Source organism: Phoxinus phoxinus (assembly GCF_949152265.1).
Source record: "Phoxinus phoxinus genome assembly, chromosome: 23".
Taxonomy (NCBI): Eukaryota; Metazoa; Chordata; class Actinopteri; order Cypriniformes; family Leuciscidae; genus Phoxinus; species Phoxinus phoxinus.
The window spans coordinates 2461787-2533875 of NC_136898.1; the positions used below are offsets into that span (position 1 = coordinate 2461787).

Below are 72089 nucleotides of genomic sequence, written 5' to 3' on the forward strand. Positions count from 1 at the left end.
CATTGTCCAGATCAAGCCAGAGTCGTTAAATATGTTTTTCAACAGCTCTGGATCAAGCACAGATGACGCTGTCACATGGTATCTGTTACTTTTCTCAGCGATGATCCAGGTGAGCCAATCATATGCGTGATACATTACGTTTCTCAGCGGTGAGCCAATCATAGGCGTGATACATGTTACGTTTCTCAGCGATGATCCAGGTGAGCCAATCATATGCGTTTGTCCATTTAGAGCCTCTTAGGAAACAATTAATAGTCCTCTATAACAATATAATAGTGTTGCCCAAAGAAACAATGAAAAGCTGTACTAATACAACAAAAGAGCACCGGAGTATCAACACAATAGGAATATTTATTGATATTTTCAACAGTAATGATGACACACGTTTGTCACACACACTCCACACATACAGAATAACCAGCTCTAGAGTGATTCAGTCATCTAAAATATAAGATATATATCACAAGTTAGGTCCAACAGTTGTTGTTTTTTCACACAAACCAGCTTTAAAAACAAACAAAAAATTTAACAACTGTATTTTGGGGACAGTACAGTACTAATATAAAATCTTTATATTAGTATTTACACATGTAGCTTACCGCCAAAGAAAATGAAAACAAACATTATTATGTTCCTACATGAGTTCCTCAAGGTCTAGGAGGTTATGAATGCAAATATGTAGTGTTAATGATACAATTATGACAATAAATGATTTAAATGCAAACAAAGAGGTTTGCTTTTCTAAAGATAAAGTACCCATGTTTTTTTGTTTTTGTTTTTTTGGACATGGTAGACTCATAGAAGGACAGGTATCATCAGAAACTGAACTATAGTACACAAGTACTGGTTTCGTATCGCCTGTTTAGATGTTTTTCACTCCTTTTTTTGCGCTTGTATTTAAAAAGCAGTTTTTATGCATGCTGTACACCTGAACTGAGCGATTATAAAACTACTGAATACTTTTTTGCAGAAGAGTGATTCCAGATATATAGCCCTATGCATGCTCTAACTGGATGAGATTTACACACAAACACAAAGAAAAACCACAGATGACTTGCAACAAGATACACGTTTACTTTTCTCCATACTAGTATATACACCGACACACACACACACACACACACTCGCACATCTATATGTAACTCCACAGTATTTTTGTGTTAATGTCAGCACAAAGATAGTTTAACACAGAAGGTGAGGCAGAGCGATCATCCACACGTGGGATAGTGTGCAAAATCAGCATGGCACGTCGCACACACACACACACACACGCACACACACCCGCACGCACACACTCACTATATACAAGAGATAGGGATTAGAAATATTGCACTTGCTGGCCCACTGCGCCCCACATACTGAGGGACGCATAAATGAAGAAATAAATAAGATTATAGAGATACAGATTTCTAAATAGAGATGTTGTACAGTTTCATGCAGGGACGATGCTAAACGTGGCTTGTGGTTGGGGAACCAAGTACTGATTTTCTATATTCTGAGGACACATCAATGAACTATTAGTATTATATACGTACCGGCATATTCAGCCTACAGTACATCTGTGACCATGATATATTTTTTATACTGCCGGATATGGTCGGCCTAATGTTTACACTCACAAGACCACACATATAAACAGACCACACCATGTAGTTTCATCATTTAAGGGCTATGTGTTTTCAGCTTTACCTTAATTCTACCTAGATTATTATTATTATTATTATACAGCACAATGGAAGTTGGACAATCTCTAGGGATGAGAAACGAATGAAAACATCTAGAAGATGAATCGCATGAAACCCCTCAGGAACATGTACAGGTCATATTTCAGCACAAAATGAAAAAAAAAATGTAGTGGATTAGAATTATATTTTATATAAAGAGAATGATGCCTATTTTTAGGACAAATTATTATTTTTTGGATGGATTGATGGATGGATGGATGGATAGACGGATAGACAGACAGATGAACGAACGGATGGATGGATAGATAGATAGACAGATGAACGGATGGATGGATAGATAGATAGACGGATGGATGGATGGATAGATAGACAGATGAACGGATGGATGGATAGATAGATATAGACTGATAGATAGATAGACAGATGAACGAATGGATAGATAGATAGATAGATAGATAGACAGATGAACGAATGGATAGATAGATAGATAGATAGATAGATAGATAGATAGATAGATAGATAGATAGATAGATAGACAGATGAACGAATGGATAGATAGATAGATAGATAGATAGATAGATAGATAGATAGATAGATAGATAGATAGATAGATAGATAGATAGATGAACGAATGGATAGATAGATAGATAGATAGATAGATAGATAGATAGATAGATAGACAGATGAACGAATGGATAGATAGATAGATGGATAGATAGATAGATAGATAGATAGATAGATAGATAGATAGATAGATAGATAGATAGATAGATAGATAGATAGATAGATAGATAGACAGATGAACGAATGGATAGATAGATAGATAGATAGATAGATAGATAGACAGATGAACGAATGGATAGATAGATAGATAGATAGATAGATAGATAGACAGATGAACGAATGGATAGATAGATAGATGGATAGATAGATAGACAGATGAACGAATGGATAGATAGATAGATAGATAGACGGATGTATGGATAGACAGATGAACGAATGGACAGATAGATAGATAGACAGATGAACGGATGGATGGATGAAAGGATAGACAGACGGACGGATGGATAGACTGATAGTACTGTAAAACAAAATGTGACAATGTGAGATGTGTGAGATGAAATATGATGTAGGTATTGTCATACTTCGAGACGTTCACCCTAGATCTGCTCTTCCTCAGCAACACAATACTAGGCTTGTTATATTTCTGACATTTAAAAATATGCGTCCACGGCCAAAGTCACGTAAGGTTCGTCGGATGAAATATTGATGCACTTCTGAAAATAGCGGCACATTTCCTTGGCTATCACTGCATCGTTTTACAAGACGAGCGCAGATTCCTCATAACGTCCGACATCACTGAATCCTCTCGGAGAGGAGAGCGGGAACAGCCAATCACAGCCAGCCGAGAAAAACCACGACGACGGCGATAAAACACAAGAGGAGTGTTGAACAAAAGGGCTGGGGGGGGCACAAACTCCACTTCATCTAGAAGAACGTTTCATTTTCAGACACACTCACTGTAAAGTCTTTGAATAAATAGATAAATAAATATCTCATTTCATCAAGTCAGAGTGAATTCATTTACAATGATCAAAGTAAATGCGTAGAAACATTTAATGCACATCTTTTTCCCTGTAGTGAAAAGCTACTTGAATCCACAACATTATATTTATCTGACTGAGGTACAGTATATACAAACCTATGTACACTAGATATATATCATGTATTCATAGAGGTGACTTTAATATTCTTTAATAATCAATAGCGTACACACACACACACACACACAAACGCGGCTGATATCACAGGCGCTGCTAAATGGGAAATTTAAACTCGATTAATATGGCATGAATTCCTGATCTACAAACACAAGGAGTCGAGTGTGTGTGTGTGTGTGTGTGTGTAATGCACCGCCTGACCATCTGCTAAGCCCCGCCTTTAAAAAAGAATTCTGACCAATCCCGCCTTGGCAAGGAAGTCCTGTGTGGTGATGTAATTATACTTATATTTTTATAGAGTAAATTTAGAGTCAACTCATCACATTTATTTGTATAGCGCTTTTCACAACATTGTTTCAAAGCAGCTTTACTAAAAATAATCATGATGTTAATAATTACAATTAGGGACGCACGATATATCAGCCGCCATATCATTATCGGCGGATATATGCTAATTTATAATGTTATCAGCCGATAAGAAAATTCGACCGATATCTTAAAGCCGATAATTATTATTTCCTTCAGCGGAGACTCTTCAGATGTGCACGGTTCACTATGACGGTTTTGAATAGCTTGAAATATGATTTAAATTACTTTTAAAAAGGAAATTACAGCGTCTGAATTTTAGCGCATGTATTGCGCATCATTTTACTCATTCTCGCCGGATCCGCACTTATAAAGCGGGAAATTACCGCAAATGTTTATTAGCTAAATGAATCGACACAGATTATCACATCAAATCAGTCATTTAAAAACTTTCTTGTGAGAAGTAATTACAGTAAAACTCTGTCTTCTCTCTTAATCTTGCTTCTGGATTTAAAAGACGTCGCGTCTGCACTATTAGCGCGCTGCGATACACACTTTCACTCGCATTTACTTTGCCAATTTGAACATTGCAAGCGATTTTATATCATTCAGTAGTACTGACCTCTTTAGGAGACTGTTTTCTTTATGCTCATTACTAACAACGCATGTAGAGCTCGCGTCGTGGTGAGGATTACGACAGTTGCTCATGTCACGTGAATATAAATAGATAAACTTAATAACTTTTGTAACTTTAATTGTACTGTTTAATTGTAACATTTACCTGTTTAATGACTATCCTGTGTTATTTTACATTTGATTACTTTTTTTAAATACTAACGTTACCTACCTAAAATTAAGTGCAAATATTATGAGATCAAACGATAATTGGTGCGTTGATTAGTGTTAAAATAAAAGATCGTTTGCATGATGCACTCACCTGTCGATCTCTTAATGTCTTGTACAAGTCAGCATGGGCACGTGACCGACGCTTGGCAAGGTTTGATGGTTCTTCATCAGCAAAGTCATTCTAAATGTCACTTACTGTCCTCTTTATTCATTAGTTTTGAGAGTGTTGAGTGAGATAGATTCGACTGCTTTATCTATTTTGCTCCTCTATGTTGTCATTTGCTGGTTTGGCGTTAGTTTGGGTAGCATACTGCCACCTAGCGGTGAACTTCCGAACAGCAAACAGCGTATCAAGCATAGATATCATATAATAAAGGCTAGATGTCTCGTACGCGCTGCTGCCCATGGAGATCGGCGTCCGCACCTGGCGGCCATCTTGTCACAGTCAGCTCGCTCACTCGTAACATTGTGTTTTAATGGTGCATGTACTTTTTAAATAACCATAACTTGCTAAATTTTCTACCGATTTTCAAACTGGTTGGTTTTTTATAAACGTCAGAGATGTAGTTATGACACTGCATACTTATGAATAATTAAAATATTATACATTTCAACATGTTCAAGCATCCAGAATTATAGCCACGTTTGCGAGATAAGAGGATTTGTGTTTACAGATCACTCGCCTTACTTCAGATACCACAGAGCCCGCCAGAAAGCTTCCCTGTGACAAGATGGCCGCCGGTGATGCCGTTCGAGACTCCGCCTTAAGACATCTAGCATTATATGGATATCTATGGTATCAAGTACCGAAATGAGCAAAATCATGATATCGTACCGCTTGAAATCAAATATATACCGGTATTTTCCCAGTACCGATATACAGCGCAACCCTAGTCTGTCATTAAGGCTACATAATATTGTAATGAGAATGGCTTTTAAATGGTGAGACTTTTGTTTTTGTAATCAGGCTTTAAAGAAATCATATAAAAATTTGAGATTTAGATTTATCGGTCAATATAGGCTATGTATCGGTGCATCCCTAATTACAATGTCTTCATAATTGTCTAAATATCTGACAAAAAAATAAATAAAAAATTCACACTGTTCACAGAAATCTCCAGTTTATTCCGTTCCGTTCGCGTTAAAAAGAGGGGCGGAGCTTAGCGGAAAGTCATCGACAGCCGATTCATGCTTGTGGAGGTCTTGACTAACAGCTGTAAAGGATGTTAAGACTTTGATTGACAGTTAAGAAAGCAGTGTGTCAGAATGAACTAAGTCACCTTAAAGATAGACGTGACTCTAGTGCAAAGGTGCTGGAACATACACAAGCGTTCATACACAACGTTCACATGCAGCAGACAGACTGCATCGTATCATTTTTAAAAAGAACGCCCTCTAGTGGCGCAACAGACCGTGACGAGAACTTACACTGTTACCCACAAGCCACGTATACTGAAAAACCGATGACCAAAGGAAATCATATTAATATTTTTTTTTGTATCTATCCTCCTTTCTAAAACACAAAAAAAAAGCTGTTTGCCATTGCTTGAGACAGCTCTGCTCCCATTGGATGTAGTTGTAAAGGGTCACATGACTCCTGACATGCACCAATCAGATTCAGCTGGCTGTTCCAGCACCCGCATTCTATGACATTAAAGGATATATATGCATCCATCTAATGATGTCACACACACACACACACACACACACACACACACACACACACTTATGCTACCATGTACAGTGAGCACTAACAGGCACAGTTAGGCTGCTGTAGTGGAGGAGGGTTATCCGTTAGCCGGGCCGTTCCCTGGGTTCCTGAGGTCGCGGCGGGGTCAGTCTCTATACTATCGGACATCTTGTCGCAGATTATGTCCACCAGACGCTCAAACGTCTGCTTCACGTTGATGTTGTCCTTGGCGCTCGTCTCGAAAAACTCAAAACCTGGTAGACAGAAATGACACCAAACCACAGTCAAATATTAATAAATATATTTAATAAATAAAAATGTATTTTATAAATGTATTAATAATTGAATTAGTAATTAAATATATTTATTCACCATAATTCAGGGTAATAGTTAATTATGTTTAATAGTAAATAAACAGTACAATATTGCTTATTAATTATATCTATTACATAGTTTTCTTGTAATTTATTATATGAATAAATATATTTAATAAATAGCAATGTATTTTATAAATATATTAATAATTTAATTAGTACTTAAATATATGTATTCATCATAATGCATAATATTAGCTCATTATATTTAATAGTAAATAGTAAAATATTTCTTATTAATAATATATGACAGTTTTCTTGTCATTTATTATATTAATACATATATTTAATAAATAGCTATGTATTGTTTACATATATTAAACATTAAATTAGTAATTAAATATATGTATTAATCATCATTCATAATATTAGTTCATTATATTTAATAGTAAATAGTACAATATTGCTTATTAATAATATGTATTACATAGTTTTCTTGTAATTTATTATATGAATAAATATATTTAATAAATAGCAATGTATTTTATAAATATATTAATCATTTAATTAGTAATTAAATATGTATTCATCATAATTCATAATATTAGTACATTATATTTAATAGTAAATAGTACAATATTGCTTATTAATAATATATTAAATTATTTTGTATAATTTCATATATATTAATACATATTTTTAATAAATAGAAATGTATTTTATAAATATATAAAAAAATAATTAGTAATTAAAATATATTTATTAATCATAATTCCTAATAATAGTTAATTATATTTAATAGTAAATAGTACAATATTGCTTATTAATAATATATTAAATTATGTTTTATCATTTAATATATTAATACATATTTTTAATAAATAGAAATGTATTTTATAAATATATTTACAAATAGTAATTAAATATATGTATTCATCATAATTCATAATAATAGTTCATTATATTATATTTTAACTATGTTTTTATTAGAGTATTGCATTGTTAGTACTCTATATTTGCACACAAAGTTGCTGACTACGTAGTGTCCTAATTCTGCGACTCTGCGGTCCTGAATGGATGTTGGGTTAGAAGTAAGTTGCCTATGTAGGCAGAATCTTTTACAGATCGTGACAATCCTCAACGAGATGTAATTGCTTTGACAGTATGAAAGCGAAGAGGGAATGTCCTCACACACACAACACACATACACACGTCTATTTCCACCGTTCAGTGTTACTCTGAGACGTCTCACATTCTGCTGTCATCCAATTATATGCGTTTAATTATCGCCTGAGTTCAAAAGCTGCAGTTCCCTCCGTATGCTCTAATTTATGCACCGTGAACATATGCTAATACGTGAGCCATCTACGGTTATATATTATATTGCAGTGCTTATATAGGGGCATTTTATGGTGATATTATTTTCCTGGCTGGCACATTTTGGAGTTTTGTAGCATTTTGTAGTAGTTCTTAACCAATGGGTTGACAGCAAAGGTTACAAAAAGCAAATTTTGATGCTCTCATTATAGTGCCTCATGCACTCCCATTCAAAAGGCATTTTGACCGAAAACGAAAATACGGTCAAACTTAAAAGTGGCGTTTCCATTCTAATTATGCTTTTACATGAAAGTTTGACTCGGGTAGATTATCAAAAAGAGCCAGGGTTCAATTTTGGCGAGAGTTACCCTTTAAAGGTGAACTATGCAGGTTTTTTACCTTAAAGTCCGCGTGAACCGGAAGTTGCAACCGACTTTATCTCAGTGTTGTGACATATTTCCGAGATAAACAGAATAGAGACAGAGCGTATTTAGGCCACGCCCACACCCAGGGGGAAAACAATCCAACCGTCTCCATTGACTTTGCATTGCGAGAGGCTCCTCCTTGTCATTTCTTGCTTCTAACTAAAGACAGAAAAATGGCTAAAAGCTGATGTGTGACGACGTGTACAGCAAACAAGCTAAGAAACACAGAAATAAGTTTTTATAAGCCGTCGACCCCAAAAAACGAGTGTTTAAGGACTTAAAAGTGGATAGGCAGTTGAGACAGAGCGTAACGTGTCTCATTACTCTGAGAACCAGCGTACGCCCGCTGGAGGAGAACTTCATCGGCGACACAGGATCGCTTATCTTACAGAAATATAATATATAAAACTGACATTTGGATATTTGACTCACCAGTGACCAAATGTTTAACTTACTGCACACGTAACTGTGTTTTTATTGCATACTGAGTGTCAGGATCCCACTATTTAACCATTCGTTCACTTTTAAGTCCATAAACGCTCATTTTTTGGGGTCGACAGCTTATAAAAACTTATTTCTGGGTTTCTTAGCTTGTTTGCTGTACACTTTGTCACACAGCAGCTTTTAGACATTTTTCTGTCTTTTGTTAGAAGCAAGAAATGACAAGGAGGCAGCCAATCACAATGCAAAGTCAATGGAGACGGTTGGATTGTTTTCCCCCCCGGTGGGCGTGACCTTCAGATTATGACGCGTTACGCTCTGTCTCTATACTAAATTAGGAAAAATAGTGGGCGTGGCTTTTTTTTCAACTAGCACCTGATTGGATATAGAAAAGTAGGTGTTTTATTCAGTCGGTCTACTGTCAGTTGGAGGGGCGTGGCTACGGGTGTTAAGCAGACACCAAAACCGTCAAACCGACGTCATCAGGGAGTGCAGAGGGGAGGGGCATTTTCAGATTTTGATTAAAGATTACGAAGCCAAACATTTTTTTTTGTGTGGATTGACTTGCATGGATGAATTGTTCACCACAAAACGATCAATTTATGCAAACAAAGTAAATATGGTCAATTTAGATATCATGTGGACTTTAACCGAACAGCTTCGGAGTCATTGGAATGGTTATATTACTTTTTTCGGGTTGAATGGTGGTCGTCTCGCTTCCCTTTGAGCGGAGAAAACACACTTGCAACTTTGGGCCGCCGCGTCAGGAAGTATCGCGTGATATCGGGTCTTGTGATGTAACGAATTGCTTTACGGTAAAAAAAATCTGCTAAAATTCTGTCATTATTATTGCGCTCCCTCACGCTGTTCGAACCCGAATGAGTTTTTACGACAGTGTTGTCAAATATCTATTCCGAAGCTGTAGGGGGCGCTCTATAGAGAAACCTGCGAGCAAAAAGCGAGAATACAGCGAAAAAATTCCCAAAACTGCATAGCCCTCAAGCGGGTAATCCATCCGCCGGAAACTGAAGCCTCCCCGGGCGCCGCCATTGTAGCAGAACATCTCCTGCTGTTAGCATTACATTGACTCCCATTCATTTTGGCGTCACTTTGACAGCGAATAACTTTACATCTGAGGCGTTTAAAGACTCCATTTGTCCATTATTTATTTCTAAAGAAACACGACAGTGTATAAAAGGCTCCATTACCTTGTATCTTACGTTATGGCCCCGTAGAAGCAGTTTTTTGTAAAAATAGGCTAACGATTGCGTCATAACCACGCGACTCTGTCGCACAGTTGAGAAATTAATGTATGGACCGGCGGAGAAGCTCGGGGGACGTGGAGGCATAAAGTCTGATAAAGTCAAGGGAGAAGCCCATAGAGAGTGATAAAGTTGCTCCCGCTGCTAGCCCATGGACAGCTAATGCTCACGCTCTCCGTCTCTGAGAGATTCGGAAGGGAATGATTCAGATTTCTCTCGGCACAGCTACACGAAGACTGACAGCTGTCAGACTCACGTCACATCTACGTCGTCAAGCTCAGTTTGAGTCTGTGCAGTTCGCCTGGCGATCAGGAAGTGATGCTTCTAATGGGCTTCACTTTTCTCCGTTGAAACCTATGGGGTCGCTGTGTCCAGTTTATATACTGTCTAAAGCCCTGCTTTAAGAACAGTGTTGGGGAAATGCATTACAAGTAACTCGAGTTACGTAATTAGATTACTTTTCAAAGTAACTAGTAAAGTAACACATTACCGTACTTCTTAAATTTACAACAAAATATCTGAGTTACTTTTTCAAATAAGTAACACAAGTTACTTTGTTTTCCCATTTATTGACTGACAGCTCTCCTGTCCTCATGTTGAGACAAATCAATGTGCTGTGTGTGTGTGTGTGTGTGTGTGTGTGTGTGTGTGTGTTTATTGTAGTTCTAGAGTAAATGTGAGCATTTACTCATCTCACTTGCACACACCAAAAATATTCAATATTCCTCAAAATGAATAAAATCAGTGAAATGCATATTCAGAATACTATGCCAACCTCCAATAACTAAATATGTTAAATAAAACATACATTTTTATGCATTTAATCTCACTTTATTGACCAATGTACTTGCTTCTGACCTTCGATTAAAGTTAATTTTGATTCAGTTTTATAAGCAAAAATGACTATAGGTAGATAGAAATGTCCTCTACTGTACACATTTCCTTCAACCGGAGGATTATTATTTCACTTTTGGTGTGAAAGGGTCTTTACATTTGCCCAAAAATAGAACTTTTGTGTTATAAAAAAACAAGCCCACCACTTCCATATTTTTTGGAATTGCCAGACAATTAGACCTTACTGGGTAGAGATCCACAAACATATAAACAATGTATTTAATGTAAACATTCCATTCAACTGTGAAACTGTGTATTTGGGCAATCTAGGGTTTGAAACATGGAATATCAATGATAAAAAGTTGCTGCTGATATTATTGGCAGCCAGTAAGAAATCTGTTACGAGGAAGTGGTTAAAAGCAGATCCACCCACCATTGATGAATGGATTGAAATTGTCTATGAGATTTATGTTATGGAAAAGATATCCTTTTCCCTCAAAATTGAAAAAGAAAAATTTTACAAGATTTGGACCAAATGGACTGAGTATGTAAAACCAATCAGATCTGATTTCATTTGACTGTACTTGTGCTTTGTGTAGACCTGCCCTCTATTTAAATGATGTTTTAATAACCAGAGGTGGTGCGCATCCCGGTTCCGTTCTGCTTTGTTATTGTTCCTAACTGAAATAAGTAGTGGTCCGTAAAAGGAAAATTCAGAGGGGCAAAACTTCCTGGCTTCATCTTAACCAATGTACTTGAACGACTAAGGTTGTAATTAATGTATGTGATGGGATTTTGCCTTTCTAAATAAAAAGATAATAAAAAATAAAAAAAATAAATAAAAAAACAAGCCCAGCCCAGGTGGGAAAAAAGTAACGCAAAAGTAACGTATTGCATTTCTTTTCTAAAAAAGTAACTAAGTAATGCAATTAGTTACTTTTTAAGGGAGTAACGCAATATTGTAATATATAGTAACTTTCCCTAACACTGTTTAAGAAGTAAATTATGCTGACCCACCTGACTGGCTCCACCGCTCCAGGGGCCTCATTTATAAAACTGCGTAGGATCCTTACTAAAAGTGTACGTGTGCCCGAAAGCCAAAAATGGCGTGCGCAAAAAATATTCAGACTTATAAAAGCGTGCGTACGCCAGAACCTGCGCAGGATTCACTTTATAAATCCCACTCAGCGGAAGATTGTGCGCACATGCGTCTCCTCCCCGAAATAACCATATATGGAGCTTACAACGCCTAGTTTTACTATGCATATCCTCATCTGCATATCATTTGCATATGATTATTCATCCACGTGATAACATGTTTAACGGTACAAGACATTAGGAAAATATGAAATATGGATGTGCCGTCACATTACATTTATACAAATCATTTAGTAGCCTATCCTTGCCTTGTTTTTGAATAAATAAATCAAATAGTGTAAAATACATTTCAGAGAAAGTTTTCTCAATCTTTTCCACTGGCCAAAAAGTATTTTTAATTGATTTATATTTTTAATGGAAACAGATAGACCTTGTTGTGCATTATATCTGCACAATCTACTATTATCATAAGCAATTATCTCTGTAGCTAAAACATTAAAACACAGCATGCCAAAGGAAAAGTGTTCAAAAGCATCGCATCCACAACTTGGTGAGGCTTGGTTAGTGAAATTATATGTGTATTATCTTTCTGTAGGCCTATATGTCTAATTTTCTTTAGATTTTCTGTCTAAAAGTGAGCAAAAAGGCATAACTCCAGCTCACCATCGGTGTCGCCAAACTGCTCCGTCTCAAAAACGTTCGTACGCATGGGTCAGAGTTTGCGTGCAGGTGCGCACATTTTCCCGTCAAGTTTGTTTTTATAAATCACAACTTATGCGTCGGAAGTGGCGTACGTCTCTTCCAGGGCCTGTTTTGTGCGTACGCAACGGTTATAAATGAGGCCCCAGAAGTTTCCCTGGAGGAATCAAACTTATATAGTTGTGGGAAGAGGTTGGGAAGAGTGAACTCACCCAACTGCTCCGCCAGCATCCTGCCGTTCTCCACAGACACCACTCGCTCCTCATCCATGTCACACTTATTCCCCGCCAGGATGACCTGCGCGTTGTCCCAGGAGTACGTCTTTATCTGGGTTGACCTAGATAAAAACAACCAAGGATGTTACGATTCACTCTCACAATGCAATTATGCTCCACATGCAGTATAAACAGCATTCTGCATCACGCATGGATTATCTCAACACTGCGGGATGATGCATTTCTGTATTGTATATGCAGGGCTCCGTCTGCAAACATACACCGTTTACAATTATACAGTATATTCACGGTTAACAACTGCATTTTCTTTTACAGTAGGACTTATACCCTGCATCATTTCTTGTAAAATCTACAGTACTTCACTGGCAATTTTAGTAAAGTTTTTACAGTTGTACTGTAAAGCTGAGTTTACGGTATTGGAAAAATTACTGTAAACAAACAAAATCATACTGTATTGCTATAGTGCACATGTACAGCAAACAGTCCACACAGTATCATTATTTCCAACATGACATCATGACTTTGCGTAAACGTACACGCCACTGCAAGTCTGTTATTTCTGTCTTACAATAATTCAAATTATCACTGGGATTAAAGTTAATAACAAAAGTACTCTAAAAGTACTGTAAACTTTTACTAAAACCCAGTAAAAGTACTGGGATAAAAGTTAATGACAGAAGCATAAAAAAAAAGAAAAAGCAAATCATCTTTTGAAAGTAACTTGACGCTTAAAATAAGGATCGTGTCAATTACACCGTTACACCAGTAGGTGGCGACAAGTGACTGTTAAAAATTGATTTGTCATTGAATCATTCATTCAAGAGATTCGTTCAAAAACACTGAATCATCAAGACTTAATGAGTGAGTCATTGAATCATTCACTCAGTTTTTATTTTATTTTTTATAATTCATTCAGATTAATTCAACTTTTTTTAATAGACTCCAGCAATGAACATTTTCTCAGAACCTCTAGTAAATTACATGTTACTTTGTTTAGTTGTCTGTTCAGAATTGTGGGAGAATCTCTGTTTGAAACTAAAGAATTGTGATTCTCCATTTATCCAGAATCGTGCAGCTCTGCTTGCTGTGTCGTATTAGATTACTTTTGAACTTTTATGATATTTTATTTTATTTTATTAGATGTGATATTGTTTGATAACGCAGTTTAGGCTGTATGTTATGGGTGAATGGTGCTATATAAATATATTTAAATTATTTTTTCTAGTGTGTCGCCCAATTAAAGCTGAAGTTTTATACCGTCTCAGCTTTTAAAAGGCTTGTTCTGGTGCCGACAGCTGGTGCAGATTCACTAAAGCCCACGACACCTTACAGCGTTTGCTCATGTATGTCGCAGCGATAATGCGGAGACCGTAGTAAGTTGCGTTTGTGTTTCCCCAGCGTTTTCACATCCGTCTGGTTTAATTACGTGTCAGTTCACTGACCGCAGCTGGAGTCTCTTGAGTTTCACCAGACATCATTTCAAAGAGTTAAACTATAGTCAAGCTCCCTTCTGAAAAACCACATGACAGATTACTAACAAAAATAGCTTTTTAAGGTGAGACACGGCAAGCAAAAACATCGGGTTTTTTTTCACTGGTCAATTTTGAGATTTTGGGATATTTGTCTTCAATAACATGTCTTCTTTCAGACTTGTGGTGAAAAAAAAGTCAGAAATACACACTTAGGTCTTTATTTTACTAACTTTGTCTATTTGAGTCTGTAGATTTCTCATAAATTCAACAAAAGTTGCCGTTCTTAATCAACATGATCCGCGATATCTGTCTGCACCTTAAACACACACACCGTTAGAAAGCTCTCTCTCTCCTGTACAATGCTGTCGGATCCAAATATGGTCATTTCCTTTTTATAAGCAACCAATCGTGAAAGTAAAAGGGCTGAATGCGCAATCTCATTGGCTGATGATAAATCTTTAAAGCCGTTTTCTCAAAATGACTTTTCTCTCATTTACACATTTACATTGACATTTACTATAATTTACTATTATATATTTAGGATTTGTAAATATATTATTCATAGCCTGATTTATATAACATTTTATTCCAAAAAACATGGCGAAAATAAATGTTTTAAGGCTATTGACAGTATATTCTGATTTACAGGATAACAAAAGTAGATATCCATAAACACAATGAAAAAAATTATTTTGAACCTGGCTTTATACAATACTCAGAAAAATACAAATAATTTAAACTAAAACACTCAAATTTATAGTATACAAAATAAAAAATATATAGCCTACCGGTAGTGATAAACCGTAGTATTTCACTAAATATTTATTTCCAAAATATTTAAATATATATATAAAAAATTACTGGAAAACAAATGACAGAAATGGGTAAGAATTAAAATTTTATTTCTATTATTAAATTATTAGTATTAAATTATTAGTATTATAATTTTTTTTTTTTTTTACCAGCTCACTGAATTGAAGCTACTTGACAGGAGATTATTTATAACATATATTCATGTCTGACTTTGACAGTGCTTATTTGGATCTATTTTTTGTCATTTACTTTTATTTTACGGAAAATTTCAGCATCAACATGTTGACAGAATTTAACATTTCTGAGTGAACTATTACTTTAGGAAGATAGCATCTGCTGATGACGCAGTATAATAGCAAATTCACCTCTCCGGATCTGTCCTTTCAATAAATGCAGGTCTCATTTCTGCTTAATAAAGTACTAAAGCTCAGACATCAAGCAGTTTTGCGGTCGCAATGACTCCGCATCTGACCCGAGTCGCTCTACTCTTTCTGTTGCAGTTCCTCAGCCTCGTATCCGGATGTTCATTAGTCTCTCGTCTCACGCTAATTAAATCAGCCACTGACCACAGCCGAACGCCCAGCGGAGCGGATCAATAGGGCGGCATCCGTAAAGCCCTGAACGAACCCGGCTGCCCTTTAATACTGAGAGAAATTTAAATGGCTCTTGTTAAATATTAACCAGATGGATTCCTGAAGACTCAATGATGCTACTTTTCCTCTAAGGCCTCTTTAACTGCTCACAGAGGACGGTTCAGTTTACATAATTCAAAACAGACCCTATTTACTCTCTTAAAGATAAATAGGTAACAATATGTAAATGTTTTCGCCGCTAGGGGTCGCTAACCTCTTACAATAACAAAGGCGTATGTTGATGATTTCCTGCGAAATTATGGAACTTGCCGATGGATCTGATAATGTTTATGGATGAGTGAAAACATTAATGTTTTTAACATGACTGTGGTATGAAGCAGGTCGCGATTGCTAATAAGAGACAGATATCACAGATATAGAGGAATAAGGACATTTCATTCTACCAAACTACCCGCAAGTGCTGAATTACTCACACAGGTCAGTTTATTAGACGGATTAAACTTGTGAGGTAACGCAGCGCTGTTTCACTCGCTCTACACTATCACACTAAACAGCATTTGAGTGTTGAAAGTTATAATGTCGGTGGGCCCTATCTTGCACCCAGCGCAATTTACTTTGTACACCGACGCATGTATCATTCCTATTCTGCACCCGCGCACAGCGACTTTTCCCTCCACAGACGCACGTCGGTAAATTAGGGAATGAACTTGCGCTCGCGGGGGCGGTTCAGCGAAAAGAGGAGCGTATTCCGGCGCAAACGTTCCCTGGTGATATTTTCCAGTTTTAGAAAGCAACTCCGCCACTGACCAGGAGAAACCCAGTCTAAAGACAGCGGCGCGTTGCGCGTTAGTCACATGCTATTTTAAGGGCGCGTGCTTGGCCATAATGTAGCGTGTTAACGCGCATCCACTTTGATTCTCTAATATAAACAGACGCAGCAGTTTTCATTTTTGCAAATCATACATTATTACAAGGAAAAATATTAACACACGAGGGAAATCATTGTTGTGTCCGTGAAGATGTGAAAAAGATCTATCTAGATTTAAAAATAAATCTAGATTAGGCTACACATTTACCCAAATTATTATACGCCTGTTTAACCGAAGCTAATTTGGGTGGTTTCTCCCATCATCCCCAATGTCACTTCTCTGTGTTTTACGGCCCTGACGAGAACGCCGGTCTCCTCGGCTGTGAACCGCTCCTGGCGTGCGCTGGCAAATCCGCCGTTATAATAGCGATCCGCCGTGGAACAAGCGCGCCGGCTCTTAAAGGGAATGTGAGAGGACGCTCTGATTGGTTTATTTCACGTTACGCCCAAACCACACCTATGAATAATGAAGCGACTTGAGACCAAAACATTTTAGATTTGCGCCGGGCGCAAGAGTCGTTTATCCCGCCGGGAAAATAGCAACAGCGCCGGGATCCGCCCACAAAGTTACTTGCGCTTTGCGCTTTGACACTTGCGTTTCAGATCGTTAAAATAGGGCCCTATATGTTAGTTTGTCTGTATGATATTAGCAGTAAACTAGATCAACATTAGAATAACATACTGATCATATTCTAAAGCCACGTTTATAATAAGTATGGAGGAGATTCAAACTGTGCTGCAGTTGTTTGTGATGTATTGGTTTACTAACGAGGTAATTAACAAAACGGCAGAAAAGAGACGAGCACTGATACTAAAGCGTGTTCAGAAAGCTCGTAATGCTAGATATATATTTAGACGATGCGGACATTGACCGTGAGACGGCTGGGACGAACACGCAGAAAATTTCCTCTTCCACAAATACGCTTAATAAAGCCTGAACCTCGTCGTCGGTCCAGCTGTGTGTGTTTAAAAAAAAAAAATGTAATTCCATATTTGCAGACAGACGACTCTTACTGCATGAAGCCACGGTTCAAATAGAATGCTGCGTGGAGTCCTTCAATTGGACGATTGGATAAATGAAAATGAATGAAAAATTATATTTGTAGCATTTTTCAGGCGTTTTGGTTCCTTTTCACACCACACTGATTGCTCTGGTCCGGATCAGTTGATGAAACGAACCAAAATGCAGTCACGTGACAACATCCACATCACTCGTTGGCCAGATCGGTCTTGAACGTATTTCCATAACTGCACTTCGATTGTCAGAATTAACGTGCGGGGAAATCCCAACAGAAATCCTGGAAGTAAACAAAGAGGAGGAAAATCCGGCAGACAACACGCCGCTTTTTACTATGGAGAGACGACTGCGTCGGCTGATTGTGTCCCTGGTCATAGTTTATTATATAGTTTGTCTACAGCACTTTAGGAAAACAATAACATCTGAGAATGAAGCGGCTTGAAAAAAATGTTTTATGCACTGCACGCGGTGTCACTTCAGAAGGAGACGTGCATTATTTTAGCTAAACAGTGACATAATGCACAGCGCGGCTGACTACGGCAGCTGGTTTAGCCCAAAAATAATCAATTCTTTGGCAGTTGGGTCTGTTGGAGGTCGGATCACGTTCACCACAAACGAACCGCTCCAGAGCTCGTTTGAAAGCGTACCGAGACCAGCTCGTGCGTTTGTTTGGTCCGCTTTTGGTGCGCACCGAACGTGATTGCTGCATTCACACCGGCCCAGACCAACCGCACCACGGGGGACGACGAACTCTAGTGCGATTCAACCCAACTAAAGCACCCTTCAACTGCCTCTGGAAGTGGTGGAAAGTGGACAAGCTCAAAACCTTTCAGAACCCGTTTACTCCTGTGTTTAGTGTCGTCCACTTGTGATCCGATCGACCAAAACGCGTCTTGATACCAGGTGTAAACAGGGCCTTAGATATTAAAACGTCTGGCCTAGTCACTGTGACTGCTATTGTTATACCAAACAATGAATCACTAAAGTGTTGTGGTGATGATGATGATGATGTGTAAACTAGAGATATTTATGCTTCCTTCAGAGCCGTCTCACTCACGGCATTTGTGTTGATGGAACAATAACTGGCTTATAGTTCTCTTAAACACTGCAGATTTTTTCTGCAAACACACACACACACACACACACACACACACACACACACACACACACACACACACAGTCTGGTTCGCTATCTTTATGGGGACTCTCCATAGACGTAATGGTTTTTATACTGTCCAAACATTTCTGTCCCCTTACACTAACCTTCCCCAAAACCTACCCATCACACAAAATTTTCAAAAAACTCATTCTGTATGATTTATAAGCTTGTTTCCTCAATTTAGGCCCCCACAGTGACACAAGTCCCCATGAGTCTGTGTGCATTCAGGTCCCCACCGGGATACAGTACACACACACACACACACACACACACACACACACAGTCTGGTTTGCTATCTCTGTGGGGACTCTCCATAGACGTAATTGTTTTTATACTCTACAAACAGTTCTGTCCCCTTACACTAACACACACACACACACACACACACACAGACACACAAGCTTGTTTACTCAATTCAGGTTCACAGTGACATGAGTCCACATGAGTGTGTGTGCATTCAGGTTTAAGTCCCCACCGGGATAGAAAAACATTTACACACACACACACACACACACACGCACACGCACACACAATCTGTTATGCTGAAATACTGCCTTCTGCTTCAAACACTGCACGCATGTCTCTGCATGATCACGGCTGGCGTATGTCCCGAGGTTTCGTCTCGGATCGCATCTACACGGCTCGCGGGTCAGAGGTCACTCACCAGTCCTGGACGGCTCCGAACGACTCCTCGTTGGTGATGTCGTACATGAGGATGAAGCCCATGGCTCCACGATAATACGCCGTAGTGATGGTGCGGTATCTCTCCTGTCCCGCAGTATCCTTACAAATACACACAAAACAGCTTTGTTAGTTCAACACTCGTTTGAATTCTTAAACACTTTTTTTTCATTCAATTCAATTCATGTTTATTTGTATAGCGCTTTTTTTACAATACACATAATTTCGAAGCAGCTTTACAGAAAATGCACGAGTCCACATTACAATTTACAGAGATCTGTTTTCAGAGGAAACGGTCTAAGTTGTGTATTTCAGAAATGTACATGTACAAAATCACAGTTAGCAAAACATTTTTTTTATTTAAACAATGTAGTAATTTAATGCAGATACAATGAGCTCATTGAAGCTCATAGTGAACACTTGTTTGTTAACAAATGATTATGACATTTAGAAAATATAGCATTGGTGCATGTTTTTTTTTTCAGAGTTTAAACCCAAAATACTATAATAACTAGAGATGCACTGATGTATCGACCAATATTCGGTACGGACGATAAAAGCTTTTACTTTCACTATCGGCCGATGTTTAAAATTATTATATCCTCCTGTCAATCAAAAGGGTGCAGAAAAATGTGTCAGACTACAACAATCAAAAGTTAAACTACAAAATCCCTCTTGTGTTGAATTTAGGGCAAGTTAACGCGACAATAACAGTTAAAAAATAGTGATGTAGAATAAAGTTGAAGTTGTAAACAAAACAAAGATTATTACAGTACATTTTACAAGAAAATACTATTTCAGTCTTTCAAGTCAAGTCACCTTTACTTATATAGAGCTTTATACAAAGCAGATTCACATTAATAAATAGAATCAATGATGCAAACTTCATCAAATATGAGACTTCAAAATGTCACGCTTCATTCAATGTTACCTGCCATTTCTTTGTAATTATTTGTGGAAATTTACTAGCAATTTCTGAGTGAAAGGTGTTTCTATCCTACACTATTTTTTTTCAGTGTAGTTAAAGGTGCAGTGTGTCATATTAGTTGCGAATTGCAACCAACAGAAGTTACGGTGGCCGACAGGAAGTGATGTCATCGTCTGAGACCGCAGAGAGTAGCCAGTTAAGCAATGAGGTTTATTTACAAATATACATTAAGAAATTAGGTTTACTTTATTATTCAGTAAAACGATGTTATTGCAAATATTATTGTTACCTGTTCATCATTGTGTCAGTGTTTTATTCGCTGACTTTAGCTTTGAAGAACAACATAGAGACGAAACGTGTTTGTCCGCTCAGGGCCACCGTAGAAACATGTCGTGTAAGCGGACCTGCGGTGTGTGTAGAGAGAAATGCTCATTCTAAGCTAATAAAAACATAACGGTTCATTAAGGAAGGTCTTTATACACCACTGACAACATAGTTATGTATATGATATTGCATTTCTGTCAACAGATCCTCCTAAATATTACACAGTGCTCCTTTAATTCACTTTTTATAGGGAACCACAACAGCAAACCTAACATTGGATTCATTTTATTCCATATCATTTAAATAATATTTCAGAAGGCTTGATGGATGAGAGCAGGAAGTCATGTAACTTCTTACACCAGATTGTTCCCAAATTTAGCAGGGAAAAGCGGAGACCTGCCGGGGTTACCATGGTGATCGAGCAGTACAGCAGGATATCGATGGCGCTGGTCGGGTGGGTGGATGCAATACAGCAAATTATGGACCCTAAAGGGTAATATTGTACACTTTTGTAGCATGCAATTTCTCCCAGCTGACCAGTTATAATATTAGTCAAGGATTCTTGCACCAAAAACATCAAAATGTAGTTTACACGACCATTTCCACTTTCCCTCTAGCCTTTGTTATGGATTATTATTAGTATAGCTGTTGATATGTAAATGTGGGCGGTCATATGGTAATGAGCTCATAATGGCCTCTGTTTCAAACCCTCTACATTAAAAGCGTACAAATTAGCAGAAAGAAAGGAAAATCCTGTTTTGACACAATAAAATATGTTTAACAGATAAGGGAATCTTACAACACATGCATAAAGTTGGGTTTTCACCTTTAAGCAAAAAAGCATGAGTCAAATATGTGTGACACACGCATACCAAGTCCAAGCCCAACTGAGCAGTGCTCAGGCCCACCTCTTCGAAGCGGGTCAGGACAGTTAAGGCATGTTTACTGTAAATCGCCTGGTGTGAGTACACTACACCCTGCTGGTCTTCCCCTGCATGTGCCAATAACACTGCCCTCTAGTGTGAAGTGGACCATGACCAACAGGCAAATCCCCAATCCTGCTCTTATCTGCCACAGACAGATCCAATGAGCGACCACACACACACACGCACACGCACACGCACGCACACACACACACACACACACACACACGCACGCACAGAAGAGAAGCACACACACATACATACATACATACATGTATACATTGCATACAGTACATACACACACACACACACCAACGCACAGAAACACACACACACACACACTATACAAAAGAGAAGCGCGCACACACACACACACACACACGCACGCACACACACACGCACGCACGCACAGAAGAGAAGCACACACACACACACACACACACGCACGCACGCACAGAAGAGAAGCACACACACATACATACATACATACATGTATACATTGCATACAGTACATACACACACACACCAACGCACAGACACACACACACACACACACAATACAAAAGAGAAGCGCGCACACACAATACATAGCACACACACACACACACACACACATACATACACACAAAATAGAAGCAAAAACACACACACACACACACACACAAAATAGAAGCACAAACACACACGCACACACACACAAAATAGAAGCACAAACACACACACACACACACAATACAAAAGAGAAACATACACACATACATACATACATACATACATACATACATACACGCATACATACATACACACACAAAATAGAAGCACAAACACACACACACACACGCACACAGAGTGGCCAAAAAATAAAGCATCAGGCTCCATTAAGAGGCTTTATGATGATCTAGAACCGCAAGCAATTATAAAATGGGCTCTGAGCGTCTCTTTATGGCTCTGTGAAAGGCTTGTGTTTGGACACACACAGACTGAAGTAAAGGCTCTAATTACCGCAAACAGAGCCGCTGATAAGAGCAAACAACATGCGGTCGCTCCCCTAGCAGGTGCTGGTCAATCTCGGCCACGACCCGAGAGGGGGGGGGGGGGGAGAGAGAAAGAGAGAACGCACCATTCACTATAGTACTGTACACACACATTACTCTCTCAGTCTGCGAGAGGTTACATTAGGCCAGTCGATCAATTCAAAATGTAGTCAAATGAATAATGATACACTGATTAATCAAACTATATATAATATCATAACATCATTGTTGCAGACAGCAAATCACCAAATATGCATTAGAAAAAGTAGCTTTTAAAGTCAATAAATCAATAATGATCAAATAATAAAAATACATTAAAAAATTAAAGTTTTTGTTTTGTTAAATTTACAGCCCTACCTTTATTTAACCTTTATTCTCTAAAAAATTTAAACTTATCATTGTGATGTCAATTAATAAGTAATTATCAAATAATAAATATATATATATTAAAAATGAATAAAATACATGAAAAAATAATAGTTTATAAATAAATTATTAATATTATAAAAAAATTATCAAATTAATAAATGAGCCAACATGTTTTTTTTTATAAATAAATAATTTAAATAATTAAATTGAGTCCTTCTTTTAATATAATATATTCTCTAAAAAGGGATGAAATAACCTACCTTTATAAGTCAATTAAAAGAATAATGATAAAAAAAAATATATATATTTCAAAATAAATAATAAAATAAATAAAAAACTAAAATAAATAATTTAAATAATTAAATCATCAGTCCTACTTTTAAAATACTTTATTCTCTAAAAAATCAAGGATGAAAAAATGTAGCATTAGAAGTCAATTAAAAAGATTATGATTGAATAATACAAAATATATTTATATATAATAAATAAATAAAACATAAATTTTATTAAAGTACAATACTTTAAATGATTAAATCAGCATTGTAAATTGATTTAAAAAAGGTAAAGAGAGAGAGAGAAAGTGTGTGTGTGTGTGTGTGTGTGTGTGTGTGTGTGTGTGTGTGTGTGTGTGTGTGTGTGTGTGTGTGTGTCTGTGCGTGTGTGTGTGTGTGTGTGTGTGTGTGTGTGTGAGAGTCACTTCTGAGATCTTATGCAAGTGGAAGAGCTTCATATCCGACAGATGAGATGCTAGTGCGTGTGACACTGATGTGAGTCAGCGTGAGCGGCCTATGGTCGGACTGCAGACGTCAATGTTAAAACTCTTCAGCTGCTGTAAGAGAATAAATGAAGATGACTGTGCAAGCAACACGACATCAAGACAAAACACTAATACAGAAACTCAAATGTAACTCAAAATGACAATATATGAAGTAGTGAGCATGTTTGGAAATGAGGAAACCGGACTTGCTTTAAAATCATTACATGCTGTGCATTATAGTCACCTTCATTTATATATCGCTTTTAACAATATATACTGTTTCAAAGCAGCTTTACAGTGATAATAGGAGATCACAGTAACAGATTGTTTTGTCTTTACAGCAGATCTAGAATAAAGTTATCCTCCAGATAAAGTTAGTTTTGATTGATTCACTTCCGTCGCAACGATCATTAGTTATCAACTGAGGGGCCGCTAACACGACACCGTTCTAACAGAAAAGCCTTAAAGGGTTAGTTCACCCAAAAATGAAAATAATGTCATTAATGACTCACCCTCATGTCGTTCCAAGCCCGTAAGACCTCCGTTCATCTTCGGAACACAGTTTAAGATATTTTAGATTTAGTCCGAGAGCTTTCTGTCCCTCCATTGAAAATGTATATACAGTATACTGTCCATGTCCATAAAGGTAATAAAAAGATCATCACAGTAGTCCATGTGACATCAGTGGGTTAGTTAGAAGTTTTTGAAGCATCGAAAATACTTTTTGGTCCAAAAATAACACAAAATAAGACTTTATTCAGCATTGTATTCTCTCCCGGGTCTGTTGTCAATCCTTCACAGTTACGCTGATGGCGTAAGACGCTGATGACGTGTTATCTGGTGCGCCCGAGCTTCATTTATAGACTGAGGGAAACGCACGCTGTAAAAGTGTCTCATCCGCGACATGCACATTTACGCACCATTAAAAAAATGATATCCACGCAAACAATGTAGAATAGCTTGAATATAGCGTGCGTCTCCCTCAGACTGTAAACGAAGCTCGGGCGCACCAGATAACACGTCATCAGCGTCTTACGTCAGCAGCGTCACTGCGGAGTCCTGAACGCAGATTCACAACAGACCCGGGAGAGAATACAATGCTGAATAAAGTCTTATTTTGTGTTATTTTTGGACCAAAAAGTATTTTCGATGCTTCAAAAACTTCTAACTAACCCACTGATGTCACATGGACTACTGTGATGATCTTTTTATTACCTTTATGGACATGGACAGTATACTGTATATACAGTTTCAATGGAGGGACAGAAAGCTCTCGGACTAAATCTAAAATATCTTAAACTGTGTTCCGAAGATGAACGGAGGTCTTACGGGCTTAGAACGACATGAGGGTGAGTCATTAATGACATTATTTTCATTTTTGGGTGAACTAACCCTTTAACCCTTAAAGCAACACCAAAGCACTTCTCCTCTTCAGTCCCCCTACAGGTTGGATTTTTTTTTTTTTTTTTTCATGTTGTCAAAGTTACCCGCCGAATTGACAACACGCTGATGTCAGACAAACCAATCAAACCAATCGTCAGACAAACCAACCAATCACGTCCGTTTACAAACCAATCAATGTCCAGATGCCGCCCACATAGGGCTGTCAAAAAAAAATCAAAAATCTAATTCGAACGGATATCAAATATCAAGAAATGTATTCTATTTTTTTTTTTTATCATATCATATCCTTCATTTCACTGCTTTAATAAACGATTCGGTTTAAGCACGGCCTTTTCTGACTCGTGGGGTCACAAACCAAAGGTTGAAATGATGTTCTCGTCTAGAAGACACCTAAAGATCGATATACTGTTACACACTCAGATGTGGGACTGGTGCTGTGGAAAGCTCAAGCTGTGACTTATAATGGAAATGACACAAAAACATCATACACTGTGACACAGTAAGACAGATGAGGTCAATAAGTTAATGCGTTTAATGTTTTCGTCTCTTCTGCTCACCAAGGCTGCATTTATTTCATCAACTAATAAGTTAATATTGTGAAAAATTAATGCAATTTAATATAACTGTTTTCTATGTGAATATATTGTGACCCTGGATCACAAACCCAGTCACGAGTCGCACGGGTATATCTGTGGCAATAGCAACTATACATTGTATGGGTCAAAATGATTGATTTTTCTTTTATGCCAAAAATCATTAGTATATTAAGTAAAGATCATGTTCCATTAAGATATTTAGTAAATTTCCTACCGTAAATATATAAAACATGTATTTTTGTGAATGAATGCAGCACAATCGTGAACATAAATGCACAACTTTAAAGGAGATTTTCTCAATATTTAGATTTTTTTGCTCCCTCAGATTCCAGATTGTCAATAGTTATAAATATATTTAATAGTAACCAAATATTGTCCTATCCTAACAAACCATACATCAATGGAAAGCTTATTTATTCAGCTTTCATATGATGCATACATCACAATAATAATAAAAAATTACCCATGTGACTGGTTTTGTGGTCCAGGGTCACATATTATGATATGTAATTTATTCCTGAGATCAAAGCTGGATTTTCAGCATCATTACTCCAGTCTTCAGTGTCACATGATCCTTCAGAAATCACTCTAATATGATGCTCAAGAAACTTTTCTGATTATTATTATCAATGTTGAAACATGTTGTTCTGCTTTATATTTTTGTGGAAATCGTGACACATTTTTTTTCCTTTTCAGGAATTTACTTATTTTTAAAAACAATATCTTTATCTTCATCTTATATTATCTTTATGACCCCAATATATATATACATATTTCTATTTCTATTTTATACATACATACATATATATATATATATATATATATATATATATATATATATATATATATATGTATATGTATATGTATATGTATACAGTATGTATATGTATATGTAGGCCTATGTATAAAATAGAAATAGAAATATGTTAACCCCTCTTCAAGCTAAAATGATCCTCCTTTGAGGATTAAAGGATTAGAAAGGGTGCAGTTTTCATTTCCTATATATGACAAAGTGGCGTTGCCGTCATTAAGGTAACGAAGAGCATGTTAGTTAAAGCGTCGGCCTCGTTCTGACGGGACCGGCCCGTTTGCACGCCATCTGAGAGATTCATGTGTCTGGAGACGCTCCAAATCCCATGTTGAGTTTTATTGATCAGTGACTCATGTGGACTAACCCTTTATCCCTTCATTGGGCCAATAAATTAACGTTAGCCAACGTGAGCGAGTCATTTAGGAGATGGGCTTCCTCTGGGAAGCAGGGATTTGATTTAGACGGATGAATGCTGGGAGTGAGCGAAAATACTGACGATCAGCAGCTGAGCAAACGAGGACGGGTAAAAAAGAAACGCTGACACTTTCACAGTCTGAGGGAGAGCAGAGAAAATCAATTCACGCTTGCACAAAGAAATTCACAGACAGCGAAGAGACGGAGAACCACGGCAGGTGATAAAGATACATCACGCCTACAGTATCACTACAGTTAATGATGGTTCAAACTTACAGCTTATACCGCAGTACATCTACTGTGACATTTAATAAAAGCATTTCAAGTGTAAACAGCTTCATTGATTATAATGGAAGTGATTTACAGTAGCTTTGATGTGTAGAAGTTTTTGTCCAAGCCAAGCGATGAGCATTAGGACATTATGATGCTCCACATTTATAGTAAGTATCGGATATGTTTTGATTTCAGTGAAAACAGAGAAATTACTTATTTCCTTATTGCCTGGTTAGGACAAAGTTTTGAAAATGCAAATTCAACTTCACCTTTTATTCAAATGTTATAAAAATGTGTTAAAGTCCCCCAGAAAATCCAGCTTTTAATGTTGTTTATGTGTCTATGTGGTGTTTTTAATCTGCGTTAAGACAAACCGTGTGTAAGTTCATAAGTGGACAGCATTGCTGAGTATTTTCTGCTTAAAACTGCAGTGAACCAAAGACAGTCTCAAAAACACGCTTTGAAATCGCTGGTGTTTCTGACGTCACACACTACCTTGTAACCAATCAGATCAACGTGTGATCGTCAACCAGTGGATCTCTGAGCTGAGTGAGTGAGTGGAGGCGGGGCTCATTTGCATATTCATAGAACTGCGAATACTAAATGAGGCAAGGGTGTCGAGTTACATTCAAGATATTTTAAAGCCTGAAAAATTTTGTTTTTTTCCAAGGAAAAATTTTTTAAATATGTAATTTTGGTGATCAAATATGAGTTTTAAGGGATACAATTATTGACAAATGCTGTGAGCTTTTTGTTTTTCAATGCATTATTATTATTTTTTTGCATAATAAAATAAAACCTGTAGCTGTAGTTTGGTATTAATAAATATTATTTAATTTCCAAATTAAGTAATGTTGTTTCAATGATGAATTAGGTTTCAAATGTCTGTTTTCTTTCAGCTGAAAGGCCTTTAGTTTTCCTATTTTTCATCATATTAACAGGCACCATTCAAGTGAACATACTTAGGTCGTTTTTAGTACTTTTGATTTCTGGGAACACAAAAAAGCATTGAAATAAAATCTCTGTGAATGAAAGGAGACAAATGCCATGGGGAAAAGGACACACACACACACACACACACATGAACTCACTCACCTCCTCATTCTACCTCTACGATTTCTCCCGAGAGGCTTCGTGGTTGAACGAGTGAGAGTAAAAATAGCTCGAGATGAACAGTCATGCCATCGGTGGTGGCGTCTCTGACCACAAAGCACACGGTCGACGAACGTACAGATTTATTTGGAAATTAAGCATTTTAAGCAAAGACTGCTTTAAATTCGATACGTAACTGATAATAATTACACTATCATCATTCTCATCCCATTACTGCAAACAAGATTACAGACAAGTTCATATTAAAAGCAACTAAGTAGGCTTTAAATGATAAAATACAAGATGGAAAGCAAAAATCTGCTCTGTTATTGATTGCAAGCAGGGATAATATGATATTTGACTATTTTAAAGTGCCCCTGTGGTCAAAATCATGTTTTAAATGTTGTTTTTATGTTTATGTGGTGTTTTTAATATGCTTTAAGACAAACCATGTGTAAGTTCATAAGTCGACAGCATTGCTGAGTATTTTCTGCTTAAAACTGCAGTGAACCAAAGACAGTCTCAAAAACACGGTTTGAAATCGCTGGTGTTTCTGACGTCACATACTACCTTGTAACCAATCAGATCAACGTGTGATCGTCAACCAGTGGATCTCTGAGTGAGTGAGTGGAGGCGGGGCTCATTTGCATATTCTTAGCACTGCGTATACTAAATGAGGCAAGGGTGTCAAATTACATTCAAGATATTTTAAGGCATGAATAATATTTTTTCAAGGAAAACTTTTTTAAATATGTGATTTTGGTGATCAAAGATGAGTTTTAAGGGAAAAAATTAAATTACGGTAATTAAAAAAACGGGTACTTTAAGATTTTCAGAAAATAGGCTACCCATACCTTTCTTGACTAACTTGTAAATTATATATTAACTCTATTTATTTATGTGAGTGTCTATGTATATATATATAAATTAGGGCTGTCAAAAGATTAATATTGATTAATCACATCCAAAATAAAAGTTTGTGTTTCCATAATATATGTGTGTGTACTGTGTATAATTATTTATATATATAAAAACACACAATCGTGTATATATTTAAGAAAAATTGGTTATATTTATATATAAAATATTTATATATAATATAAATTATATAAATTTATATACAATATATAAATGCAATTATTCCTTAAATATATACATGAATGTGTGTGTATTTATACATAATAATTCTACACAGTACACACACATATATTATGTAAACACAAACTTTTATCTTGGATGTGATTAATCACGATTAATCTTTTGACAGCCCTAATATATATATATACACAGTATAAATTGTGAATTAAATGAACTCTGTATACTGGAGGCTGTGCAATTAGAGCCGGTTCAGAGGTGTCAAGTGATCACAGAGAGATCTTAATAATAAATGTAAGTTACGTGGGAACACTTCCTATTAGATTTCTTCTCAGAAACCAGTCATTAGTTTATTGCAACATCTCCAAATCGAGCATGAGGTGAAGAGAGTCTCGTTTCTTGACACACTTCTTGTCAACCCTCTACAGTGAGAGCAATGGACGAGACGGTGTATACAAATCTTGGCAGTGTACACAGATCTATTGATTACAAAGGATCCATTTTTAGCAGAAGCCAAAGTTTAGCCTTTCAGCTTCAACAAGTTAGTTTTCACTTTTTGGCCTCATGAAGTAATTATCAGAGATTTTCAGTCTGCATTAAATGTGCATTGTCACTTTAAATGGCATGTCGGGGCAAATTCAAAAGCTTTTCACTGGATTGATTGACTGGCATTCTTTAAACTCAAAATGAAGCTGCTCAGATCTATAATGCTAGATGAGCTATTCTCACGGCGCTGAATGAGACGCATGATTCATAGATGCGGCGGCGCTTCCTGGAACAAAACCGTTCAGCCCAGCTGTTCCTGTCCTCTACGTCTGTTTAATATAATAGAGGAACGACAGGGGCTATAAAGAATGTTTTAGCACATTTATTCTGCGATAAACTCATGTCCTACAAACTGAATGTCCTAGGATGTGTTTTGTGAAATAATGTAAATAGTGCAACGACACTACTGAATTGAACAGAAACAAAATGTTTGGCTTTAAAGGGATAGTTCACTTTGAAATTAAATTTCGGTATGTTTTATCTTACCTGAAGTACATCAAGATGTAGGTGTCTTTGTCTACGCAGTAGTTTCAATTTTGATATTTTTAGGTCAAACCGTTCTTGTCTGTCAGTCATATAATGCAGGTCTATAGGCACTGTCTCCAAAAGCATGCAGAGAAAAGTCCAAATTACACAATTCCCCATCGTAAGTGCACATTGATGGCCTAAGACACGAAACAAGCGGTTTGTGTGATAAAACAAACAGTATTTATATAGTTTTTATCTCTTTTACACAACCACGTCCAAGTGATCTGTTAACACCGGATTTCTTCCCCGGAAACTAATCTAACCGCCTTCGATTGGACGTTGCATTTTTAAACTCAGCAGAAACGCGTGTGATTGGCTGTACGGCTCAACGTATGCCTTTGATTGACCTGAACAATGAAGCGAGTCGTGTGTCAAGATAGAAGGCTTACAAATTGGGAATAAGTGAAAACTCAACACTCCCGGATGAGTTCGCGCGAGCTTAGGCCATCAATGTGCACTTACGATGGGGAATTTTTTAATGTGGACTTTTCTCTGCATGCTTTTGGAGACAGTGCCTATAGACCTGCATTATATGACTGACAGACAAGAACGGGTTTGACCTAAAAATATCAAAATTGAAACTACTGCGGAGACAAAGACACCTACATCTTGGATGCACTTCAGGTAAGATAAAACATACCAACATTTAATTTCAAAGTGAACTATCCCTTTAAGGCCGTGTGTCCACCTATGTCAGGGATAGGCAACTTCGGTCCTGGAGGGCCACTGCCCTGCAGAGTTTAGCTCCAACCCTTATTAAACACCTGAACAAGGCAATTCATGTTTTCAGGATTACTAGATGGATGGGTGAGTTGATATCAGGGCTGAAGCTAAACTCTGCAGGACAGTGGCCCTCCAGGACCGAAGTTGCCTATCCCTGACCTAGGGCTTGCATAGACTAGTCGAGTAGTCCAGAGATCGACTACTTCAACCACTAGTCGGCGCTGTCAGAAACAATCGACTACTTGAGCGTGCATTATAGTAGTGGGAAATTCACTGGGTGGGGATTATGAAAAAAAAGTGTGATTTATAGTCCAGAAATTACGGTAAATACAATCTCGTCAGTCCTCCGAAAATCCCGAAAAAAAGTGTGATGTGCTTCAGTGACTACTTCGCTCAGAGAACCTGTCAATCACGACGTCTCACCACCGCTTTTATAGCATCAAGTACCGTTTATGACCCATACTAGGACCAGCCACCGGGGGGCGATCGAGACGCTTTGGCTTCGCTTTTCAGGGCTTGTACGGCACGCTTGTACAGAACCCATAGGATGCTGCACATGCGTGGTCAACACAAAATGAATCACTCTCTGAGACAACTCGGTAGTCCCAAGTCATATTAAAGATTTGTTAAAAATTAACGAATCGTTCATGACCGACCCATCACTAGTGCATTAACCATAAATTAATTCAAAACAGCGAACGTCACCAACAGACACCACACATCAGATGTGTGGAAGTATTTCATCAAGGATGACAAAAATATTGTAATTTGCCAACTCTGTATGACTAATTTAAAATACAACAGTAGTACGACAGCTGTGCACAACCACCTACGATTGAAACATCCAACAACAAAGACAAATGTAAGTGAGACGCACATCACAAAGCAAACGAGCATTGGTGAATTCTGTTAGCGCCGATTACAGAGAGGAGAAGACAGGTAATAACAGATTTACTTGGGAAGGATATAAGAAGGATATAATGTTTTGAGTTTACTTATGTAATTGTTGCATTAGGCTATGAGTTAATAAACCTTTATTGATAAGAACTATTTCATATCTTTTAATTTACAGTAGCATGAACCACGAGTAGTCGAGTAACTCGAGTATTGTTTCGTTTTGATAAGAAATCGACTAGCATTAATGAGTAGTTGTGCAAACCCTATGTCCACTAAAGCGTCTGTATTGTTTCCATATAAAAATGAATGATACAATGAAAAGTATTTTCTCTGGCTCTTGTTTTAAATGATCTTGTTCTGTTATTATGCTTGTTGTTGTCGTCTGTTGAGGTTGTACAAGCAGAATGTGGCGGTTGGTCGGTGTGGTATTAGTCCCGCCCCTTCTCCACTGTGATTGGACGGCTGCCGCAATTCCATTACCTTTCAAATTGCGCAATTTGAAACTGCGAATTGAAAATACACCCAATGGAAACACGTCAATTTCACAAAAACTCCCATTTGTCGCAAAAAAGTTTTTACGCTCGCATGAGTTTTTTCAGGCAATTTGAAAAATAAATATTTCGCAAAACTGCAATGGAAACAGTTTTTGCGCATTTACAGTCACCTGACGTAGATGACGCGGTGTGTTTGGACAGAATACGAGACAGCTCTTTATTAAACTCATAAAAGATGAGAAAATACTCAGAAACTCAGAAAATACTGGTTTCTGAACCTCAAAGAATAGCCACAATCAAGACCTTGAAGCAGAAATGAGGGAGAAACTTTCATCTTCATTTATATAGCGCTTTTAACAATGTAGATTGTTTCAAAGCAGCTTTACAGAGATAAACGTATAATTTAAGGTAACAGATTGTTTTGGCTTTATAGTGGTTCTTGAATAAAGTTATTGTCCAGCTAAAGTTAGTTTTGATTGATTCACTTTCGCCGAAATGATCATTAGTTATTAAATTAGAGGCCGCTAAGACGACACCATTCTCTCTACACAGACTTTAAACACGAACCTGTGAGAAACGCTGATGGCGCTCACGTGCGCATCAAGAATTAATTTTATAATTATTGCATCATTTCGCAATCGCTTTTTTGTCGACATTTAGAAAAAAATCGCAAAAGCTTGGTGCAAATCTGTAATGGAAACGTGTGACGAGCAACCAAATCAACCAAACATTCTTCAGCTCTCGGCCACCAGTAAAAAACACCTTTTTATAATGCCATGGATCTCCCAGAAATCATTATGTCAGAGTACCATAAGAGGACCAGTTCCAACAACACAAACCACAACTAAAAGGATTATTAACAAACAATAAATTTGAGCATTAAATGAGCAGATAATAAAAGCCGTGCTTGTGAAAAAATTAGATATTTTATGATTCATCATAAAATCAATGTCCATGGATTGCAGGTTGATGCAAAACTCTCTGAATGTGCGATCAATCAGCGTTTGCTCTCCACACATGACGTTAAAGTAATCTCTTGCAATCAATGACGTGAAGTTTGGGAAACACGTGCACAATTTTAAACAGGCATTTGCTTTAGGCTATAGTTTCCATGCAGCTTGTGTATCATCATCTAGATAAAGTACCGGTAGTCCGGTATCTGTATTAAATCTGTATTGAAGATGTAATAAGGACAAAATAAAGGCAACATACGAAGCACAATTATATCTGGTGTCATAAAAAAGATGATTGTCCGAGGGTTGACTCACTACAGCAAAAGCAAATCCCTCATTGTGCATGAATGAAATGTGTTTACTTAAAAAACATAAAAACATTCCTGCATCTGTTTCTGAAATCATTCATATCAGAAGTCAGTGCCACTGAAAACATCAAGCCACTTTTATGCTTGTCCACGACCTGCTATGAACATTTCATCCATTTTGAGTCACACTGACTCATATGTTTGTGCCAATCTAAATAAATAATCTGTCTAGAGGAACTATGACGCAACAAAGTGGCTTTGATTTAAGGTGTTCACATGCAGTTTGATTCTCATGGTTCTTTTGGTCCGGCCCCAAAAACAAAATGACAGGGTTTGTTCACACTTGGCATGCTTGGTTCAGTTAAAACAAACCCTGGTGCGGTTGCTCTGTTAGTGTGTTTTATTTGAATAAGTGTGAACGCTGTTATCCGAACCCAAACAAGCGGACCGAGACCCACCTTTCCAAACAAACTCTGGTGCGGTTTGACTGAAATATGAACCAAAGACACAAACAGGACGTGATGTCACAAGATGCGACCCTACAAAGCACAGAATGCTCCAGCAAACCTGTTTATCTCGTCATAGGAGCTACGGTGGCCATTACGGTTCAGTGCAGGCGTCGGGAACTTTGCAGCTGATCTTCGTGTGTGTGTGTGCAACGGACGTATTCCTGTCGCTGTTTACACACTTCATAAGCTCTTCATTAGTTCTCATCTGATCAAAATACCATCATATGTAGGCTGTGCACATGCAGCGAGCGTATTTAGTCCAGCATACAGCATTGTTTTAGGTTTATATTTATATTTAGGTTCGGTGTTAAAAATGACAGTAGCTACGTTTCTAATCATCCACCTATTTTTATGCGCATTTTGGGATATCCCATAAAAAAAACACTTGGATGGAAAGGCCAAAATGCACATAAGTTCAAAAAAACAGCACATACTGTAAAAAACGTATGCGCTCAATTGAGTCGGATAAACCACGATGGAAACACATTTCCCGAATAAATTCCTCGATGTGCATCAAATGGGATGCACTGATATGAACATTTTGGCCGATACCGATAACCGATAATTCTTTCTTTTTAAAAGCCGATAACCGCTATATTCGCCGATAAATCTAAATCCAAATTTGTATATAATTTTTGAGAGCCTGATTACAAAAACAAAAGTCTCACTATTGAAAGCCATGACCCAAACACACACTAATGTTATGTAGCCGATATGCACTAATTTTATGATATGCACTAATGTTATGTAGCCGATATGACAGACTTGCATGTTGCACTGAAATGTATTTTCCTTTTTTTAAGTGATTCCAATCATATTTCAAGCCATTTAAAATCATCATGCTGAACAGTGCACATCTGAAGAGTCTCATTATTTATTGGCTTTTCAGGCCATTTTCTTATCAGGCCAATAATGAAAACATTAAAAATGAACATATATTGGCCGATGCCGATATGATGGCCGATATATCGTGCATCCCTAAAAAAGACATGTGACTTTGCGATGGGACGACATAACTGGACTAACCAGCGGACCAATCTCGTTTAACTTCCAGAACTGTCTTAGACGACGGTCCGCTTGATCACACCAGGGTTCGGTTCGCACTTATTCAAGTTTTTTTTTTATTAGTGCTGGGCAATAAATAAACAAAATAAAAGTTTGTGTTTACATAATATATGTGTCAATAAATACACACACATGCATATATATATTTAAGAAAAAATGGTTATTTATTATCTAAAATATTTATATTTACTTATAATGTAAATTATGTATAAATATACATATTTCTTAAATATATACATGCATATAAAAATTATTATACACATACATATTTTATGTAAACACAAGCTTTTATTTTGGATGCGATTAATCGTTGCCCAGCCCTAGTTTTAATCAAACCAAGCATGCCAAATGTACATTAGATAGTGAGTATCTTGTCATAGGGTAATTTACCAATCATATTAAATATTTTCTGGAGCCATCTCACAACATTAAAGTCCATCCACAATCATTTCAAAACAGTCTGATGCCGTATTCATTCATGCAACTTAGGGATGGGCCGCGATTAATCACGATTAATCGGATCCAAAATAAAGGTTTGTGTTTAAATAATATATGTATGTAGGGCTGTTAACGATTAATCGCGATTAATCAAATCCAAAATAAAGTTTGCGTTTACAAAATATATGTGTGTGTATTGTGTATCATTATTTTGTATATATAAATACACATACATGCATGTCTATATTTAAGAAAAAATAGTTATTTATATATAAAATAGTTATATTATAATATAAATCATGTAAAAATATAAATGCAGTATATAAATGCAAATATTTCTCAAATATATACATGCATGTGTGTGTATTTATATATAGAAAATAATTATACACAATACACACACACATATTATGTAAACACAAACTTTTATTTTGGATTCGATTAATCGCGATTAATCATTTACAGCCCTATATGTATGTGTACTGTGTATAATTATTTTGTATATATAAATACACACATATGCATATTTAAGAACTATTTGCATGTATATATTTATACATAATTTATATTATATAGAAATATTTTATATAGAAATATGCATGTGTGTGTATTTATATATAGAAAATAATTATACACAATACACATACATATATTATTTAAACACAAACTTATATTTTTGATGCGATTAATCGCGATTAATCGTTGCCCATCCCCAACTAAAAGCTTGAGTAATTACTTTTAAGGAGGAGTGTGTATCGAACAACATGTTGGTGGATTGCAACACACCAGTTGGGAAGCACAGACCCGAGGCAAGCCAGGCATCAATTTAACCGGCCTCGTTTCAAAGGCTAGTCCAATGAAACCTGCGGTCTAATGTAGGCCAACTCACCCATATCTGCAGTTTGATTCTCTTGTCGTTCTTGTAGACGGTTTTGACTTTGAAATCGATGCCCACCGTACTCACAAACGCTGACGTGAAGGAGTCGTCAGCGTACCGGAAGAGAAACGACGTCTTCCCTACACTGCTGTTGCCGATGATCAGCAGTTTGAACATGTAATCGAAGTTCTGGTCAGATCCTTCTTTCTGTGCCGCAGCCATCTGGAACCAGACAACACGCTTTCAACAAACAGCTGCAGCAACACACACGTCAAACCTGCACTAATAAACCTGCAAAATGCTTTCTTTTATTATTATTCATGTTCATATTGTTGTAGTCTAATGAATATTAAAACAGAATGCATACAAAAAAGTCACAATAAACAATTAACATATCCGTTTATTTATATAGCTCTGTTTTATAATGGTTAGTGGACACAAATACAAATATATATAAAAAAATAAATATTATTTATTTATTAAATATGAAAATAAATGGATTAATTAAAAATGGAGTTGTTTGACAAAACTGATATATTTTTTGTTTTATTAGGCTACTTTTTGTATGCATTCTGTTTTTACCACAATAATATTCATTAGACTACAACAATATAAACATGAATAATAATAATAATAATATACAGTAAGTATTTTTGTTTATTTGCAATCGAAATACTATGCATTTTTCATGTAAATAAATGGATGTTATATAATTACGTGAACAGTACATTAAATAAGCAAGTTAGTTTTTCTGTGAACATTTTAGTGTTTGGAAATATTCTTGAAAATGTATCCGTAGATTTATATTACGGTATATTTTTTTTATTTTCCCCCCACTTTAAAATAAAATATGTCTAAAGGAATATTATAAAAGACAGATTTGATGTATGATTTAAAAAATCAGTAAAGAGGAAACTGGCTTTTAAAAGTATAAGGCTAGTGAGATTATTTCTCTAAATTATAAATACAAACCAAACTACATGTTTAGACACTAAATACAGTAAAACATAATAAATATCACATATTATAAGTTGTCATTTATCAAATTTGGAGCTTGTCATTGGCCGAAAGAACCCTGGAAAGCCATCCATATAAAACCAATCCTCAAACACCATCTCAAAAATAAATACAGTCAAGCTGACAACCATTTAATTATGATAATGATGAATGTACAGAGAGGAAGAGCTATAAAACGCTTTAGTACAGGAATATTCCCCCAACCCCCACATTACAGAGGGTTAGGGTGTGTTTCCATCAATAACCATATCCATTTTATTCATCCTTATGTTCATAACGACTGATTTAATCATACTGAGAATAAAGCTAATATATTACAACAATCAATTGTGACATATTTCGCCTTACCGTCATTTATACAATTCGGAAATGATCAGCAGAACTGTAGCCTAATTATAATGAAATAACTTACTATTATAAAGCCATATGACAATACAAGCTTATAAACGCAACGCAAGCACAAACCTGCATGGATCCGTCCTGACGCATCCTACCGAAGATTTGGCACGATAATTCTGTCGGTTCCCGGTGATGCTCGAATCACTCCGTGTCCTCTGAGCATCAGCATCAGCTGCCAGAGAGAGAACGCGCGCTGACTCGCTGCTGTGCGCGCTCCCGGCCGTTCCAACGTCCTCAACCGCGCTCACTGCTGGGAGTTGGAGTTTTCTCCAAAGAATAGTTTGTAGTCCTAAAACCCGGAAGAGACTTGATGGATCGATTATCTCCTCTTTTTTTTTTTTTTTTTTACAGTCTATGATTATCTCTCACTTTTCTAATGTGTTTCGGTGTATCAGTCAAATAATATCCGTTTATATAAAACTATTGTTTCCCTCCATAACATTTTCTAAATATACGTTAGTGGTTCTGATGTTGTAGAATAATGTACCTCCGGACCTGGCTTGACTCATTCCAAAACGTTTGAATCAAACATTTTAATTCGTGTATAAAGCAACAATTATTTATATAGAATAACTTATTTATAAATAAAAACTTATATCATATTTAACGTGAGTATTAGGAAATAAAATTTGACAAAATATTTTAGTCCACACGAAGGTTTTTATATTTTCCCCCTTATATTAAAATCTATAATATCATCCCGCTGGATAGAAAATAAAACTGCATTTCAGTTTAGTAGGTTTTTATTTCATTTTTAGTATTATTGTAGAAATGATAGGGTAATCTGTAATTTACACTTAGGCCTATATAAATCCTACCGTCTTAAAATAATAAAACCCACAATTATAACAGGTTTGTATGATAATGTTCTCTATGAAGAAATATTTACCAGAGATTTGCAGAAGTCTGCAGATCGACATCTCATTGGCTTGGCTCCTGTCAATCATTAAATCTCGGAAGTTGACACTTGACAGTCAGTAGGCTACTCGTATTAAAAATATTTAAACAGACTTTTAAGGTAAAATTGCCCATTTGAGTGTTTTAGACAGATTGATATTTAGATGTAGCTCAATATATTGTAGTGGCTTTCAGAGTCTGTAAATTGTAGCGATTAAAACTGAGGCATGAATAATGCTGACAGGATGTTTCAGTTTGTTTTCATCTTCACTGTGGTATTATTTACAGCATTTACAGGCGTTTAAACCCGTTTAAAACGCATAGATTGGTTCGTTCACCCTGCCGAACACATGTCACGTTGGTTGGTTCGGTCATGTGACAATTCGGAGCTCAGAGTCAGACGCGTGCACGAGCCTCGGATTTTAGCAGCAGCGCGCCCTCTACCGGCCGCTGGTGTAAGTGTTAAATATCAACTACATTAAAATAGTGTTGTTTTTGTTTTATGTAATATTATAGTATTTATTAATATTTTAAATGAGCTTATACTTTAATATTTTAATTTTGTAATTTTAGTCGGCTACTTTAGCATAAAATTATATTATTTGAGACTAGTTCTAATAGATAGATAGATGGATGGATGGATGGATGGATGGATGGATGGATGGATGGATGGATGGATGGATGGATGGATGGATGGATGGATGGATGGATGGATGGATAGATAGATAGATAGATAGATAGATAGATAGATAGATAGATAGATAGATAGATAGATAGATAGATAGATAGATAGATAGATAGATAGATAGATAGATAGATAGATAGATAGATAGAATAGACTTTATAATAAAGCATGTTTGCCCTGAGATGCTTCACTATTTGACAGATGTACTTTTATCACGGATAGATGCACATTTATGATGGATAGATGCACTTTTATCATGGATAGAGGCACTTTTATGATGGACAGATGCACTTTTATGATGGACAGATGCACTTTTATCATGGACAGATGCACTTTTATCATGGATAGATGCACTTTTATGATGGATAGAGGCACTTTTATGATGGACAGATGCACTTTTATCATGGATAGATGCACATTTATGATGGATAGATGCACTTTTATCATGGATAGAGGCACTTTTATGATGGACAGATGCACTTTTATGATGGACAGATGCACTTTTATCATGGACAGATGCACTTTTATCATGGATAGATGCACTTTTATGATGGATAGAGGCACTTTTATGATGGACAGATGCACTTTTATCATGGATAGAGGCACTTTTATGATGGACAGATGCACTTTTATGATGGATAGATGCACTTTTATGATGGACAGATGCACTTTTATGATGGACAGATGCACTTTTATGATGGACAGATGCACTTTTATGATGGACAGATGCACTTTTATCATGGATAGATGCACTTTTATCATGGATAGATGCACTTTTATGATGGATAGAGGCACTTTTATGATGGATAGATGCACTTTTATGATGGACAGATGCACTTTTATGATGGATAGATGCACTTTTATGATGGATAGAGGCACTTTTATGATGGATAGATGCACTTTTATGATGGACAGATGCACTTTTATAATGGATAGATGCACTTTTATGATGGGCAGATGCACTTTTATGATGGATAGATGCACTTTTATGATGGATAGATGCACTTTTATCATGGACAGATGCACTTTTATGATGGATAGATTAACTTTTATGATGGATAGATGCACTTTTATGATGGATAGATACACTTTTATGATGGATAGATGCACTTTTATCATGGATAGATGCACTTTTATCATGGATAGATGCACTTTTATCATGGATAGATGCACTTTTATCATGGATAGATGCACTTTTATCATGGATAGATGCACATTTATGATGGATAGATGCACATTTATGATGGATAGATGCACATTTATGATGGATAGATGCACTTTTATCATGGATAGATGCACTTTTATGATGGACAGATGCACTTTTATCATGGATAGATGCACATTTATGATGGATAGATGCACTTTTATCATGGATAGATGCACTTTTATGATGGATAGATGCACTTTTATGATGGATAGATGCACTTTTATGATGGATAGATGCACATTTATGATGGATAGATGCACATTTATGATGGATAGATGCACATTTATGATGGATAGATGCACTTTTATCATGGATAGATGCACTTTTATCATGGATAGATGCACTTTTATGTTGGATAGATGCACTTTTATCATGGAGATGCTTTTTTCATGGACTTCAAGACAGTAATAGCAATCCACTGCCATTATAAAGCTTGGAAGAGTCAGGATTTTTTAATATAACTCAGATTGTATTCGTCTGAAAGAAGAAAGTAATATACACCTAGGATGACTTGAGGGTGAGTAAATCCATGGGCTGATTTTCATTTTAAAGTGAACTACTCCTTTAATAGGGAGAAGCTGAAAAGGTCTGGTTCTGGTGTGATATTCTCCCAGGTGCCGTTTGTACCTTCAACACAAGAACAAACTGCAAATGTTATCAAGCTTCTGGATGGACGCAAAGGCCGTCTGGCTGACCTGGGATCAGCCAATGGACGTTTGGTAAGTTTTGCTGACCTTTAAATGAAGATAAAATGTCAGCTCACACTATCCACGTATGTATTAACTGTCCTGTGCAGGTTTGTGAAGCCTCGGCTGTGGGATTTCAGGGCACAGGATTTGAAATAAACTCCATGTTGTTGGGCTATTCGAGGAGTAAAGCATGGCAAACCACACAATGATATTCATTTGATCAAACAGGACTTCTGGAAGGTAAAGTGTATGCATAAATATTTCAAGTATTTTGCATTATGTTATATTTCTAGCTTTCCCAACTGTAGCTCTTTTATGTTCCAGACGGATCTGTCCGAACACAGAAACGTGAGTGTGTTCCTGCAGTGTTCTGTTGCTGGATGGCCATGTGGGGGCGCTATAGGATCAGGCCATGCATTTTCTGTATATTAGTAGAGGCCAGATGGGAAATAAGCTTTTATTTACCCTACAAGTTTGATGAAAACATATTTTATATTTTATAAACTACAGCTACAGGTTTTATTTTACTATGCAAAAAAAAAATGCATAGAAAAATAAAATTACATTGACGACAATATAACACGTTATTAATATTTTCGTTGGTTCTCATTTTCATAATTTCTTTGTTGCCAAAATTATGTCGGCACAATTTGTCATGTTTCATTGCGTTATTATCACAAATAAAACAATCGACTCCAAGCACACCTACGCAATATCCTTACAAAATCTTAATAATAAATGATTAATAATATTTGAATGAAGGGTGAAGATGTACATTTTCCTATAGGCCGGATGTCACTTTTGTCCACTACTGTGCAAATCCCTCATGCATCTCATGAAGTTTAAATATTTTTAGTTTTACTGAAATATTTTGTATCTTCGCTGATGATCAAATATGCAAGTATGTTAATATTGCGTAAGATATATTACAGCATTTTTTTATTATTTTAGGTTAATGTTTATTCTTAGTTCATGATGCATTAATATGTAAACATATGAAAACAGAACTGACATTAACCTAAATTAATAAATGCATTGCATTAAAGGGGTGGTTGATTATGATTTGACTTTTCTAACTGTAGTTAGTGTGTAATGTTGCTGTTTGATCATAAACAACATCTGCAAAGTTACAACGCTCAAAGTTCAAAGCAAAGGAAGATATTTGCTTTTAAAGAAAAGGACTACAACAAACGGCTGGTAGGAACTACACGACATTCCTCCCGGGTTAGTGACATCACCAACCCTAGAATTTACATAAGCCCCGCCCCCGGGACACGCAGTCCATGTTGAGAAGAGGAAGAGTTGTTGTAGTCGAGCACATTTGTGAGTCAGCTCAAACTTTAGCATCCATCTTTTCACATGCAATAGAAAGTCACTCTGTGTGCATCTCACAACAGTTCCTATACGAGCGATTTATAGATTATCATGACAGAATATGCTAATTGAAGATCGTTAACTGCACATCAGCGACATAAATTCATCAACTAACCATTCAGAGACGTCCTGTTGCTTCTACATGTTGTTCTTCTTCTTGAGTCTCTCCATCTTTGTCTGACTCCGTTTTAACATTAAAGACAGAACAGTTTTAGTGTGTGTGCGTGAGGTAACGGCAGCTGCTAACACACACACACACACACACACACACACACACACACACACACACACACACACACACACACACACACACACACGCACACACACACACACACACACACACACACACACACACACACACACACACACACACACACACACACACACACACACACAGACAGGAGCTCTTGAAACCCCGCCCTCTGCAGCAGCTCATTTGCATTTAAAGGGACAGACACAAACCAGTGCGTTTTTGCAAACCCTCAAAAAGTGACAGCTTTAACATGCTATATAAAAATATCTGTGGGGTATTTTGAGCTAAAACTTCACACACACACTCTGGGGACATCAGAGATTTATTTTACATCTTGTGAAAAGGGCATTTTACCCCCCCCCCCCCCTTTAATGTTAATGTTGTAAAGTAAAGTGTTACCAAAACATCTTAGCACGACCTTCCATAAAGAACAAAATGAGGGTTTAAGAAGTTTAAAGGTGATTTATGCTTGTGAATGTGTCAGATGGGGCTTCTGGAAGAGAGTTTCCTGAGGATGCCGGAGTCATTGTGTGTCGTTTCCCGTTCCCTGACCGGCCTCACATCTGCCCTGCTGGATCGGGACTGAACCGGGTCTGGGCTTCTGCTAGAGAACCATCCAGAACATCTGAACAGCTCGCCCTCAATCATTTTATCCCTTTAAACTCATCTTTGATCACCAAAATTACATATTTAATCACATTTAATCTTCATGCCTTAAAATAGCTTGAATGTAACTCGACACCCTTGCCTCATTTTCACTGATGAGTGGAACAAGTGGTCACTTTAAAAAGGAAGGGTGTATTGTTTACATTAGACATCAGGCATATGCTTTCCATTTGATACTGTTTTGTGTTGCATAAAGCAGTCTGCGCTGTGAATATTCGTTGTTTGCATGCAATAAATATAAATGTTTAGCTGTTGAATTTAAGTATAAATAACTGAGTTCAGCATGTAAACACTTTATATTGAAAACCAGCCTTCACATAATAACATCAACACTCTCCCACTCTCTCTGAAGACCTTCAAAACACAAGCAATGTGTGTGTGAAACGTTACCCTGAGAACTGATGGCTGTTTTCTTGAATAAAGACCAATGTACAACACACACTGTTTGCATTAGCGGTGCCACTCGATATGAGTGATATTATTTTTTTCGATATACAAAAAAAAAATGTAGTAGCCCTATGATATAAACCCATAATTTATTGGTATAACTTAGGGTATAGGCTTAGGTTAATATGATGAAAATTATAAATTAAAATATATATATATATTTTTAATCTATCTGCACCCATACATTTATGATAAATATGTTGTCTAGGCTGTTTTGATTTTTATTAATTCATTCCCAAAATTTATTCTTTATATCAACTATTTAATTTTCACTAGTTAAAATGCTAATTCTTTAGTGGCAATGGCATTTTTTGATATCAGGAATTAAATTTCCAATAGTAAAAATGTGAATTCTGGATATCAACAATGATGTCATCACTCAATAATTAAATTTCAACTAGTAAAAACTATAATTCTTGACATCCGTAATTTAATTTCCACTAGTTAAATGTATAGGCTGCCATTCATATTCAATTGTTGATATCAATTGATTTCTTACTAATTGAATTGATTCACATATCAATTAAATTCTTACTAATATAAAAATCATAATTTTTGATATCAGTAATTGTGGTTACTAGTGCAAATTGATATCAACTATTGAATTGCTACTAGATAAAATGTTCATTTTTGAAATCAATAATTTGCCACTAGTGACAATGTTCATTTCTGATATCATAAATGTGATTTTTTTTGTCAGAAAGCCATTTTAGATATAGCTATCTGAATTACTCTCCTAATTATTGATATCATAAATACATTTTCACATCAGAAATTACAAATGTAATGTTGAAATACATTTACAGATATCAAGAATTATGCCTAATATTTCAGCTAGTGACAATTGAGTTTATATTTTTAGTAACCACGTAATTTTTGAGTTCAGCAGAGAAAGTTGAAATTGATATCAAGAATTCGTATTTCTGCGAGTGAGGACGTCATTGTTGATATCAAGAATTTGCATTTTAACTAGTGGAAATTGAGTTGCTGATATCAATAATTCATATCCTGCTATGCATAAGTCAAAACGGCTTGACATCCTCTCTCTCTCTCTCTCTCTCTCTCTCTCTCTCTCTCTCTCTCTCTCTCTCTCTCTCTCTCTCTCTCTCTCTCTCTCTCTCTCTCTCTGTGTGTGTGTGTGTGTGTGTGTGTGTGTGTGTGTGTGTCAGTATGAGTCATACATGCACACATCTAAATCGGTAGTAAAACTAGTGTGAAGCATCACATGGTGGCGCTAGAGATCTTTACTCTATAACCCATAGTCTCTAAAACATGTCCATGCATGTCCTGCTCAAACTAAATATTATAACATACAGAATACATGGACAATAAAAATGGAAAATAAAACATCGTAGGATACACAGAAAATAGAAAAATAAAAGTCGTGTTTCGACTACTTTAAGTATTTAACAAAATAATAACAATAACAATAATAATTAACAACAAAAGTGCATCTATTAATAACTAAAATTAAAAATCTAGATTTAGTTTCATTAGCCTATATTTAAGATTGTATTTCAATTTAAAGTTATAGGCTAATTTAAATGAAATAAAAGTTAACATCGTGATTCACAGATCTATCTAATCTCAGGAATAAAATATTAAATTTTTGAGACGCGCGTCTTCATTCCAGCGCTCAGTGAACGCGCGTGACGCGCCACTGAATATAAAATAAGGGGGCGGAGCCTCCGCGCGCGCGTGTATAAGACTGAAGCTCTGTGATGATTTCTCGCAGTCGGACTCGAGCATGGACATACTCAGGACTATAACACACCATCATCATCACCATCACCATCACCATCATCAGCCTGTGAACAACGGCAAGATGTGTGAACACACACACCACAGACCCACCGAGAGCAGACGAGGGAAAGCAGAGGATAGTAATAATGCTCATGCCACGCAAGAAATGTCACGCATCATCACGGATTCAACCACTGGGAAATGTTACTGTAGAGGAAAAGTTTTGGGCAAGGTAAATATTTACATTTGACTTTGACATTTCATTGACATTTGACATTTGAAAAGAAATACAATGGAGCACCATGTAAATACTATAGTGCAAAAAGCATGGTATCAGTACCATAATATTTTATTTATATATTAAATATTTAAAAGTGCATCAGCAGTTATATTTTGGGTTTCGTTTAATTTTATGAATTAGTAATGCATAGAGGCAAATAAGAGATTTGAATATTGAATATACTGATAATGCTGTTATAATGCATCCTCCCTCTCTCTCTCTCTCTCTCTCTCTCTCTCTCTCTCTCTCTCTCTCTCTCTCTCTCAGGGCGGTTTTGCCAAATGCTATGAATTTACAGATCTAAGCACTGGGAAGATGTATGCAGCCAAAATCATTCCACACACGCGCGTCTCCAAACCTCACCAAAGGGAAAAGGTAACTTGCTGTCCTGTCGTCACGTATTTGCTGCTGGCTGCATGCATTGCTTGAATCGCTAATTAAGTTTTTGCAACCGTTTGATTGACAGATCGACCGAGAAATCGAATTGCACAGAGCCCTGCATCACAAACACATCGTTCACTTCTACCACCACTTCGAGGACAAAGATAACATCTACATCCTGCTTGAATACTGCAGCAGACGGGTGAGTGCTATTCACGTCTCTCTTTAATAATAGGTCTTAGGAAATATTGTTGCACTGACGTATTTTGTTGTTCTTCAGTCTCTAGCACATATTCTCAAGGCCCGGAAGGTGCTTACAGAACCAGAGGTCCGGTACTATCTGAGACAGATCGTCTCGGGCTTAAAGTATCTCCACGAGCAAGACATTCTGCACAGAGATCTTAAACTAGGTAAGCATCTAGAGCATTCATTCATTCCCTAGATAACACCGAAATCCCCTTCGTAACCTGATTCTGTTGCTATTCCCAGGTAACTTTTTCATCAATGAATCAATGGAGCTCAAGGTTGGAGACTTTGGTCTGGCTGCGAAGCTCGAGCCGGTTGAGAACCGGAGGAGAACAATATGCGGGACGCCCAACTACCTGTCGCCTGAAGTCCTCAACAAGCAAGGGCACGGCTGTGAATCTGACGTCTGGGCTCTCGGCTGTGTGATGTAAGTACTAAAGCATTGCTGTGTTTCACTTTAAAACGGGCCTCGCGACTGAAGGGGTCTCCGCTGGCCCTCGGAAAACCGATACGGTCGGAAATTAACGGGGTGTTGGGGGCAAAAATGCCACCAAAATGAATAAAAATGTTCCCAAAACTCAAAATATGGGGCAAAAAAAGTCACTGTGAGTTCTTGTTTAAAGATTTATAATAGCCACCAAAACTGCCCCCAAAATTCAAGATATGGGGCAAAAAAATTCACTGTATGAGTTCTTGCTTTAATATTTATAATAACCACCAAAATGTATAAAACTGCCCCCAAAATTCAAGATATGGAGCAAAAAAAGTCACTGTATGAATCTTGTGTTAATATTTATAATAGCCACCAAAAATGCCACCTAAATTAATAAAAATGCCCCCAAAACTCAAAATATGGGGCAAAAAAATTCACTGTATGAGTTCTTGTTTTAATATTTATAATAGCCACCAAAATTAATAAAAATGCCCTCAAAACTCAAGATATGGAACAAAAAAAGTCACTGCATGAGTTTGTTTTCATATTTATAATAGCCACCAAAAATGGCACCAAAATTAACAGAAGAGAACTGCCCCCAAAATTCAAGATATGGGGCAAAAAATATCACTGTATGAGTTCTTGTTTTAATATTTAGAATAGCCACCAAAATTAATAAAAATAAAAAAGGATATAGTTAAGCAATACTGAATGAGCAAGAGTGCCGTTTTCCCGAATACCAGCAAAATTGTTAATGTGATATTGATTTCATACAACAGTTCAAAAACAAGAAATGAATATTATGTGAATTACATTTTAGACTACATCAATCCACAGTAGCTCCACTGCAACACAGTTGTTTCGTTACTGAATGAATCTGCGTTTAATGAGTGATTTGGGATGAATGATTCAACGACTCACTAACAAAGACATTCACTTAACTTCATCCAGCTGTTTTAAATGAATCATTTGACTGAATCATTTGACTCAATGACTCACTCATTAAAACCATTTGCTGCCACCTAATAAGAAAATAATTGCAGTCGCATTGTTTTTATCTGGCTTTTAAAAAAAAAATCTGGCTCTGAATTGCAAAGTCCGCCTCTAACAAGGAGGATGTTACTCTTGTAAATGTCATGTTTATTTATGACGGATCATTTATGTGCCAACAGGTATACCATGCTTTTGGGAAGACCTCCTTTTGAAACCACAAACCTTAAAGAAACGTACCGGTGCATTCGTGAAGCGCGATACTCCATGCCGTCGTCTTTGTCGCCTCAAGCCAAGCATCTCATCAGCAGCATGCTGGCCAAAAACCCCGTGGAAAGACCACAGCTCGACGATATTCTACGCCACGACTTTTTCTGCCAGGTGTGTGTCCGCTTGTGTGAACGAAACGTGTCACCGGTGAAGTATTCAGTGGTTTGAGCTTGTTTTTCCCCCTCTTATATCAGGGTTTCACACCAGACAGACTGTCTTCGAACTGCTGCCACGCGGCCCCAGATCTCCACCACACCAGTCCTGCCAAGAGCTTCTTCAAGAAAGCTGCCGCCGCCCTGTTCGGTGGGAAGAAGGACAAAGCCAAGTACTTGGAGAATCACAGTAAGCGCTTGTGTACAGTAAACCATTTGTGACCAGTCAAAACCAGTCACGAGTCGCACGGGTATATCTGTGGCGATAGCCAACAATACATTGTATGGGTCAAAATTATAGATTTTAATTTTTTGCGAAAAATCATTAGGATATTAAGTAAAGATCATGTTCCATGAAGATATTTAGTAAATTTCCTACAGTAAATATATAAAACATGTATTTTTGTGAGTGAATGCAGCACAATCGTGAACATAAATGCACAACTTTAAAGGAGATTTTCTCAATGTTTTGATTTTTTTGCATCCTCAGATTTCAGATTTTCAATAGTTGTATCTCGACCAAATATTGTCCTATCCTAACAAACCACACATCAATGGAAAACTTATTTCAAAATGTAAAAAAATGTGACTGGTTTTGTGGTCTAGCGTCACATTTGTGGATTATCTAAGTTACATCTTTAGACTGATACACGTTTTGCTTCTTGTAGATAAACCAACCAAGGAAGAGGATGACATAAACAAGCTATGCCTCGACCTCCGGAAAACTTCAGTCAGTCCTCAACCCTGCAGAAAAACCCTTGAGGTGAGCTTCCTCGTCCTTCTCCTATTGTGCAGAACGTTTAAGATTGTGTAACCTAACCTAATGCACATTCCTCCCTATATTTCCCACAGGACACTAAGCCCACCATCACGACTGCTGGAAAAGCAGCTGTTCCCGCAGTGAAGGACACGAGCAGCAAACAGCACATTAGAGACAGCATTCGCATGATCGTGCGGGGAACGCTGGGGAGCTGCAGTAGCAGCAGCGAATGTAAGAGACGTGCACATTTCTCTCAGCGTGAGGATGTTAATGGGTTTCAGTGCGATATCTAATGGGTTTGGATGCTTTTTGTGTTCACAGGTCTTGAGGACAGCACAATGGGAAGCGTTGTGGACACTGTTGCACGAGTTTTGCGAGGCTGTCTGGAGAACATGCCGGAAGGTGCGTATCTGACGTGATCCGAATTACAAATGCAAAGTCACGTTTAATAACCCATTCTTAATAATAAAGTAACATGCATTTAAAAAGAAAACGTATTGTAAGATTAAAAAGCATCAAAATGGTAAAAAAAAAAAAAAAAAAAAATATATATATATATATATATATATATAAATAACAATAATATATATATTAATTAAAATCAGTTTTGTTTAGAATTTTATTCCATGTTAAAGTTAATAATATTAGGCACATTAATAATAATATTAATAATATTTATTAATAATAAAGTTTTAAAAAATCCATTAAAAATCTGAAAATAAAACATATTTATAAAACATATTGTAAGATATAAATAAATAAAACATTAAAAGGATTTTGAACATTTTAAAAAGTTTAAATTCAGAAAATAAAATGTAAATTTATATACAAAAAATAAAATAATAATAATTACATTTTTGTTTTAGATTTTTTCCATGTCAGTTATGCATGTCGTTTCACTTTTAATAACTTGCATAACTTTAATTAACTTTAATAAAATTAAATAAATCTGAAAATAAAATATTTATAGAACATTGAAAAATACAGAGGGTTTTGTTATAAGTATAAATACAAATATATTTTTTACATTTATAAAAGTTTAAAATCTGAAATAATAATAATAGTATTAAATTAAAATCTTTTTTTTTTTTCATTCCATATCAAAGTTATACCTTTCACTTTTAACAATGCATTTTTAATCTCTTGTTTACAGCTAATAACATTCCCAAAGAAAGCATGAGCGGCAGCTTCCAGTGGGTGACGAAGTGGGTGGACTATTCCAACAAGTACGGCTTCGGTTACCAGTTGTCGGATCACACAGTTGGCGTCCTCTTCAACAACGGCACTCACATGAGCCTTCTGTCAGACAAAAAGTACGTTGACCATCTCAAAGTGTCTTTGTCGCTCATTTGCGGATAAAGATCCTGAAGACTAACGTGTCTTTAACCCCTCAGGACGGTGCATTACTACGCAGAGCTGGGACAGTGTTCGGTCTTCGCCACTACTGAAGCCCCGGAGCAGTTCGTCGGTCAGGTCACCATCTTAAAATACTTCGCCCACTACATGGAGGAGAATTTGATGGATGTAAGTGTCCTCGCTTGGTGGAAACGTGTTGCAATGGAAGTCTTATCAATAATTCACAGATTTGTCTGATTATAACTTGCTGCTCTTCAACAGGGAGGGGATTTACCCAATGTAACCGATGCTGGCAAACCCAGACTGTACCTTCTTCAGTGGCTCAAATCTGATCGAGCGCTCATGATGCTCTTCAACGATGGCACTTTCCAGGTAAAACTTCACATTTGCTGTTAGACATCTACATAATACGGGTGTAACGATACCCTCACGTCACGATTCGATACACACCACGATATTGAACTCACAATACCATATTATTGCGATACTCCACGACATATGATAAAAGGTTAACAAAAAATGCACTGTTGCTTAAAATGCTACATTTGGTGTTACATTGTGGGTGTAAATGAAATGGTGACAGTAGAATAACAATATTCATGATTCTGAAGCTGAAAACGGATTTATTTTAGACGAATATTCTTGCACTCTTTCACTGACTAGATATATCTAAAATAATGTAGGCCATTTGGCATCATCAGGACCCACAAATATTCCCCCATTGCATTATTATACATTATATTCAACATTATATATAGTAGTTTAATGTAGTACTGACACTAGAACTCTGTAAACTTGAATTTTTTTCTCACACACCATTTTTATTTTGGGTGAACTATCCACAATACATATTATTGCAGTTTTGTATTGTAATATATACTTGAAAAATTAGAATATGGTCAAAAGTTCATTTATTTAAGTAATTCAACTTAAAAGATGAAACTAATATTTTATATAGAGACTCATTACATGCAAAGTGAGATATTTCAAGCCTTTTATTTGTTATAATTTTGATTATGGCTTACAGCTTATGAAAACCCCAAATTCAAAATTAGAATATTGTGAAAAGGTTTTCATAAGTTGTAAGCCATAATCATCAACATTATAACAAATAAAGGCTTGAAATATCTCACTTTGCATGTAATGAGTCTATATAATATATTAGTTTCATCTTTTAAGTTGAATTACAGAAATAAATGAACTATTCTAATATTCTATTGAAAGAATAATAATATGAAATATTCCAATTTTTCGAGTTTTGTATTGTGACACGATACACCGCACTACATAATGTTGAGTTGATTGCTAAACGCATGCTATTCCCACAGGTCAACTTCTACCACGATCACACCAAGATCATCCTGTGCAATCAGAGTGACGAATACATCTTGACGTACATCAACGAGGACCGCGTCTCCACCACGCTGCGTCTCAGCACGCTCCTCGTGTCGGGATGCTCACCGGACCTTCGCACGCGCATGGACTACGCACTGGACATGCTGTTGCAGAGATGCAACTGAACCATACGAGCGCTCAAAGACTGGGAGACTTCGAAAAGACGAGAACGTGGACTACGTACGACTGGACGGGAGAGTGTTGAAGACGGGAGGAGATGAAACGGATTATGAGTTTTACAAAAGGACTGAGCTGGGCTGGAACCAGAGACGATGATGATGATGAGGAAATCAAGATGATAATATCTCATTTAGGTGTTTTAAATGCAGAAATCTTGCTTTGTTGAAGCCAAACGGAGATATTAACTCTTTCCCCGCCAGCGTTGACTTCAAAAGTTGCCTGAATTTTTTTGATCACGTTCACAAAACTTTCACGGCCTCCAGAATATTTTGTCGTACGAATAAACATTCAATATATTTGAAAGAAAGAACAGAGACTCTGCTTTTAAAGTAACGGAAATATATCCACACTTGAATGTGGATCAGAAACATAAAGACTTTGTCGGGATTGATAATCAAAACACAGATGCAGTAGATCGAGTCCACGCTTCATAGTCGTTTCCTCTTCATGGGTTCGACATTTCATTCGGTAACAATATTCAGTTTTGGTTTATATTTGATGATCACGTAAATGTTTCTATCCGCTCGTTCTGGTTTACACAGATCATAATTCTTCGCTTGTTTTTTGGATTTGGAGATGCCGTGCTATTTCAGAAGTTGCGCAACAGCGCCCCCTACCAAACCCAGATTCCCGGGAAACACTAGTCAATGGCGGGGAAAGAGTTAAAGTTGAGGAAAGAAGGCTTTAGCCAGGCAGGGTGGTTGGATGTAGCTCTCTTGAGAGCAGATTTCGTTTAACTGTGAAAGCATTCCTGCTTCAGGACACGGGCTCCAGAGTGAGGTGATCCGATGCTGTAGCTCAACATTTCACTGTGCGCACGCTCTGCAATGCCATGGACATAACTTATTATCAGAATACCCACTATTTATTTATTTAATAAAGATGACCTTAGAATAATGTCAGTGTTCATGAGTGATGTTTCAAGAACACACGTTATTTAATTGTTCAGTACAATAATCGTGTCTAGCGCTTTGTCCTTTTTGCGTCAATCTCCCAGGGCATCATGGGAGTTGAGGCAAACTCATTATGCAAGGCCGGTGGCAAAACCGCAATCGGCGTTTGTCTTGTCTTGATGTTTGTATAAAGATTAAAGATGAATAATATTGTGGAGGTGTTGTATTTTGTTTCTTTTTTGAAGCGTAATTACCCCATTGTCCCTGCGTCTGAGCAGTCTATTATGTAAACCTCCAGGGGCCGATGAAGCCACTTCAAAAACACACATTATTCTTACAAAAGAGAAGAAAACGTGGTTTTCACCACCTACTTTCAGCCCAGTACAAATTTCCTATACGCTATGTTGTCAAGCCCTTCATGCACTATAGTAAAAACAGTACTTGACTTAATTATAATGCTTACTTGATCTCATTGATGGATTGCTTTACTTTATTAATTGCTTTAGTTTTCTTCCTGCTTTTCTGCAACTAGAACAGACCTGTGACCCATTTATGGGTCACAACCCAAATAAATATTTAAGACTTACACCTTTACTGTGACAGTGCCTACACTTTTCATCATGCACTAATTAACTCACTTGTTATAATTAGTCATAATTTAAAGGTAATGCACGAATAAATAGCTCGTATGAGGTTTCCAGAATGAATCAAACCAAATGCATCTGAATACCTGCAGTGTAGACACAGTTAATGAAAAGAAAAATGAAAGATAATGACATGTGAAGGCCAAGTATAGTAACCCATACTCGGTCCCCCATCCAAGTTAGTGCACATACATTAGGAGCAGTGAGTAGTAAACACACACACTTCAAACCGTGGACACACATATCCAGTATTCAGTTTGTTCATGCCGGCATTGAGAATCAAACCCGCAAACTTTGGGATACCAGTCTCACTCTCAAACCATTAGGCCACAACTGCCACAGCTTTTCTATATACTTTTGTTCTTGGATAGACCATGAGTTGCTCTAAATCCATTCCTCAGAAAAAGTATGATGGAATACCAATTTTCATTCTTCGCATAATTTTAGGGACCGGCAGCATCAGTCGCCATTCCCCTTTCATTGAATCTTTTCATCGCACAGCAAAACTAAATGGTGACTGAAGCTGTCATTCTGAGAAACTGCTTTTGCTTCCATGCATGTCATTGGTTAGAAACAACTTGAGGCTAGTAAATAATAATGTAATAATTTTTGGATGAACATGCAATCCCTTTGAATACCATGGTATGAACATGGTAATCAGTATGGTAAACAAATATGACTTTTTCAAAGTTAAAGTCCCCCTGTAGTCAATAATTGTATTCCTTAAAACTCATCTTTGATCACCAAAATTACATATTTAAAACCGTCATGCCTTAAAATATCTTGATTGTAACTCGACACCCTTGCCAACTTTAGTATGCGCGGTTCTATGAATATGCAAATGAGCCTCGCCTCCACTCACTCGCTTAGCTCAGAGATCCACTGGTTGACGATCACACGTTGATCTGATTGGTTACAAGGTAGTTTGTGACGTCAGAAACAACAGCGATTTCAAACCGTGTTTTTGAGACTGTCTTTGGTTCACTGCAGTTTTAAGCAGAAAATACTCAGCAATGCTGTCGACTTATGAATTTCAACATGCTTTGTTTTAAAGGATTAGTTCACTTTTAAAATGAAAATTCTGTCATCATATTTTCACCCTTAAGTTGTTTCAAACCTGTATGAATTTCTTTCCTCTGCTGAACACAAAGGAAGATATTTAGAAGAATGTCAGTAACCAGACAGTTTTTGATTCCCATTGACTTCCATAGTATATTGTTTTCCTACTATGGAAGTCAATGGGAACCAAAAACTGATTGGTTACTGACATTCTTCTAAATATCTCCCTTTGTGTTCAGCAGAGGAAAGAAATTCATACAGGTTTGAAACAACTTAAGGGTGAGTAATATATGATGACAGAATTTTCATTTTAAAAGTGAACTAATCCTTTAAAGCAGATTAAAAACACCACATAAACAACATTAAAAGCTGGAGTTTCACCACAGGGGGATAAACATATATCTTGGAATGAGACATTACCATGTCAAGATTCAGTTTTCATTTTTTTCATCTTTGTATGGAGCCAGCTGGTTCGTCTCTCTCTTGGCCTTGGCGAGGAAAGACTGTAGGAACAGAGATGCGTTTGTTGTCCAAGATCAGTATAGGCCCGGCACAGTTGGCCGCCTGGAGTGAAGTCTCTTTCTAGCATCATCTGTCACTTCTGTGAAATGTAGGCCATTTTTTCTTCTCTGAGTCAATGCCAGGTTACTTAATAGGCTGAATTCACAAAATAACGCTTTTACGGTTACATAACGCGTACATAGCCACTGATACTGATCTCTTTAGCTTTTACACAGGCCTTCAGTGCACATGATCAAATGACTAGATCTCTGAAGAATGAATAAGATAAAAGTAAAGTCATAATATAATATTAAATAATATTATTAATAAATAAAATGAATATTTTTAAATATAATTAAAAAATAACAATAATAATATTTATACATTATTTGAACAATAACCATTATTGTTAATCTAATCTAATCTAATCTAATATAACATAATATAATATAATATAATATAATATAATATAATATAATAATAAAATTATATTGACAGATGCTTCAATATTGTAAAGCAAGGGACACAATGGACTTATTTAAGCAATTTAAAGAACATTTTTTACTAGACTATAATGTACTAGAAAAGATATATATCCTACTTGAGTTTGCAAAAATGACAAAAAAAATGTTTTAATGAGCAACGATTTGGCCAATCGATCTTCCTCAGTCTTACTGAACAAACAAATGACCAAAAATGTGTTGGCCTCAAAACTGTGAGTTTAGCTGGAAAAGTATTAGACAGCATTCTTGTAATGAAAAGGTTGTAATTATCGTAATGAAGCTCCTCTTAAGTGCCGCTGATATAATTAGATCTAATCTTCTCTGGAATTGTTGGCAGAATTACATCCCAGGTGTGGACAAAGAAAGCAAAGCACAAATGATAGATTACAATTAACGGTTAAGAGCTTTTGCATATATGTGGCTCATGACTTTCATTTCATCATGACACATATTTCACTAAGCCACAACTTTACATTGTAAACATGAAACACAGGGATGGTTGATTATAATTTCACTTTTCTAACTGTAGTTAGTGTGTAATGTTGCTGTTTGATCATAAACAACATCTGCAAAGTTACAACGCTCAAAGTTCAAAGCAAAGGAAGATATTTGCTTTTAAAGAAGTTGTTTTTTAAGGACTACAACAAACGGCTGGTAGGAACTACACGACATTCCTCCCGGGTTAGTGACATCACCATTTACAATTTACATAAACCCCGCCCCCTGAACACGATTTATTATCAAGACAGAATATGCTAATCAATAACTAGAAGATAACTACACATAAAAATGAATCAACTAACCGTTCAGAGACGTCCTGTTGCTTCTACATGTTGTCACTTCTTCTTGAGTCTCTCCATCATTGTCTGACTCCGGTTTGAACATAAACATTGAAATTTACAGTGCATATGTGTGATAAGGACACAAGCTCTTGTAGCTCCGCCCCCTGTGCCGGGAGCCGCAGCTCATTTGCATTTAAAGGGACAAACACAAAACCGGTGCGTTTCTGCTCACCCTCAAAAAGTGACAACTTTAACATCCTATATAAAAATATCTGTGGGGTATTTTGAGCTAAAACTTCACATACACACTCTGGGGACATCAGAGACTTATTTTACATCTTGTGAAACAGCATTATACCACCCCTTTAATATCTGTGTGCATAAACATAATTAATCCATTCAGCTAAACAAGTTCATAATGCATGTCACAGGAAACACATCCTGATCTAAATATGTGAATTGTGTTGAAAATGAGGAGCTTTTCCATGATATTTCTGAAGAGATGGCAAACAACATGTGAAGATAATGAATCACGTCCGATTACTTAACACCCTTCTGCTGGACACTCCAACATCCTTCATAGCAGTGTGTGCAACTGCCCCACATTACGGACACACTTCTGCCCCAGTCTCCATGTGTGATCGTCCACGTCTGAATCTATTGACGACACGAATGCCGATTTATCCGTCTTGAATGAAAGCATGCAGAGCAATCTGAGAAGATTTCAGGTCTACATGCATTGAGTCACCGACGTGTCTAACCAACAGGTTTTATTTCAGAGAAATCTGATTTAGTATTAACAACTGATGAAAGGAGTCAGAGGGTTTCATCTAGAGATCTCATATCACATGAACAATCACATTACCTCAAAATCACATGATAAATCACATAAAAATGATACAATGACAGTCATCTGTTTTTCAGTGAAGTTTTAAGTCACATTTCAACAAAAAAAATCAATAAAAAATGTTATTCATGGAATGTTTTTCCTGGAACGTTTCAGTTGGACATTCATCTAACATTTTTTGAATGTCACATGTTTCGGAATGTTGAGAACATTCAAAAGTAACATTCACATGTTCCAAGAATGATCAAATGGAATGTTTCCTTAGCATTCGTGTAACCAAGGAAGAACGTTTCAGAAAGCATATTTGCATATCCTTATAGAGCATATATGTGTTAGGATTGAGAATTTTTGCAGTGTGAGATAATTTTAAGTTTTCACCCCAATTTGCATTACTGTAAATGCAAAAGATGGTTTAGACATTCAGACATCATTCATTTTTAATCAGCATACATTAAATGCACACTGTAGTATGTCAAATATGATGCATACTTAATAATGGCTTTAGAAATGTAATTTTTTTACACATCACAATAATAATGTAATCAGCGACGACTGAATTGTTAATCAATAATCATCATAAATAATGTCACATTGCAAATAATAATATTTACAACATTGTATATGAAAATAGGGCATGGACATTTATCTGTGAGATTCACCCATGTTCAAAACGTACAGTATCATCTTTTGCCGTTCAGAGAGTGAATGAACATTGGACACCTTTAGAGAAGAGCTATTTACTGCATATTTGTGGCTTTGCAGCGAGTTCATTCATGCCGTTTGGCACGGTGGGAAATGAACACATATCTTTGTGCCGCCCGGTTTCCTCGACACGACCGCGCCTGACATTCCTCAACACACACCTGACTGCTTTTTCTCACACATTCCCTGCACAATATCCCACCTTTCACCCACATACAACAAGATTTACTGCAAAATAACCGCTCTGGGTTCCAAGAGGAAATAAAAGTCACAAATAATCGATGGAAATCTCAACTGTTGCAGTGTAAGATCAAGCCGAGAGGTTTCTCAGATGTTGAGGAAGAGATTTAATTCCATGAAAGACTATAAAGAGCATTCTTTAAATAAATCACTCACAATAAGAAAGTAAACCAGGAAACGAAACAGGGTTTACTTGAGTTCACGTTGACTTTGACTTAGATCAGTGGGGAATCAGAGGCTGGCAAGTAAATTAAAACAGAATAAAAACTTGTACTTTTTATATGAAGAACCAGACGAGGTAAATTGCATGCCTTTATTTCTGAGGTAATCCCTGCTAATGCAGACAGTATGTACAGTATGCTCAGTGTTGCCTACACTGTTCTCTGTCTAAGGCAAGCAAACACAATGCAGACGATTGTTGCAACACAACTGCTACTGTATGCAATGTACATTGCCACACAATGGGGCTTGTGAAGCTGCTGGCGACCGCAGAATAGTGAGCTATGAGTTGTGGAGGAGTGAAGATTTCACCAACACAAAAGAGCTTTCAGAGAAGCATTTGAACATTTTCTTACTCATTGCACGCTGTTATGAAAATATAATGTCTTGGCAGTTGACCTAACATTGCATCTAAACAAGAAGGAATCAATGGCAGACTGAGATCTCAATTCAATCTTATATACGAAAAACAGCAAAAACGAAGTATCTGTCATGATCGCAGTGAAGAAGATCCACAGAAGAAGATCAGATGAAGTATTTAATCAAACAAACTCAGATAATCCACAGGTAACGTAACAGCGCGTGATATACAATAACCAACATTTAAAGGCAGAGAAACGAGGAACTTAAATACACACTGATAAAAAAAACTAAAAGACTAACAGGTGTGATGATCAGATGAGTTGCTATAGCAACTGATGATGGCGGGAAATATGTACAAAGATAAGAGGGAATGAGAAGCAAACTAAGGCCCTGTTTACACGAGAACGCTCGCGGGTGAAAACGTAAAAATATTTGATCAGATGTGCCTTTCGTTTAGACGACGACGGTGTTTTTGGGGTTTAAAAACGCAAAAAAGTCAAACCACCCTCCAGAGTGGAAATCTTAAAAACGCTCCACCGTCGCGTTCCCGTCTAAAGGGTAAAAACGCAAAAGTCTGCTAGACAGTGAAGGCACCGATCTGCTCTCGTCGTGTACATTATTTCATTGACAAAAAAAAAATCTGTCATTTTTGAATTTTGAGCGACACGCGAAGAGCACCGAGGGTTAAAGCAGCAGCTTTACCGTATTAAACTTGATAAAACAGTGTCAGCGTCTCTTTCACTGTCAGTGCTTCACATCGCCACCTAGCCGTCTGGAGTGCACACTACATCCAATTTCACACACTTTTGCGTCACCATATGTACACAGATTTCCCCCATAACGCTCGTCTAAACGCAGAATAAAAAGTAATAACGCAACGCCACTTTTGCGTTTTCTCTTCAGATCGTTTCCATGTAAACATAGCCTAAAAGTCCATGATAATGAAACTAAACAGGCAAATGACTGAATATCCCTGACAATATCTTAATAGATGCTTCTAAACAAATCAGTGCTTTGAAAATACACTAGATCTCAAAATCTAAATTGTTCCGAAATTAAATGAAAAAATTAACGGACACCTTTGCATAAACTCAACATGAAATCAAAATTGATCTGCTCAATGCACATCTCAAAACACATCCTGATCTAAATATTTGAATTGTGTTGTAAACGAGGAGCTTTTCCATGATATTTCTGAAGAGATGGCAAACAACATGTGAAGATAATGAATCACGTCCGATTACTTAACACCCTTCTGCTGGACACTCCAACATCCTTCATAGCAGTGTGTGCAACTGCCCCACATTACGGACACACTTCTGCCCCAGTCTCCATGTGTGATCGTCCACGTCTGAATCTATTGACGACACGAATGCCGATTTATCCGTCTTGAATGAAAACATGCAGAGCAATCTGAGAAGCTTTCAGGTCTACATGCATTGAGTCACCGACGTGTCTAACCAACAGGTTTTATTTCAGAGAAATCTGATTTAGTATTAACAACTGATGAAAGGAGTCAGAGGGTTTCATCTAGAGATCTCATATCCCATGAACAATCACATTACCTCAAAATCACATGATAAATCACATAAAAATGATACGATGACAGTCATCTGTTTTTCAATGAAGTTTTAAGTCACATTTCAACACACACACAAAAAAATATATATATATATATTTTGTATAAAAAAAAACAAGGCCTATTTTAGGACCATCCCAGCTAACAGGGAATGTTCAGTTGGCTAATGTTCTGAACAAACGTACTTCCTGTAACGTTCATAGAATGTTTGTTCAAAATGATCTGGTTTTTACGTAATAAAGTTTTTAAAATGTTAGCGCAAAAATTGTATTCATGGAATGTTTTTCCTGGAACGTTTCAGTTGGACATTCATTAAATTTTTTTAAATGTCACATGTTTCGGAATGTTCAGAAGTAACATTCAAAAGTAACATCCACATGTTCCAAGAATGATAAAATGTTTTTATTAGCATATGTAACCAGGAAGATCTCATATCACATGAACAATCACATTACCTCAAAAATCACATGATAAATCACATAAAAATGATACAATGACAGTCATCTGTTTTTCAATGAAGTTTTAAGTCACATTTCAACACAAAACTCAACAGAATTATTATTTTGCATAAAAAACAAAGCCTATTTTAGGACCATTCCAGCTAATAAACGTTCTCAGACATTTGGCTAATGTACTGTTTGTTTAGAACATTTGTATTATTGTGTGTAGAACATTACGTACTTCCAGATTTATATGCCACATTGCGAAAGTAAAAAAAAGAGTTTGGGTGAATGCCGTTTCTTGGTTCTTTACCCCATTGATTTCCATCATACTAAGTCAATGGGGCTTGTTTAGTTATCCATATTTTTCTAAATATGTTATTTTGTGTTCAGCAGAAGAAAGAAACTCATACAGGTTTTGAATATCTTGAGGGTGAAAAAATTAATTTAGATTTTTGTGTGAACACTCCCTTTAAGTTTAAGGCTCTTGGGGCGTTTCCACACCTGAACGTCCGCATCAAGGTCCGAACCAAAGCTCATGTTTTGATCAATTTTAAACATTCGATTAGTTTTGGTTTGGTTTTACATGGCAATTATGCAAGCGTACTAAAGAACTTCACATGACACACTTGCGTCCTGTCGTCATCATCTATGTGGGCGGCATCTGGACATTGATTGGTTTGTAAACAGGAACGTGTCTCGTGATCCGATCGAACAAAACACATCCTAATAGCAGCTGAAAACATATTGATAGCTCTAAACTAGGCCAATTGGGTCCATTTTTATTTCTCCAAAAGACTTTTAGAAGAAACGCGTGAGACAAAGTTCATACCTACACTGTAAAAAAAGATTTTTTCGAAGATGTGAACAAAGATTATTGGAAGAACACTCTACACTCTAAAAAATGCTGGGTTGTTTCAACCCATGTTTGGGTCAAATATGGACAAACCGAAACGTTGGATCAAAAATGCAATTTAAAAATGTAACCCAATGGCTGGGTTTGTCCATATTTGACCCAAAATTGGGTTAAAACAACCCAGCATTTTTTAGAGTGTAGATTGCTGGGTTGTTTCAACCCATGTTTGGGTCAAATATGGACAAAACCAAACCGTTGGGTTTAAAAAAAAAAAAAAAAAAAAAGTTTGGGTTTGTTGACCCAAACATGGGTTGAAACAACCCAACACTGTTTAAGAGAAAAATACTCATTCAGTCATTCAGTCATTCTACCTCATTGTTTAATTCAATGTTACTTGCCATTTATTTGTAATTATTTGTAAAATTTACTAGTGTGATGACGGGTGCGCCTACACTCTAAAAAATGCTGGGTTGTTTCAACCCAAATCTGGGTCAAATATGGACAAACCCAGCCGTTGGGTTAAATTTTTTCATTAAAAATTTTAACCCGACGGTTGGGTTTGTCCATATTTGACCCAAAATTGGGTTAAAACAACCCAGCATTTTTTAGAGTGTATCTACCACCTCCCCTTGATCTCCACGGGACACGTTATGACAACTAGCAATTTCTGAGTAAAATATTTTTTCAAAGTAAATCTAAACCGTTTTTTTTTCTCTCTCAGTGAAACGATGCACAAGCAAACAATATGAGCAAAGAAACTTCCCTCTGGGTTGATTCACACTTTGTTCTGTACAGGGCGGTTCAGCTTGGCACACAATGTTCTGGTTAAATTCATGAGCACTCAGTCTCCCTGTGAAACTTCTCAACATACCTGCTATTCACAGGATCATTCACAGCCCACCACAGAATCACAGTCGGCTTCGCTGTAGGTTTGCCAGCCTAATTGAACAGATGGGTTTTTAATGGCGGCGGGTCAGACGGGGAGAGATGTTTGTGCAGCTGGAGCGGGTTTAAAGAGACGGGCACAAGAGAGGTGATATTTCATACTATATAAAAACATGCCTTTGCTTTGCCTTGTAGGACAAGATCAGTTTGATGCTGCTGGGATTGAATGACACGACTCTCCTGAGAAAAGATGCGTCACAAGAGTTCATGAATGCAAACATTCAATCAAGTTGGCTTGTTGTCTAGACTCAAGCTCAAGTCACCCAGAGGCATCTTTAATGTGCTGCAGAAGTGAGCTGTTCATGTAATCGAATCTGGGAAGAGAGAGTATTAAAACATTGATTTTCTTCCAGAGATGTATTTACTCCTGGATAGGGTTTCCAAACACACCCATGGGACACAGACTGCTCAATAAATAAGCTCTGGGATGAAGGAAGTAAAAGCCAATGTTAGAAATAATGATTTATTTTTCTATTTATTCATTGTCAAATTCTTACAAAGCCCTATACATCGGTCCCATCTCACATTACAGATTTCTCTCGAGTCATCCAAATCGATGCATGTAAAAAATGGAGACTGGAAAACATCCCACCAGAAATAAGTGTTGAATAATGAAAGAAACTGAGATTTTTATCTCCCACCACCGGCAACTTCTAGAACTGATGTCCTGCTGTATACAAACACATTCTTTGATATCAAAAAGCTTGCTTAATAAATAAATAAATTTCAAGTAAATTATTAAATAAATAAAATTCAAGAATATGTTTTTATTGTATAGGCTATATCATCATTATCAATTATTGTTTTCAGTGTGGTGTGACCATACCATTTTTTAAATATTAAATATGTTATAAAATATATAACATAATTAAACTCATGAATAAGTGATTTTAATATAATTTATATATTTTTTGACAAGGTGCTTAAACAATGCACCATACAAAATTATGCATATAAAATAGATAATTCATGCATATAATTTGTGCATGTTAAAAAAAGCTCAAACCAAGTCATTTTTACTGTACTGTTATACAGTATATATAAAAGAGTACATTAAAAATTATATATATATATACAGTATATACCGTATATATCTACAGGTGAAACTTGAAAAATTTGAATATGGTGCAAAAGTTCATTTATTTCAGTAATTCAACTTAAAAGGTGAAACTAATATAGATTCATTACATGCAAAGTGAGATATTTCAAGCCTTTATTTGTTATAATTTTGATGATTATGGATTACAGCTTATGAAAACCTTTTCACAATATTCTTGAATTTGGGGTTTTCATAAGCTGTAAGCCATAATCATCAAAATTATAACAAATAAAGGCTTGAAATATCTCACTTTGCATGTAATGAATCTATATTAGTTACACCTTTTAAGTTGAATTACTGAAATAAATTAACTTTTGCACCATATTCTCATTTTTCGAGTTTCACCTGTATATATAAAGCTCAAACGAAGTACATTTTGCTCATGATTGTTTGCCTTGAAGTATTGATCTCAAAAGTAGAAAGTTCAAGCTTTGATTCGGGGCATCAGATGCCAAACCACATCCTTTCCACACTGTAATGAAATGATCGATTGACTAGTTTCGACAGTAAATATGTGTATTACCACAGAACTGAACGTGTAACATTTGCACAGGGATTATCTGTACTTCCTGTAAACGCTGTTAATGAATCTTGAACCTGGCGGCATTATTTCAACATACTAAAAATTCATTCTTAATTTTACATAAAGCAGACCCTGTGAATGCAAAATGCCTTTAAACCATAATATTAAAATGAATCCACTGCATTTCAATAAAGATCGTGGATGCGGCTCGATTTTTGCACATTAATCATTAAACACGCCTGTGTGGCTTTGAATGAGTGAGTCATCAGTCAAATACACACTGATATCAGACGCGTTCAGCTCTGTCAATGACACACACTGGGCAGATGTGAACGGGATCCGGGTTTGTTTGCCTCACACATTAAGGTCAGAGATGCCACCGGAAATGAACGAGGAGACAGTGACAGAGAGAGCATTCAGACTCTAACATTCACAGTCCTCTCAGCAGAGCCACAGAAAGTGTTGCATGCGTTTAGAGGGAAAATGACACACCGAACACACAAGGACAGAGACTTGTGAGGACTGACGCACTGGACGGTGGTTTTGTGCACTATTGCTATTTTAATGCCATCGAAAATTACACTGAACTTCATATTTTTGCATCAAGGAAAACAGGATTTTTCTTGCTCTTCTCAAGTGAAAGAGTCTCGACTGTACAGACAAACTCTAACATGCACAACTCTCCCATCCACTACTGATAATTACTGCAAGATCTCATTTAGAAACTGGTGGATCTCATTGACTTGAAGAGCTGGAAACTGGATGGATGGATGGATGGATGGATGGATGGATGGATGGATGGATGGATGGATGGATGGATGGATGGATGGATGGATGGATGGATGGATGGATGGATGGATGGATGAATGGATGGATGGATGAATAGATGGATAGATAGATAGACAGATGATAGATAGATAGATAGATAGATAGATAGATAGATAGATAGATAGATAGATGATAGATAGATAGATAGATAGATAGATAGATAGATGATAGATAGATAGATAGATAGATGATAGATAGATAGATAGATAGATAGATAGATAGATAGATAGATAGATTGATAGATAGATAGAAAGAAATGGATAGATAGATAGATAGATGATAGATAGATCGATAGATAGATAGATAGATAGATAGATAGATAGATAGATAGATAGATAGATAGATAGATAGATAGATAGATAGATAGATAGATAGATAGATAGATTGATAGATAGATAGAAAGAAATGGATAGATAGATAGATAGATGATAGATAGATAGATCGATAGATGATAGATAGATAGATAGATGATAGATAGATAGATAGATAGATTGATAGATAGATAGAAAGAAATGGATAGATAGATAGATAGATGATAGATAGATCGATAGATAGATAGATAGATGATAGATAGATGATAGATAGATCGATAGATAGATAGATAGATGATAGATAGATGATAGATAGATCGATAGATAGATAAATGATTGATGGATTACAATAATAAGAAATGTATCTATCTATCCATCCATCAGTATATTAGTTTTATTCATATGTTGTTGTAGTATTTGTTATACATGCCTCTTACATTTAAAAATCATTGTATTGTATAGAGTATTTTGTACAATAATAGAATAATAAAATTATGCAATATACTGTAAACTGTTGTTGTTAAAGGAGAACTCCGGTCAATTTTAACATTGAGCTTATTTTTTTGTAAATTTGGAGTGCTGTCAATACAGAGAACAACGGCAAAAATCGGTGTTGCCTACACTGTGTTATCCTCTTTTTTAAATTTGCACCCTATTGACTTGAATGGGGCAAGTTTTAAACCTGCTTTTATCCTCTTAACATCTTTGATGTGTCACTACAAGTGCCCAGCCATGTGAGTGATTCCTTTAGAGTGAACACGGTGAATCTGACTGCATTAGATGTGAAAGATATGAATAAAAATGATGTTATATCAGCCAGCGCAAATACCTGTATTTAGTTCCTGTTTTCGGTCGAAGTCCAAAGTAGTCGATTGTCGAGTTCACGCGCATAGGTTTAGGTACCTATGATCACGCGCGTGAACTCGACAATCGATTTGAAGTCAATAGGGTGCAAATTTAAAAAAGAGGATAACAAGGTGTAGGCAACACCGATTTTTGTCGTTGTTCTCTGTATTGACAGCACTCCAAATTTACAAAAAAATTAGCTCAATGTTAAAAGGTTAGCCAATGAAAATAGAGATAATTAACAAAGAATATTAGGGGAAATTAGCAAAAACAAGGCTGTTTTTTTCTAAAGGTCAAAGACCGCCGGGTCAACAAAATTACAAAATTTGGTGCACAAAAGTTTTAGAAAAATAATAATGTTACTGTAAAACAAGGCCATCTCTCAGCCCCACACATCCTCAGTTTAATATGGAGGATGTTTAAATAAATGTCAAACAGCAGCTCCTCACAAACACCAGGTGCAAAGCCTCAGCAAACACTATCTAGGCTGCCAGCTGACACTGGCCATCTCAATAAAGACAAATCCCTCATTTTAAAACGGCAAACAGCTCAAAAGAACATCAAACTGTTGTCATTGCTGTACATCGGCCCTTTTCAGAGATGCTTTGTGTTAATTCAACAAACTGCTGCAGTGTAAACTCTTCAAACAAAGTAAACACTGACAGTGCGCTTGAAGATGAAACACACACTGCACGTCATTAGGAGCACTGGAGCACAAAAGCTTTCTGCACCTGACATTTAAGAGCACGATACCTAAAAGAGGCGATTCTTCACAGCGAGCTTTTCTTTTAGAAGTACACTGTCAGAAACGCAAGGTGTTGCATAGGTCATATACAGCAGTCAACATTTGAAGTCAAAAAAGTTAATCAAAGTTTTCCTGAGGCTATGTTTACACGGAAACGATCTGAAGAGAAAACGCAAAAGTGGCATGCGTTATCAGTTTTTATTCTGCGTTTAGACGAGCGTTATAGGGGGGAAATCTGTGTGCATATGGTGACGCAAAAGTGTGTGAAATTGGATGTAGTGTGCACTCCAGGCGGCTAGGTGGCGATGTGAAGCACTGACAGTGAAAGAGACGCTGACACTGTTTTTCATGTTTAATACGGTAAAGCTTTAAAAAAAAAAAATGAAATTAATGCTATATTTTAGTTTGATAATGTTTTGTTATTCTCCTGTACTGGCGCATGCCTGTGACATAAACGCGTACACGACGCCTTCACTATCTAGCAGACTTTTGCGTTTTTACCGTTTTTTTCCCTTTAGACGGGAACGCGATGGTGGAGCGTTTTTAAGATTTCCACTCTGGAGGGTGCTGGCGAAATAAAGTTGAATTGGTTTAGTCCAAAAATGCACAGTTTTTTGGCAGTTGGGTCTGTTCGAGGTCGGATCACGTTCACCAGAAACGAACCACTCCAGAGTTCGTTTGGAAGCGTACCGAGACCAGCTCTTCGAGGAGGTCTCGGTACGCTTGTTTGGTCCGCTTTTGGTGCACATCGAGTGCGATTGCTGCATTCACACCGGCCCTAACCAACCACACCACGGGGGACAACGAACTCTAGTGCGATTCAACCCAAAGCCGCGTTTCCACCGCGGGAACTTTCCCCAGGAACTGGGAACTTTGGGTGGTACTCTGTGTGTTTACACCGCAGGAATCAGGGTCTAAATGAAGTTCCGGGTAAATATTTCCCCCTCCGAAAGTCCCTGCTGGCGAGGTAGTACTTTTTCAAAGTTCAGGAACTTTCGGGGGTGGGACTTGTGTGCTGAAGATGCTGATTGGTTGTGTTCACGCCGCATTTTGATTGGGTGACTCCACGCAGCACTCTATCTTAACCGCCATTTTAAAAAATCTATTGTGGTTCGTGGCTTCATGCAGTAAGAGTCTGTCTGCAAATATGAAATTTAATTAAATAAAAAAACACAGCTGGACCGACGACGAGGTTCAGGCTTTATTAAGCGTATTTGTGGAAGAGGAAATTTTCTGCGCGTTTATCCCAGCCGTCTCACGCTTAATGTCCGCATCGTCTAAATTTATAGCATTACGAGCTTTCTGAACACGCTTTAGTATCAGTGCTCGTCTCTTTTCTGCCGTTTTGTTAATTACCTCGTTAGTAAACCAATACATCACAAACAACTGCAGCACAGTTTGAATCTCCTCCATACTTATTATAAATGTGGCGCTCAAAACTGATTACTGTCCGTCTCAGACTGGGAGGAGCAGTCGCGCGCAGTTTATAATCTTCCCGGTACTTTAGACCGCGGTGTAAACGCAGAAAGCAACCGGTCAGGCAAAAAAAGTTCCTGGGAAAAAAGTTCCTGGGACAAATTGTTCCGGGTAATTTCGGTGGAAATGCGGCTTAAATGAGGCAGGTGTGAAAGCACCCTTTGATGAAAGGTTTTGATCCACTTAAAATGTTGAATACTGTATTTGCACATATAGGCATGCATGCATGCAACTGTGGCATACTGTTTTCTGCATCAAATACCCAGAGCTGGATAAAAAAAGAAACCTATTTTCTGAAAAAGAAACCTCTGGGATAGTTTTATCATGTTATTATGATACCCATCTATCCATCTCAGCTCCACCGTCCACTACAGCTCTTTTGTGAGCGAGACACTGATTCACAACACAGATCTGCAGAACAACATCACAAACACTCATCAATACCTCTCCAACATCCACACAGGCTTGTGTGCCGGCCGGCTCAGGCTGATGGACATTGTTAATTATGGTAGCCTACGTCATTTGTGACATTCCCGTTGGGCAGAAGAGCTGCTGGCAGACAGACTGGCATTATCTGTGAACACGGATGGGCGGAGAGCTCGAAAAACACTCTGAAAAGAAAGAGAGAAAGATGGCAGAACTTCTATCACTCATCAGAAACACTTGGCGACGTTTACATGCAACCAAATAATCCGTCAGTATTCAGATCGACGGCTCAATCGAAGCCTTCATGTAAACACCTTAATTGATCCGATTGAGCTCGATCTGAAGAAAATTTAGATCGGATTGAAAGGGGGGGTTATTCCTTTTCTAATCCGACCAGAGAACATGTAAACACTTGAAACTGAAAGGACTGCGCATGTGCAATGACGTGGAAATAAGCGTAATGACGTATGGCTTAGAAAACTTTAATGTCCCCGAGAGGCAATTTGTTGTACAGGCATATTGACACATTATCCACAACACAAACATTATCCACATGCACAATGTCATAAATAAATAAAACTACTTCACATATATTCTCCAGTCATACCCCTCCCCACATCTTATTTGATTGGGTTATTGCCATGGGAATTAATGAGTTTTTTGCTCGGTTGGTTCTCACCTTAGAGTATCTATATCTACGAGCAGAAGGAGAGGCTTGAACGCACTGAAAGTGGATGGGTTTTATCCATGCAAACCTTGCCTTCTGTGCCAATCTCGTCAGATATAGTTGGTACAGGTCTGTAAGATTGGAAATAATCCAAGACACTTTATTTTGATGGTCCCTTTTGAACATTCTGTTAACTATAAGTAACTGTGCAACTACATGTCAACTAACTCTCATTAGAGTATTAGTAGACTGTCTGCTTAATATCTGCAAACTCTTTATTGTGATGCTCCTCCAAAAGACACTCTACTGACTATAAGTAACTTTGCAACTACATGTCAACTTATTCTAACCCTAACCCTACCAGTCTACTAATGCTCTACTAACACTCTAATGATAGTTAGTAGACATGAAGGGGCAATGTTACTTATAGACAACAGAATGTGTTAAAGGGACCATCCAAATAAAGTGAAACCCATTTGCTTTTCACCACCCTTCTCTCTCACAAGGAGCATGCTGATAGCAAGCAAGGCCTGTAGCCACAATGTTTGAACAATGGGGGAAGTTGTGATTGTCTGATTGGTCAGTTTGAATATCTCACACCTGGGTGTTAGTCACATGGTCGGGGAAAGGATAAAAGTCGATTACGATTGTTGCTCGCTCTCTTTTCTTTGGATGCTCTCTTTCTCTCTCTCTCTCTCTCTCTCTCTCTCTCTCTCTCTCTCTGGTAGAATACTCTCAATAAAAGACTTATAAAAAAGACATTTGTCAACATTAAAATAATTACGTTTTCTAAGAAAATACAAACGTTGTTGTGCCTTTTTAAAAACAGCATCAGCACACTGATTCCAGGATCATTTATGGTCAATGATAAGACTATCTCTATCTCCTCTCCTGTTATCTGAGTTGGAGTGGGTGAGGGAAAGCCTGGCTCCGGCCTCCTACGTACTTCCGCTCAATATTCATTTTCCTTCAGTACTACGTCTGGGATTGTGCTGTATTCTTGGGTTTTCTCCGGTCAGTTTTTTACCGGTCCAATCAGCGAACAGAGGGAGTGTCTGAGAACGATGACGTTGAGGTCGTGCGCTAGTTTGAGTCGTCATACGTCACGACCAAACGTTAGCGATTGGTTATGGCAGATCCAGAGTGACTCTGGGCAGATCCAATAGTTTTAAACTTCAACAGAGTACCCGCCTACCAGGAAGTTAACGCTTGTCAATGGAGAGCGGCCAGACTGTCTGTACACATGAAATGTACGAGCGGCTGGTAGAACCAGGCTAGTTGAGGGAGCCCCATGTCTAAAATCAAAGACCAACTCTTTGGTCTTGGACGTATTCAAATGTAACTGGGAGGCTTCACACCAGTCAACACATTCATGTAACACTGATGCGCGAACGAGCTGTTGTTCCTGTTAAATAAAGTGTCGTATAAACGAGTGTCCCGTCATCCTATAATCCTCCTTTCACTGCGTCTGTGAAGTGGAGCAACGTCCCACCAGTCCGTGTTTCAGACTCTCATCCACAGACGACTGGATTTGGGCATTTTTACTGCGTGATAAATATAAGCAGCTCGTCACAACGGTTCATATGCTCCGAATTATGAGCAGAAATGGATAAATATCAAGTCTGTTTAAAACAAAACAAAACAAAAAGCAATGTAGGAGAATGGTAAATATGCGCTCTGTATATATTCGTGCAGTGTGTGCATGTCTAAAATATATATTCCAATTTGAAGCTTGTGACATAGGCTATAAACCCGATCACATGTTTAGCATTCATGTAAACACTACACTCAGATCCATCAGAAGGAATTCAGTCCGATTGAAAGTCAAGTCAAGTCATCTTCATTTATATAGCGATTTTAACACTGTAGATTGTTTCAAAGCTGCTTTACAGAGATAAACGTATAATTTTGTTTTGGCTTTATAGCGGTTCTTGAATAA

At 36.9% G+C, this 72089-nt stretch overlaps 2 protein-coding genes across 2 annotated transcripts; one reads left to right on the plus strand and one right to left on the minus strand.

Annotated features, from left to right (window-relative positions):
* Positions 1-5664: 5664 nt before the first annotated feature.
* LOC306991646 (ras-related protein Rab-3C-like) lies at positions 5665-39544 on the minus strand. Its single transcript, XM_079599696.1, has 6 exons — positions 39142-39544; positions 38319-38541; positions 36849-37058; positions 19462-19580; positions 12851-12975; positions 5665-6502 (listed from the first exon to the last, which is right to left on the minus strand). Exons 2-6 carry the CDS (start codon positions 38340-38342, stop codon positions 6309-6311), a joined length of 672 nt encoding a protein of 223 aa, XP_079455822.1. The 5' UTR covers positions 38343-38541; positions 39142-39544; the 3' UTR covers positions 5665-6308.
* A 6654-nt stretch (positions 39545-46198) lies between these two features.
* Positions 46199-54147, plus strand: plk2a (polo-like kinase 2a). Its single transcript, XM_079600474.1, has 14 exons — positions 46199-46445; positions 46761-46868; positions 46960-47076; positions 47155-47284; positions 47364-47547; positions 48726-48924; positions 49008-49155; positions 49634-49728; positions 49818-49956; positions 50047-50127; positions 50879-51038; positions 51120-51249; positions 51343-51453; positions 52410-54147. The coding sequence occupies exons 1-14, from the start codon at positions 46218-46220 to the stop codon at positions 52599-52601; spliced, it is 2022 nt and encodes a 673-aa protein (XP_079456600.1). The 5' UTR covers positions 46199-46217; the 3' UTR covers positions 52602-54147.
* Positions 54148-72089: the final 17942 nt, after the last annotated feature.

Excerpts from the sequence above, each read along its gene's own strand:
- LOC306991646 (XM_079599696.1), bottom strand. The coding sequence starts at position 38,342 with ATGCGTCAGGACGGATCCATGCAG. Across the intron at positions 37,059-38,318 it reads GTCAGGACGGATCCATGCAG|ATGGCTGCGGCACAGAAAGA; the intron begins GTTTGTGCTTGC and ends GTCTGGTTCCAG. Across the intron at positions 19,581-36,848 it reads GAATCAAACTGCAGATATGG|GATACTGCGGGACAGGAGAG; the intron begins GTGAGTTGGCCT and ends TGTATTTGTAAG.
- plk2a (XM_079600474.1), top strand. The coding sequence starts at position 46,218 with ATGGACATACTCAGGACTATAACACACCATCATCATCACCATCACCAT. Across the intron at positions 50,128-50,878 it reads TCTGGAGAACATGCCGGAAG|CTAATAACATTCCCAAAGAA; the intron begins GTGCGTATCTGA and ends TCTTGTTTACAG. Across the intron at positions 51,454-52,409 it reads TCAACGATGGCACTTTCCAG|GTCAACTTCTACCACGATCA; the intron begins GTAAAACTTCAC and ends CTATTCCCACAG.